This window comes from Triticum aestivum, chromosome 5B, assembly GCF_018294505.1.
Source record: "Triticum aestivum cultivar Chinese Spring chromosome 5B, IWGSC CS RefSeq v2.1, whole genome shotgun sequence".
Taxonomy (NCBI): domain Eukaryota; kingdom Viridiplantae; phylum Streptophyta; class Magnoliopsida; order Poales; family Poaceae; genus Triticum; species Triticum aestivum.
The window spans coordinates 661,997,241-662,069,329 of NC_057807.1; the positions used below are offsets into that span (position 1 = coordinate 661,997,241).

The following is a 72,089-nucleotide window of genomic DNA, read 5'->3' on the forward strand; positions in this document are numbered from 1 at the left end:
GCTCAAATACAAGCATTCCGAGATACTATAGATATTTGCATGTTGCAAGATTTGGGCTACTCGGGGCACTTTTGGACCTTTGAGAAAAAAGTTGTTGGAGGAAGCTACACAAGATGCAGGTTGGACAGAGCATTAGCTAATGCGGGATGGATGAACAAGTTTCCTATGGCCTCGGTTTCACATCTCACATGCGCCACGTCGGATCACGCACCGATTTTGGTGGAGTTCAGAGATACAGATCGGTTGCAAGCACAGAAATCTTTTAAATACGAGGTGATGTGGGAATCACATGAAGGTTTTAAGGATGTGGTTCTAGCAGATTGGGAAGCTAGCCCTCCATGTCTGTCGGTGGAGGATTTGAAACAAAAACTGCAAACCATCTCACAGGGCCTAGTTAAATGGAGCAGAGACACTTTCGGCAGCGTCCGGAAGGAAATAAAGAGGCTTAAGAAGGAGTTGGAAGATCTGCGGGCCGATCCAGCAAGGATAGCTCCCTCACATAATGAGTTGAAAATAAACCAAAATTTGATCGAGATGTATCATCGTGAGGAAGTTATGTGGAGGCAAAGATCCAGGATAGAATGGCTCACTGCGGGCGATCGCAACACGAAGTTTTTTCATCTACGAGCCAGTATCCGAAGGAAGAAAAACATGATAAAAGCCCTCCAAAATTCCCTCGGGGTAGTGGTTGATGATCCGGCTGAACTACGGGCGTTGGCCAATGAATTCTATCACAATCTGTACACTTCGGAGGGTGTACAAAACATGGATGCAGTACTTGATCATGTTCCGAGGAAGGTGTCAGCAGAGATGAATGCCTCATTGTGTGCCCCTTATACGAATGAGGAGGTTAAGATCGCCCTCTTTCAGATGTTTCCAACAAAAGCGCCGGGGCCCGATGGTTTCCCGGCTCATTTTTACCAAAGACACTGGGATGTGTGTGGAGAGGAGGTAACAAAAATTATCTTGAGTATTGTCCGGGGGGAGGAGAGTCCGGAATGCATCAATGATACGGTTTTGGTGCTCATACCCAAGGTAACAAGCCCCACTGCTTTATCTCAGTATAGACCTATCAGTTTGTGCAATGTGTTATACAAGATAGCATCCAAGGTAATTGCAAATAGACTGAAACTCATTCTGCCAGACATTATCTCTGAGGAGCAGTCCGCTTTCGTCCCCGGAAGGTTAATTACTAACAATATAATTTCAGCTTATGAGTGTCTGCACTTTATGAAGCGGTCTAGATCAAAATCAAATAATTTTTGTGCACTGAAATTGGACATGATGAAGGCCTATGATCGGGTAGAGTGGACATATCTGAGGGCTATCATGACTAAACTTGGGTTTGTAGGACAGTGGATTGATACTGTGATGAGCATGGTGTCTTCGGTATCTTTCTCGGTAATGTTCAACGGAGAGAAGCTCGAATCGTTCCAACCATCGAGAGGAATCCGACAAGGAGATCCAATCTCCCCCTACTTATTCTTGATTGCAGCAGAGGGCCTTTCGTGCCTCCTTAAATCAAGTTCTTTGTCATCGTTTGCAGGTATTCAAGTGGCCCCAACGGCTCCCACCGTTAACCACTTGTTGTTTGCAGATGATAGCCTGTTGCTATTCAAGGCCAACGTAGAGGGTGCAGGTGTGGCATCAAACTTGCTTGAGACCTACTGCGCAGCTTCGGGGCAGAGAATCAATCATGAGAAGTCTTCAATTTTCTTCAGTAAGTCGTGTCAGGCCACGTTGAAGGAATCAATAAAAAACACCTTGCATGTGCACAAGGAGACTTTGAATGAACGCTATCTAGGCATGCCAACCGATGTGGGACGTTCGAAAAATGGCACGTTCAAATACTTGAGAGACCGGGTGTGGGAGAAGATCAAAGGATGGATGGAGAAGCTGTTGTCCTCAGCAGGTAAAGAAGTGTTAATCAAGGCTATGGCCCAAGCGATACCAGTCTATTCTATGTCCTGTTTCAGGTTGCCAAGAGGCCTTTGTGAAAATATAACCTCAATCATACGACAGTTTTGGTGGGGAAGCAAGCAGGGGAGAAGAAAGCCCGCATGGGTGGCTTGGGATATTATGACAAGCCCGAAAAGTTTGGGAGGATTGGGATTTCGGGATATGGAGATCTTCAACTTAGCTCTACTAGCACGGCAAGCGTGGAGGCTGCTAACGGGGGAACTGAGCTTAAGTGCCAGGATTTTAAAAGCTGTTTATTTCCCGGAGGTTTCTATTCTTGAGGCGGAGCTTGGGTCACACCCTTCTCAGGTTTGGCGCTCGATCATTGACGGTCGGGATGTTTTGATACAGGGTACTGTGAAGAGGATTGGAGATGGCGAGTCCACTTATATCTGGAGACACAATTGGATACCGAGGGAGGGAGTAAGAAGACCTATCACATCGCTAACGCAAAACCCTCCGATCATGGTCTCCGAGCTTATAGATAGTACCACGGCATCGTGGAAAGAGGAGCTGATTCGAGCAACCTTTGCTCGGTTTGATGCCGACGATATTCTGAAGATACCATTGTGTACTCGCAAGGTTGCGGACTTTTGGGCTTGGCAGGAAGAACCAAGAGGAAATTTCAGTGTTCGGTCCTGTTACCGCATGATCCTCAGAACAAAGCATGAGCGGGAGGCCTGGCTGAGCGGAGAAGCGGGAACTTCTATTGTGCAGCAGGAGGCGGACAAGTGGAGTACTATTTGGCACATGCAGGTTCCATCGAAACTACGCATGTTCGTTTGGAGATTGGCGAGAAACTCCATGCCCACTATTGATTTACTCAAACACCGCAATATGGCCACCGAGGACAAGTGCCCTTTGTGCGGGGCGGTTGACTCTTGGAGACATGCACTCTTTATGTGTCCGATGTCAAGCAGCGTTTGGGCCTTAGCTCCGGAGGAGTTGGTTCATCATCTCGTGGACAGAGTGGAAGAACACCCCAAGGATTGGCTTTTTGCTATGAGTGGAGTGTTGAACGGAGATATGTTTGCACACATGATTGTTATTATGTGGGCAATTTGGCGAGCACGAAGGAAAGCGATCTATGAGGACATCTTCCAATCACCACAATCTACTTATGGATTTATCACAAGCTTTCTTGATGACTTGAGATATATTAAGGCAAGTGAACCTCGGAGGACCGTAGTCAAAGCTGCAAGACCAACCCAGTGGCAGGCTCCGGCCACGGGATGCGTGAAGATCAATGTGGACGCGGCCGCACCAAGGCAAGCCCGTTTCGGGGCTGTGGGTGTAATCTGCAGAAGTTTAGATGGTCTGTTTTTGGGAGCTTCGGCGTTGATCATAGAGCATATTGGGGACCCGGAAACGCTGGAGGCCATGGCGATCAGAGAAGGCCTTGCACTTGCGGAGGACTTGTACCAAAGGCGCATTCATGTTGCATTGGATTGCAAGAAGGCAGTAGACTCTCTGAAAAAGGAGGACGCATCTCCATATGGTGCTATTGTGCATGAAATATTAAGCCATTCTGCAACTTTTGATATGTGTAGGTTTAGCCATGAGTTTAGGAGCTCAAATTATGAAGCTCACAACTTAGCGAAGCATGCTTTATCTCTCGGGGGTGGCCGCCGTGTATGGTTAGGCCATCCCGGAGATCTTTCTTTCGTCCCTGTAAACATTGTGACGAATCAATAAAAAGCTTCGTGTGTTGTCTCAAAAAAAACTAATTAAGTACTCTTTAAAAAGGTCACACCCAACTCCCCAGGTTGCGACAAATGGCGCATATGAGTTTTTCCTTTTTTTTTCATAGATCCGTTTACAAAATATTTTATCTCTTAAACCGTGCTTCCAAATCTTTAACCATTTTCAACTTGGATTCCTCGTGTCGAGATCTTCAAACTAGATCCCATATTGTTAGGTTTTGACGAACTTTTTTTCCACAAAAAAAACTGATAAAAAACCACACTCAGAGTACGTTATCTTACCTTTTTGAATGCCTTTTCCGAGGGGCATAGTTGTGCCTCTTACGGAAGGAAAAAATGCGTTTTTTTCGTTTCCGAGTGCCTTTCGCAGAAGCAAAACCTTGCCTCTTGTGGAAGAAAAAAAAAGAAAACACGATTTTTTGTTTCTGGGAGGCATGGCTGTGCCTCTCGTGGAAGCAAAACCGTGCCTCTTATGAAAAAAAAGAACATACATTTTTTTCCGTTTCCGCTCCTATCACAGAAGCAAAACCGTGCCTCTCACGGAAGGAAAAAAAGAGAAAACATATTTTTTTTTTCGTTTTCGAGAGGCACTCACGGAAGCAAAAAAAACACTTTTTCGGTTCCGAGAGGCATGGCAGAAGCAAAAAAATGTGGTTTTTCACATTTTTTTTGAATTTTTGGTTGTCAAAAAGTTAAGAAAGACCGGTGGGAACCGAAAAGCAGAAAACCCCCCAAAAAACATCTAACAAGCCGAATACGCGTGAAAAAACAAAATTTGAAGGGAGCGCCTAAAGTGTGACACGTAGTGGTGGTTAAGAGGGCCCTCAAGTGACCCTTGCGGAGGCTCCCGAAGAAGCGCTCCTCAATTAGTTTTTTCTTGAGACAAACTTCGAATCTTTAATCAACCCATCACAAATGTTTACACGGACGAAAGTAAAACCATCCGGCTGCCCAAGCCACACATGCCGGCCAGCCGGTGGGCATGCTTCGCGAGTTTGTGAGCCTTGACATTCGAGCTTCTAGATTAATGACTAAGAATACATGAAATAAAAGTACTCTTATGATCTACTACTTCATGAATGATTGCGCCATAAGAAGTCGGATTCTTGCTACAGATATCATCGATCACCACTTTGCAAACCGCCCCCACCTTGATCCTCCGCTCATATAGATCATCTGATAGGGCCAGGCCTTCTCTTATTGCCAAACACTCGAGGACAGCTGGGTCTCCATTGTTGGGAAAGACAATTGCTGAAGCCTCCCAGGGACACGCCCTCGGCATCTCTAGCTATCGCCCCACTGCACCATATCTTCCTCCTCTCCCTACGGTTGCATCAACGTTCAGTTTTGCCATACCCGCAGGTGGTGCGATCCAAGGTAGTTGTTGAGTCCCTCATGGGTTAACTTGCTGTACTGGCTTCTTCTCGATGGATTTCAGTTCAGATAAAAATAGGACTGGACAAACCCATGAATGGAGAAAGGACTCTGATAAATTTGCTCGTGAATTTCCTTTCGACGAGCTCCCCACAATGCCCAAAGGGTAACGACAAAGGCAATGAAGTCATCATGCGATAAAGATTCATGCATGAAGAACATCCATGTTTTCGCATTATCATCTGAGTACTCACTCAGGTTGTCGACCACCGACTCCAAAGACAGCGCCCAAGTGCTCCTGGAGACGACACGGTTCAGCAAGGCATGGCGCCATGTATCCTCTGCTCCACAAAGGTGGTAAGCTCCTGTGTTTGACATATTGCGATTGTTTAACAGAGCCGCTGTAGGTATAGAGTGTTGTGCCAATCTCCAAAGGAAGTTTTTCAGCCTTGATGGACCTTGATGCCCCATAATTTTGTCCATCCCATGCTGTCCAAATCAGAGTGAGATGAACCCTCCTCTCCATCTAACCATGCCTCCTTGCTGAGTTTGACTCGTTGGATCATCTTATATTCTGACCTGACAGTAAAGATTCCCCTTCTATCTTCACTCCATGCCCAAAAGTCCTCCACCAGCCAAGTACGGAGAGGAATAGCCAAGATCGTTTCTACATCTATTAAGGACAGTAAAACTGAGCCTAAAGGGAGCTCTCTCACGCCCTTAATGATTTCTGCCGTCGGATTACCCATTTAGATCGTTTATGGCCGTCAGATCCATTGTTTAACATCAGTTTACCATGACTGGGCCGGCTGTCTTGATGGGCAGCTATTCTGGAGGCTTTTTTAAAGGTCTGTCGTTAACTGGGCTTCAATGGCCCATTATCTAACTCGCAAAACAACAGAGGAATCGATACTTTGTTGGCCAATTTTTTTATCATGGTCCGAGACCAAGCCAAGGCGACGCTAGCGAAAGGAACCGACGTTCCGGGGATCCAGTGGAGGCCAGACGCGTGAGGGATCCAGCGCTCGAGGTAGCCGATGCGACGCGGGCGAGGGAACCACTAGTAGAAAAAGGGTCAAATGTGAAGCACACTAGTGCCGGTTTGAATTTCAGCTGGCACTAATGTGTACATTAGTGCCGGTTCGTGGCGGCGATCAATAGCACCGGTTCGTGGCGAACCTTTAGTACCGGTTCATGCCATGAACTGGTACTAAAGAGGCTGTGTCAGCCTGCGGTCAGGATATGGCCCCACCATCACCATTTAGTGCCAGTTCGTACCACGAACCGGTACTAATGAGGTTATGGCAAGCTGTTTTTAGTCCCACCTCGCTCCCCCAACAAGCCTTTTACCACCTTAAATATGTTATTTCTCAAACTATCACAAGCACTTGGTCTTCATTGAACTCTATGTGTAGAATTTGTGGCCGCAATATGAGTCTTCATCATTTTATAAATCATTGATGACTCATATTGACAATTCAGATTGTACACACAAAGATCATTGATGATCAAAGTATTTTTGATGTTATAAGATCATATTGACAATTTAGACTGTAAAGAAATATAAGATCATGATCTAAATGCTCTTATATTTTTTGCGTTCAGTATGCACCAACTGCTAGGCGGGAGGAGCTGTTTAGTACCGGTTCGTGGCGAACCTTTAGCACCGGTTCGTGCCACAAACTGGTACTAATGAGGTTGTGTCAGGTAAGGCTAGCTGGGGCCGCACGAGCACCTTTACTACCGGTTTATGGATGAACCAGTACTACAGTTTCTTAGTAAGCTGTTTTTTAGTCCCACCTCGCGAAGAGAGAGGGACTAGGAGCGGTTTATAAGCCCTGAGTGCAGAGACGATGAAGAAGAGGCTCAATGCTCACGTTGCTTAGCTTCAAGCCTTCAGGAATATGGTAGACTGCACGGAGCTATGCGCAGTGCAGTTTACACTATTCCGAAAGGCTTGAAGCAAATTAACAAGCATTGCACCTCTTTTTTATTTTTTAATAACTTATTACAACTCCGAACTTCTTCTGTTATGGCAAAAATTAATTGCACGTTGGCATTTTTTTTAAACTTTGGTTATAACTCCAGACTTTGACCATCAAGTTTTGCAGAAAAGAAAAAATAGCAAGAAAAAAAACTATAGCTGAAAAGAAAAAAAACTATATAAAATGACCGTGAAATTGAAAATCACTACAAAATGAACTCTGAAAATATTGAATTTTGGCAAACTAGATGAAAAACTACTCAGAAATAAATAGAAGAAAATAAATATAACAGAAAAGAAAAAACTATACAAAAAACTATGCAGAAATAAATAGAAGGAAATAAAGCAGAAAAGAAAAAAACTATATAAAAAAAATTGGGGCGCTGCCCTGTGGGCCTGCTAGGCCACGGGCGTGCAATTACAGGCCTTAAAGGCCCAGCAGACTCGCAGGGCAGCGCGCAGAATTTAGGCCCACAAGCCTGCTATATAGAGGAGTTCAAAGAGGTAGCCGCGACTGGGTTTATAAACCAGTGTGGCTGCCCTTCGCCCTGCGAGGTGGGACTAAACTTTGGGGTGGCAGCGCGAGGCCTTTAGTACCGGTTGGTGGCTCCAACCGGTACTACAGATCACCCTTTAGTATCGGTTGGAGCCACCAACCGGTACTAAAGGCCTGCTCTTCTCGCCTCTTGGCCTGGCCAAAGTTGGCCTTTAGTACCGGTTGGTGGCTCCAACCGGTATTAAAGGCCCATCCTATATATATAGCACTTACGAAAATTTCAGTTACATCTCCCCACTTTCGTCTTCAACCTCTCGACATCGCCGCGCGCCGCTCGATCCCGTCGTCGCCGCCCGTCGCCCGTAGTCCGTCGTCGTTGTTGTTGTCCCCGCCGCCGCCCGTCGTCGTCGTCTTCTCGCGCCGCCGCCCCGAACGCCGCCGATGTCCGTCGTCGTCGCCACGGTCCCGTACGTCGTCTCTCGCACCCGCGCGCCGGCGCCCCCGCCCCGTACGCCGCCGCCCTCGCCCCGTACGCCGGTGCCCCCGCTCGTACGTACGGGGCGGCAGCGTACGGAGCGGCGTACACACACATACACACATATACACACACTACACACATACACACACACACACACACATTTTTTACTTATTTTCTGTTTTCTGTTTTCTGTTTTTTAGAAAATTTAATTAGATATTAATTAGCTAGGTATGTGAGATTTGAACTAGTTGAATAATTAATATAACTAATTTATTTTTAGTAAGAAAATTGTCGAACTAGTTTATTTAGGTATATGAGATTTGAACTAGTTGAATAATTAATATAACTAGTTTATTTTTAGTAAGAAAATTGTCGTATCTGAGATTTGATTATCTAATTAAAATATTATAGTTAGATATATATTTGAACTAGTTTATTTTTAGTAAATGCTTAGTTGAACTAGTTGAATTAATATATAGAACTAGTTTAGTTTTAGTAAATGCTTAGTTGAACTAGTTGAATTAATATATAGAACTAGTTTAGTTTTAGTAAATGCTTAGTTGAACTAATTGAATTAATATAACTAGTTTATTTTTAGTAAATGCTTAGTTGAACTAACTGAATTAATATAACTAGTTTATTTTTAGTAAATGCTTAGTTGAATTAATAGAATTAGTAAGTAGTTGAATTAATAGAATTAGTAAGTGTTTAATGTTTCGCCTAATATGAACATAGGAAATGTCGTCTGACGACGGAAAAAATTTCGGTATGTGCACATACTGTGAAGACGAGCGCGGCCAGTGCGACAGAAATTTCCTTGTTGATGGTAGGCAATTCAGCATCAAGCTGGATAAGACTTTCGAATTCGATACAGTAAGTCACAACGACAAGTCTGTTTTCGTAATTAAGCATGACTTATATATGCTTCATTTGCCTGACTTAAAATTTTTAATTTTCACTATTCTACTAGCGCATCCCATGCCATGCAAGAATTTTTGTTTTGGATAAGATAGGTTTCAAAGATATGGAAACTATGGAGGTAAAGAGAGCTTACCTGAAAACTGAGCATGATGGTTATACTTTCAACGTCAAAGTATACAATGCACACACATACACCTATTTTGAATACAAAACTTGGCAAGCACTATGCAAGGCTTATGCATTTGAGCCTGGTATGATTATCACCTTTGATATTCGTCCGGAAGATGATATTGAAGGTAATAGAGACATATGAGTCGATGTGCAGACGCCTCCAGTTCTGCCATTATGTGAGTTTTTCTCAAATATATTTTTGTCTTTGATATTGCTTATTTCAAAAATAACTGACAACTAATTTCTATTGACAGCTTATCTCCATTCAACCAAACATGTCCGGCGCTTGGTAGACAGGACCTTCTACTGTCCCAGAGCTGAACTAAACTGCGAGGAGATAAGTCATTATGTTTCATGGCTTGAGGATCTTCATACTGTCAAGACAAATTTTTTTCCTGCACTTGGAAATGTTAGTACTTAAAACGTGCGACCAATAGTGATGGTATTGAACTACGGTCACATCTATTTAGGAATGATGGTAAGATATTTACTATTTGTCTTCAGTGCATATTTTGCATACATATTTTTTTAAAACTTTCATTGCTGAGTATATTAATTAAGTACTATACGATGTTCTTCAACAGGGACTCCCGATGACAGTTGTGCCTCAGGGGATCGAGACTAAAGGTCAGATGTCAATTGTTAGCTTAAGGCCAAGATATCCTGCATTGCACATGAATGCATTCATGATTTCTAGAAGCGATGAATGCTTAATAGTGAAAGATTGGAGGAAAATTGTTAATGATCGCAGAGAAGTACTAGGGGGCAGCAATGAGAAGCGCAGCCCACGATTAAGAGACAGGTTCATCGGCATGCTCCAGTATGATCAATCAGGAGAGCTATATATATTCTATGCTATTTTACCAGAGAGAGAGTAGCTAGCAGGAATGATTTAGCTAGTTCTTCATGCTGCTCTTAATTAGTACTTGGCCTTTCATGTTCGTGTTCTTCGTTCTGAACTTAAGTGATCTGCTTTTGTGGTGTTATATATGAACGCTTATAATATCATGACAATCATGTTGAACTCGATGATTGGTTCTACTACAAATTCTATATATATATATATATATATATATATATATATATATATATATATATATATATGCATAACATTTACAATGTGTAGTATCGTAAAATACCAGCAAACGAAAAAGAATTAAAATGGAAACACAAAATTAAATGAAAAATAAATCATAAAACTAAAAACCCCCAAACCTTATAGTACCGGTTGGTGTTACCAACCGGTACTAAAGGGCTCCAGGCCCTCGGAGCTGGCTCGTGCCACGTGGTTTCCCTTTAGCACCGGTTCGTGCAGAACCGGTACTAAAGGGGGGGGGGCCTTTAGTGACCACACTTTAGTGCCGGTTATGGAACCGGCACTAAAGGGTCTTACGAACCGGTGCTATTGCCTGGTTCTGCACTAGTGAACCGGCGGTCCTGGAGATCCAGAATCACACCCCATTAATCCCCATTAATGGCAATTGGTGTGCGCCACTCGTAGGTCAGTTTCCATGACGATTCATGATCCATGTGCGTTCATATAATCTCCCTTGTCCTGCTCCTTTCCCACTCGACTCCTTCGATAGAATCGTCCCCGGCAAGCATGGTTGACCTTAGCTCACTAATTCTTCTTCCTGTTTTGCCAGTTTTTCCTTGTTCCTTCATCCACTATTTTCCCCAAATCTTTGTCAAATTTAAGAATTTATTTTTGTTGATGTTGTTCTTCTATTTCCAAATGAACGCGGGTTAATTCTCTATCTAGGTTCTGCTAGGATGGCTGGTTTGAAGGTGAGCTAATTCTTTGAACTTTAATGATTTGTTTTTGACAATATTATGTTTGGATGCCCACGTCTCCAAATTGCTTAAAGTACTTATGGCTACTTTGTGAGATTATCTTTCAGTTTCTGAAAATGCTAATGATTATGAAAGCAGGAATAATTTACATGGATTTTGAGAAGGTTCACTGCAGGATTAAGCAAGGTCTGTACGCCATATCTAAATCTTCTGCACCACCTGTTTGGTGTGTGCTTGCGCGCACACACTCCTTGATTAAATGTTCTCTTTCTTCATTATGTTGTACCACAACCAGCAAAGCAGTGGCATAATGTTTTGAGAAACAAGCAATGGCATAGTTGTGATAATTTCCTCGGTTTTAGCTGTTCGCATTAGTATTCCCACAAGTTTCATTATCTTGTTTGATTGCTTCATGTACTTTCATGAGCAGTAGCTAATGTCAGTGGAGACATGTTTCTTTACCCCATGCCGTTGCCATTTCTGAAGTTATTTGCTCTTTTTAATCGAGGCAGTAAAGTGGTTCCATGTTTTGTTAGTGTGTATGTGCATAAAAATCAAGAATCCGATTACCAACTGATTCGAAACTGAAAAAACTACATTCTCTTGCCTAATATTACTGTTGCTGTCAATACTCGATACTAAAAACTTTGAAAGGACATTAGAGTCCTGCTTTTGGCTTCTTATTGACTGATTATGATAGACCTACAACTACCTCTAAATCTGAATCTATTGTCAAGTATTTGTTCAATTAAGTTTTCTTCTACTTTCTCCTTCTTGCACCGACTAACTTACATCAACCCATACACATAAACCCCAGCTCCCTGGTGGTCAGAGATGAACCCCTAACTCCTCTCGTGAAGCTCATGCATCATGTCCGCTTCTTGCAGCACCAACTGCTCAGAGCGTTCTTTGTCAGCCTTTGTTCCAAACTGATTACCAACTGATTCAAAACTGATAAATCTACATTCTTATGCCTAATATTACTGTCGTTATCAGTACTTGATACTAAAAAGTTTGAAAGGGCATTTTGAGTGCTGCTTTCGGCTACTTATTGATTGATTATTGTAGACCTGCAACTGCCTCTAAATCTGAATCAGTTGCCAAGTATTTTTCCATTTAATTTTTGTTTCTGCTTTCTCCTTCTTGTAGCTACTAACTTACATCATCAACCCATACACCTAAATCGCAGCTCCTTGGTCAGAGATGAACCCCTAACAGCCTAACTCCTTCCGCGATGTCCATGCATCATGTATGATGCTTGCAGCACCAACTGCTCAGCGGCTTATTTGTTAGCCTTCATTCCCCTTTCCTTGCTACAGATAGTGGATGATCCAGTGAGGAGCCCAGTTGAATATGTGAAATAGATGTATTACATGTTCCGCCAACGTTAATTCTTCTGACTTCAAGATGCTTTGCAGAAACATCAAAGAGTGATGATCTTTGAGTAGACACCTAGATATGACCCTACAGCCCCGATACGTCCCTAGGGGGACTGAGAATTTTGCTATCCCTACCAAGTGATGCTGTAACCACCAATTGATAAATTGTAAACTAGATGTGTATGTAGTAGATTAAGTAAAAAAGTGTGCATTATGATCAAAATTTCAAATAACCAACCAAGTACAATTAATAAGAGAAACCAAGATGCCCAAGGTTACTTCCATGCATGCTTATGCTTTCAGTGCTTAAAGAGGTCTTTCAAGGCTAATTGTATGTCGCCTTCAGAGTTGCTTGTGTTGTCAATAAACTCCTAGCATATTAGAACACATTTTCTTAGGCTTTGATGATTTATCTTACAGTAGACATTTGGTATATGTTTGTTGTATATATTTATAGAAATTCCTTCTATTCTACTAGAAAAATGGACAACCGTGGCTACATAGCGCCTGGATGCTCAGGCGTCTGAGAGATTATAGAGCACTAAAATTGTGGTTTGGCAAGATGTGATTTCCGAACAAATACCACCATTCTTGTGTGGGAATGAACTAGACGGGCACAGCAACGCGCGCCTTTAACGATCTAGTAGGGATGAAAACTTATCGCACTAGTTGCTTGTTCGAAGATGAGGTTGTGCTCCTCAGTTAGTCGCTCTCCGGACCGGCTCTTCCTTCCATTCCATTTAGTAAACATTCCATGATGGGCCGTGATGTGACCGGACCGTTTATCATTGGACGGGCCGTGCAGGCCCATTTGGCCAGCTTCGGCCCGGACCACCTACGATCTGAACGCAGCCTAAACTCTTTTTTCTTTGCGAAGGAACGCAGCCAAATCTCGAGTCCACCCACGGCTTCCCCTCCCAATTCCCATCTCCCCCCCACCAGATTTCAAATCCCGCACCCCGTCCGCCGCCCCTCGCCGCCATCCATGGACGCCGACGACATGGACGTCGACGAGATCGACTCCCCCGCCTCCGCCTCCGCCTCCGGCTCCCTCTCCGCCTTCCTCTCCGAGCTCGCCGCCCTCCACCGCCGCGCCTCTTCCTCCTCCACATCCACCTCCCCGCCCTTGTCCCTCCCTTCCCTCACCCTCCTCTCCTCCCCGGCCACCGCCGCCTCCCTCTTCCCCCGCCTCGCGGCGGACGGCCTTCCCGCCTCCTCCCTCCTCCTGCCCCTCACCTCCTCCTTCTCAGCCCACCCCGTCCCCGCCCTCACCGCCTACCTCCGCCTCCTGCTAGCCCCGGCCTCCCCCCTTGCCTCCCTCTTCTCCCCGCTCCCCTTCCTCTCCTTCCTCCTCGCCCTCCGCAAGGCCGCCACCGACACCCATAACCCTAGCGCCGCCTCCGACTCCGGCCCCCGCAAGCGCAAGAACCAGCGCCACCAAGCGGCCACGCGGTCCCCGTCTTTCCTTCCGCAGGCACTCTCCCTGCTCGCCGATGCCGCGGGGAGGCTGCCGCTCGGGGAGTACCCTGATGCGCTGAGGTCGCTCATCGACACCGCCGCCGAGCTCGCGGCCTTCAATGTCCTTGCCGCCGTCCTTGGATCTCGCTACCACGCCGAGGCGGTGCAGGATGTGATACGCGCGCTGGTACCACTGGTGCTCTCGGGTGCGAAATCGGCTGTGCGGTCGTCCGCGGTCGAGTTCTTGGTCAGAAAGATTGTGCCTTTGGGTGCTGATGAGGAAGGGGAGGAGGAGGGGATAAGGAAGTTGGTGGGCTACCTGCCGAGGCTTTTGGCGGTGAAGGCACCGGAGAAGTCGGAGGCGAGGGGGCTGGCCGTTGAGGCCATAGTTGAGGTGGTGCAGGCAATGGAGCCACTTCAAAGGGAGGGCTTCACTGCATATCTGGTGGCCATGTCCAGGGGCAAAGCAAAGGGACGGCTGTTTGCTGTGGATATGGTCCTGGCAATGCTGCCGGTGCTGTTGCCTTCGGAAATCGATGAATCTGGTCTCCAGGAGGGCTCTTGGGGGCTCAAGTGTGTCCAGGTGTTGGTGGAGAGGTGTTCAGACAGCGCTGGAGCCGTCCGTGCTCGGGCCTTGACGAATGCAGCCCATGCGCTTGATGTTTTGTCTGAAAGAGGCGTGGAGGTCGATCGATTGCAGGAGGTGATGAAGATAGGGAACATGGGTCTTGGAGAGTTGTTGAGGAGAAGGTGCATTGATGATAAGGCTGCTGTGAGGAAAGCTTCACTTGTGCTCATCACCAAGGCAATTGGTTTGATTGGCAGGCCTGTCGATGAGTCGCTACTTACTGCAATGGGGGCTGCATGCTCTGATCCGCTAGTCACCATTCGCAAGGCGGCTCTTGCAGCCATCTCAGAGGTGTTCCGGAAATTCCCAGATGAGAGTGTGACAAAGGAGTGGCTTCAGGCTGTGCCATCACTGATGATTGATAGTGAGACCAGTATCCAGGAGGAATGTGAGAACTTGTTTCTTGAACTGGTTCTGAACAGGGTCTGCCAAGCTGCCAATTTGAAACTGGATGATGATTCAGTCAACTTGGAGGAGCTGTTCCCGGACGGGACACTGGATTTGCTGAAAAGCATATGTGATGGAGAGGTTGTTCCCTGCATAAAAAGGATATGTGCAAGCCTTGGGAGGAAGAAAAAGCTGAGACCACTGCTTGCTAGTTCACTCCAGAATATAATAACAATATCTGAAACCTTGTGGTTGAGAAGTTCTAAGCCAATTGAGAATTGGACTGCACCAGCTGGGGCTTGGTGGCTTCTTTCCGAGGTCTCCTCATTTGCGCCTAAATCAGTTAACTGGAAGTTCCTCTCTCACCACTGGAAACTCCTTGATAATGTTGGCCAAGAAGGCAAAGGCAAAGGTAAAGCTTCTTCTGAAGGGGAACCAAACTCTGCGCTCTGGGCTGTGGATCGTGTTTCACTCCTGCAAACTATTTCAAATGTCTCCATGGAGCTACCTGTGGAGCCTGCAGCAGAACTGGCACACAGCTTACTCACGCGGATTGAAAATTTTGATATGAACCTGAGTGAGGTAATCATTTATTGAATCCAAAGCAATATCTACTCTGGTGCCAATAAGTATTTCATGTTACAGTGGAGTCTTGCACTCTGTTATGTCATGGACTGCTGGACTGGTCTGGCAACTGTGTTCTGAATACACCAAAACCCCAGTTAAATCCTCATAAGTCCAGGCATAAATCTACTAGATCCTGTTACATTGTACACTAGCCCTATTCCTTGTGATAGTGGGACTTGGAGTATCTACTGAGAGTTATTGTAAACTATTGTACTCACTCTGTCCCAGAATATAAGAACGTTTTTGACACTATGCTAGTGTTAAAAACGTTCTTATATTTTGGGACGGAGGGAGTATTTCATAAGGCCTTGAATGTAGGTAAACATGTTATAGTTATTTAATAGGCAGAACTGTAGACCAATAAGTCGTGTCTGGGTATCATACACCTAAATATAATCCAAAGTATGCTATGTTAACTTTCTGAAAGGGATATACTTCCAGCTTAGCTGTAGCAACTACCACAGTCACAAAATGGCCCTGTAAAAACCCACCAGTTACAGGTTTGGGTTCGGATCATAAGATAATGCAGTATTTATGCGTTGCTTTGATATTTGTCATATACCTATTTTTTGTCTATCCGAAGTTCTGCAAAATGTTCCCAATGCATTCGTGTTATCTCTTCAATGACAGATTTCTAGGTTGTTCAGTAAATGCATATCAAGAAACGTTTCATTGACTGTAGCTATATTAGGTATTGTAGCGTACTGTATCGACAATAGCTAGAGGGCTGGCCTGGGGCGTGTGCTCATCCTTGCTCTGCTACTGCATATATTGTTCTGTACCAACATCATTCCTAACAGAAGTAGGATTTATCCATATCTTGATGGCAATGTCTTATTTACATGCACATACAGGTCGATGCCCATGTAAAGTCACTGAAAACTTTATGTAAACGGAAAGCGAAAACGGCAAAGGAAGCTGAAGCACTAATAATGAAGTGGGTTCAGCAACTTATCAATAAAGCAGTTGATAGTTTACAAAGCTACATAAAAGGAACATCACAAGATTCCAGGGGTTGTAGCTACAATACTCCTCTGACTGGCAAACTTAAGGGAAGAAAGGAGGCATCCACATCAAAGGAGATGTCAGAAGCTGTTATTGCTGTCTTCACCGTTGGATCAGTGATCCTAGCTTGCCCTGATGCTAGTGTGCAAGGCATCATTCCTTTGCTGCACACAGTCATAACCTCTGGAAACCCCGAGCCAAGACCAACAATGCTTGCAGGTGGAGCCGTTTCTTTCAATGAGGTAGCTCCATCATTATATATACAGTCGTGGGATACAATGGCAAAAATATGCCTTGTAGATGACAAACTAGCAAAACGATATATTCCGCTCTTTGTTCAGGTGCGTACCCTCCAACTGCACTCATGACTGTTCTTAACAAATAGACACTCAGTGTTGCTTGTATAAATCAGGAGCTTGAGCGGAGTGATTTGGCCACCCTCCGGAATAATATCATGATAGCAATGGCTGACTTTTATGTACGCTATACAGCACTAGTTGACTGGTGAGCTTATATCTCTGAATGGTTACCCTTCAATAACTCAGTTACATCGTTTATTTCAAGCAGATATGCATGTTTATATTAGGTGGTGTCGGGTCCTGTACATCAGATGTAATTGATATGCACACTTTGGGATGTTCACACATATTTTTATTCACACAATGAGGCATGATAGAATTATTCCCCTTGCCTTTTTTTTGGGCTTGGCCATTTTTTAAGTTAAATAGTTTCAGTGCTTGATCCAATATGAGCATAGGTAACTCCATTTTCTATGTCTATAAAATGAAAAAAAAATTCATATATTAAAAACTGAGAGAGATACTTGACTTCAAATTAGATGGTACGGGAGCATGAGCTGCAGCTATTGCTGGCAATTAAGATCGAAATAATAATAATGTCTTGTGGCATATACCAACAGCAGTTCTTTTGATTCTGTACATTTTGTCTTTGATGGTAATTACCAAAAGAAAAACTGTAATTGTTCTATGTGAAGACTACCATAGTATCTTATCAGCTACACTGCACATGAATTTTTACATATAATTAATTGTTAAATTTGCACATATGAACTTACACTGACCCCTCCTTTGTTTTACAGTTATATGTCAAAAATAACAAAAGTGCTGCGTGATCCCTGTGAAGTAGTACGGAGGCAAACGTTTGTCCTACTCGCAAAGTTGTTGCAGGTGCTTTATCATTCTTTCAGTGTTACTCCCTCCGTCCCACAATATAAGATGGTTTAGCTTGAAAAACCATCTTATATTGTGGGACGGAGGGAGTACATCTAAATATCCATTCGGTAATTAATTGAAGCTATTCTTTTACCTAGAGGGATTACGTAAAATGGAGAGGAGTGCTTTTCCTTCGGTTTCTGCCATCTTTAGTTGACGAATCGGATAAGATAAGGCATTTGGCTGACTACCTATTTGGAAGCATCTTAAAAGGTTTACTTATTTTACTCTTGGTATTCTGTATCATTTCCTTTTTTACTGCATGCCTAACATGAACATAAATGTTGCAGCCAAAGCGCCACTTCTTGCATATAACAGTTTCATAGAAGCTATCTACGTCCTAAACAATTGCACAGGACATGGTGGATATAGTGAGTCTCAGTCTCAGAGTTCTCAAGGGTCCCAAAGTTCAGACAGAGGACAAGCCCTTTTTGCGATATGGTAAACATATATATGCATGATGTTCACTTTGCAAAAACCATGTCCGCCTTTACCTGACATTTATTGTGAGCTTTCTTATTGCAGGGGAACTGACGAAAGGTCAAGGTCAAAACGAATGCACATATATGTGTCCTTGTTGAAACAAATGGCCCCGGAGCACCTTCTAGCTACATCAGCCAAGTTATGTGCTGAGATCTTAGCAGGTGTTTGTGATGGCTTGCTAAGTGTTGACGATGCAGCTGGAAGGGCTGTAGTTCAGGTATGTACCTGTCTGTATGTTGCGGCAGATCACATGGCACTGGACATAAACTATATGATTTCCTAGCGTTTTGTGATGCAAAATATGCTCTTTTTTTCCTACAGGATGCTCTACAAATACTAGCTTGCAAGGAGATGCGCATCCATCCCAGCATCCTTGCGGACAATTCCGAGATGGATGATGATGGTGTAGATGGCGGGACGGCCAACGCCCTCCAGGCGGCCAAAGGGCGGGCGGTGACCCAGGTGGCAAAGAAGAACCTGATTCAGATCGCAATCCCGATATTCATCGAGCTGAAGCGGCTGCTGGAGAGCAAGAACAGCCCTCTGACGGGGTGCCTGATGGAGTGCTTGCGCGCCCTGCTCAAGGACTACAAGAACGAGTTCGATGAGATACTGGTGGCGGACAAGCAGCTTCAGAAGGAGCTCCTCTACGACATGCAGAAGTTTGAGGCCGGCAAGGGCAAGTCGTCCAGGGAAGAAGAGGCCGCGGGCCCCAGCGGGAGCTCTCCGGCTGCTCCTGATCCGAGTGATGCGGCAACGAAGGCCACGGTGCGGTCGGTGCTCAAGGAGATGAACCGGAACGTGCCGACACCACCGCTGCACACCATGAGCGTACCCAAGGTGAAGTCGGTGCTGGGCACTGGAGCGCTGAGTGGCTCGCGCCGTCCAGCTATCCTAGAATCAGTCAGGCGGCTCGAGCCATTTGGGTCAGACGATGAGAATTAGCATGCCCACAACTTGCAATTGAAGGTAAAAAAATAGAAGGCCTTTTAATGCTCTTGTTGCATGCACACGTAGATATGATGTACTTTGCAACTTGATATATCCATCCCCAATGAGATCTATGGATCAGTGTGGCTTTTCTTCCCATTTTTACTGGTATTCTTCAAACATGAAAAAACATAGTAGCTTATGTCTTAAAGTTAAAGCTTACTGAGCCTAGGGCAAAAATACATCTTGATGTATTCTCTATTTTGTGATGATTATTAACATACGCATGCTTACTGATCCTAAATCATTTCTTCTCTGACAATGGGAGATTTCTACATACTTCTCAGATATGTTATTAGGTACTTTCCTCTATTCACCGGTTTATAGCCACGGTCATTTTTGTGTGCAAAATGAGCTCTTCGAGCTTTTTTATTTTCTGCATGGCCCAACTTTGCATCTCAAGTCCCTAATTAGCTAAATTGTGAGTTATCTCATTTCTGGACCACAACTTACTGTTCTATATATGTACCTTCACTAGGAGCGGTTCTTTAGATTTCTTTGGTGAACATTATCCTTAGGCCAATAAAACTGAGAGAAGTCCTACGGTAAAATCCATGAATATGAATTATCCACTTAACATTCAAAAGCAACTCTATAACATCTCAGTTATTATTATTATATTATATTTATATAAGTAAGACATGACAAGAGAATTTTGATTTAGCTCAGTTTTGTTATGTGCTACTTTCCTTGGTGATTGCCCATGTCATACAGTTGGTTTCCCAAACTGTTTCCAGCAAAGAACAGGTGGCGTTCTTTTGTTTTATGAATGGAACATGTGAAGCGCATGTATCAGTGCATTGATGAGCAAATTCTCTACAGTGATACTCCCTCTGTAAAGAGATATAAGACCGTTTAGATCTAAGCGGTCTTATATTTCTTTGCAGAGGGAATACATCTCTACTTGAACTGCTATATTTATATCCATTCACCTTCTGGACCATACATTTGTTAGTCACGGCTCATTGATTCTCTCCATTTTCAGGAAATGGAGTTAATATTGTTTACCATTCAAGGTGTGTGCATGCGAAGCCGCTTTACACGTCATGATGTTTACAAGACAGGGCAAGAGCAAATTTGTGTTCATTTCATGGAGCATTATGTACTGAGATGTCATATGCACCTGCAAGAGATTTGATATTATTAGGGTATAGCACTTTCAGAAATATGTAACTGTATCATGATGCCAAGAGGGACTACTTTTACTAGGCTCATCTTCTCAATGAGTTTCTTTTCTTTTCTTTTCTCTTTACTGATTGATTCTGTAGATGTGTAATTGTAATCGAGTGGTGTCGAGAAAGCTGAAATAATTGCAAGTGCTTTCTTAACTAGTTGTACAATAATTGCTCAGATGTTATCTTAGCAGTGCAGCTCTAGGCTTTTCAACTTCTATTTACACGAGAAGAGGAACACAAAGAATTCCAGTTTTCAACTTCTGTTTCAGATGTTATCTTTTCTTTTTCTGTTTTACAAGGCCTATCTTCTACTCCCTCCGTCCCAAAATATAGAACGCTTTTGCTTTCCATGTGCAAAATCTGGAGCGTGACGAAATGTTCTTTGTTTCCACTTTTACCCTCGCCCCGACAGCTCCCAAATCCCGAGCGTAACGAAATGGTGTGTAGGGATGCTTGGCTTTTGCCTTTTAGGCGCAAATTTCTGGCTGTAAACTGAATTTTGGTGTCGGTGTTCCAAATGAACTGTAGCAGAAGCAGAGTGTGCCTCTGCTTACTTCTGGCAAAACCAGGGGGTCTATGAATTTTAGTGCCTCTGCTTACTTCTTGCAGAATCCCTCTGTTCCAAATAAACTGAATTTTGGTGTAGCAGAAGCAGAGCGTGCCTCTCAGAATCGCTTCTACTCCATCAAGTTGAGACCAGAGGGTCTATGATCTGTAAATTTGAACCACTAAGTTGAATCAAACAGAATCAAACAGAATCTTTACTGTTTTCATTAGAGGTAAACTAATCATACTCCATGTTTCGTGTATAATGACTGGTGTGCTTCTCATACTCCATGTTTACTGTTTTCATTAGAGTACATGTTTCCTGTCAGAGGAGATGGAGCTGCTGCTCTGCCGGAGGAGATGGGGCTGCCGGACGACAAGGCCAGCATCTGCCCCTGCCTCCAGCATGTGGTGAGCAGCTTGTCTAGACCTGTTCATGTGAATATTGCCCTGTTCCTGTTGAGAGCGTATGCTTACAGAGATGAATGTATGATGTTCCTGTTGCATGTCTAGACCTGTATGTTTACTCCTGTTCAGTGGTGGAGCTTGACATAGATTGTTGAGGGGGGCCAAAAGGACAAATGCTGCTTAAATTGTGTTAATCTTATTTTTTTTAGTTTAACAAGTAATGATATCACACATAATTTCTCTAGGGCCGGGTGGGGGGGGGGCATGGCCCCCCTTGGCCCTAGTGAAGTTCGGCCACTGCTTCTATTTGTGCTTTGCTTCAGTGTGAATATTTCAGGAGTACTGTGGCTAGGTTGAAAATTATTGCTTGTAAGTTATTATTTGTGGGAGGGCAGGCCTCGCGCAGTGGTGAAGTCCTCCCCTGTTATGACCGGCATATACTACAGCCCAGGCAGTTAGGGGCCTCACCCAGTTATCTTATCGTTATTAGGGGCTTACCTCAGTTATCATATTTGCAAATTATATAAACTCATGTAAGGACTCGTTTGAAGTTAAGCAGAAGCAATCATATTTGCTCGGCTTCTTGAAGGGAGCCCGGAGACCTAACCCTAGCCGCCGTGTCCTGCTCCCTCCCTCTCTCTCGCACACGTGACGACGGCGCCCCAGCGCCGGCGACCTCGCCTTCCTCATCGCCACCGATACTTCAGGCAACTAGCGAATCGGTATCGGATACCCTATCCGATACCGATACTCTTCCGATACGCCCCCGATACGTATCCCTGGAGTATCCATGAACAAACGATTTAAAACAATTCAGATACTTGAAGGATACCTTTTCAGTTCGTTTTGGATACGACCCAGCCCATCTAAGAGACCACTCAACCCAGTTAAGAGGTAGACAACAATCCTAGTACCCCAATGCCCCCTTTCATTTCCTCCAATTTTTCTTTCCTCCCTCCCGAGCTCACACCAGGCGGCGGCTGGTGGCTGCGTACCTAGCAGCTACTCACCCAGGGCCGACGGCAGCAGCGGCTACCAGCGACGAGCTGCTACTCCTCACCAACGCCTCCTGTCACGCAGCAAGCAGGTAGGTACAGTTCTCTTCTCCTTTCTCCTGCCCAGCGAAGCTCATCCCCTCTTCTTTCTCCTCTAATCTGTGAAGATCTCATTTTTCTCATCTCCTCCAGATGGCTCCTACTGCTGAACCTCCTACTGTACCTACAAATCTAAGGGCACCATTGTGGAGCCATGTTCAAATCATAGAGAAATCACCTGGAGGGGGCAACAATAAATGGAAATGTGACTCTGGTCATGAAGCTTTGAGTAGCTACTCTAGAGTTTCTGCTCATTTGCTAAAGAAGACAGGGAACCTTGGAATCCATGCATGTAAAAAGGTTACGGTTGACATTCTGAATCCCTTTTTTTTGAAAAATAAATAAATAGTAAAATGTATCCGTATTGGCACTTTTTCAAAATGATGAATTTACGTATCCGTATTGTCCTGATACTGATACCCGTATCCATATCGGTGCATTCTAGACTGTGGCTACGTTGTAAATTGTTGCTTGTAAGTTATTATTTGTGGGAGGGCAGGCCTCACGCAGTGGTGAAGTCCTCCCCTGTTATGACCGGCATGTACTACAGCCCAGACAGTTAGGGGCCTCGCCCACTTATCCTATCGTTATTAGGGGCTTAGCCCAGTTTATCGTATTTGGAAATTATATAAACTCATGTAAGGACTCGTTTGAAGTTAAGCAGAAGCAATCATATTTGCTCGGCTTTCTGAAGGGAGCCCGGAGACCTAACCCTAGCCGCCGTGTCCTGCTCCCTCCCTCTCTCTCGCACACGTGACGACGGCGCCCCAGCGCCGGCGACCTCGCCTTCCTCATCGCCACCGATACTTCAGGCAACTAGCGAATCGGTATCGGATACCCTATCCGATACCGATACTCTTCCGATACGCCCCCGATACGTATCCCTGGAGTATCCATGAACAAACGATTTAAAACAATTCAGATACTTGAAGGATACCTTTTCAGTTCGTTTTGGATACGACCCAGCCCATCTAAGAGACCACTCAACCCAGTTAAGAGGTAGACAACAATCCTAGTACCCCAATGCCCCCTTTCATTTCCTCCAATTTTTCTTTCCTCCCTCCCGAGCTCACACCAGGCGGCGGCTGGTGGCTGCGTACCTAGCAGCTACTCACCCAGGGCCGACGGCAGCAGCGGCTACCAGCGACGAGCTGCTACTCCTCACCAACGCCTCCTGTCACGCAGCAAGCAGGTAGGTACAGTTCTCTTCTCCTTTCTCCTGCCCAGCGAAGCTCATCCCCTCTTCTTTCTCCTCTAATCTGTGAAGATCTCATTTTTCTCATCTCCTCCAGATGGCTCCTACTGCTGAACCTCCTACTGTACCTACAAATCTAAGGGCACCATTGTGGAGCCATGTTCAAATCATAGAGAAATCACCTGGAGGGGGCAACAATAAATGGAAATGTGACTCTGGTCATGAAGCTTTGAGTAGCTACTCTAGAGTTTCTGCTCATTTGCTAAAGAAGACAGGGAACCTTGGAATCCATGCATGTAAAAAGGTTACGGTTGACATTCTGAATCCCTTTTTTTTGAAAAATAAATAAATAGTAAAATGTATCCGTATTGGCACTTTTTCAAAATGATGAATTTACGTATCCGTATTGTCCTGATACTGATACCCGTATCCATATCGGTGCATTCTAGACTGTGGCTACGTTGTAAATTGTTGCTTGTAAGTTATTATTTGTGGGAGGGCAGGCCTCACGCAGTGGTGAAGTCCTCCCCTGTTATGACCGGCATGTACTACAACCCAGGCAGTTAGGGGCCTCGCCCACTTATCCTATCGTTATTAGGGGCTTAGCCCAGTTTATCGTATTTGGAAATTATATAAACTCATGGAAGGACTCGTTTGAACTTAAGCAGAAGCAATTATATTTGATCGGCTTTCTGAAGGGAGCCCGGAGACCTAACCCTAGCCGCCGTGTCCTGCTCCCTCCCTCTCTCTCGCACACGTGACGACGGCGCCCCAGCGCCGGCGACCTCGCCTTCCTCCCCGCCAAGCCCTTTTCCATCCCTACAACCTACGAGCTAAACCTGGTAGGATCCCAGATCCTATCATCCCCACTTGTGCAAGGGAACCGGCTCCTCTACCGTGCTGTTAAGCACGGCAGCCTGCCCTGCCTCCTTATGGCGCTAGTGGACGCAGGCATATGGGCCTTGCCAAAAACCAATGTAGCTACCCAGCCCATCCGTTCGATGCATCACACATCTGAACAGATTAACGAATTAACTATAATCAATACTGTACATGGCTAACAAAAATGAACTTGTTTAAAAAAAGTAGTTTTACAAAATCTCAGTCTTTTTTTAGTGGAGCGGAATAAGCCATTTTCCTATCTTCTATTTATTATTTTAATCCATTCAATTGGTACTTTTATTTTTGTTTTTGTGTGCTTTTATTTTTACCCGCCAATCACACATAATTTTAGTTGCCTGCCAACCGATCGTGCGCAACTGCAGTCCGGCTATCTGCCCCTCAAGTTCATGAGGGTGGAAGATCTGTTGAGAGAGCTAGCGAATGAGGCAATGAGGGCAAGCACTCAGGCGATCCAGAGACCTGGGGTATTCCTCATGTTAAAAAAAACGTGCACCGGCGTGCATCTACAATTGCATGTCCATCTGTCGCCGATGCCTCCGTGCCTAGGCGACATCATTAGGAAGAGAACAAGTGTCGCGCCTTGGTCGGCTGCGTAGCCGCCTCTCTCACGATCTTCGACAAATATGTTCATGTATTAAAAGCATAAACTAGAAAAATAAGAACGAAAGAAAAGTGTGTTATTTAAAATCATATATTTTTAATACATGGATATATTATTTTTTTGCGGGTAATATATTTGTTAAAACTTGTGAGCGAGGCGGCAACATTGCCGAGCAGGAAACTCTAGCCGCAACCCAGTGGCGACCAAAGGGGGACCGGCTCCTCTACCGTGCTGTTAAGCACGACACCCTGCTGTGAGACCTCCTACGTGCCGCTTACTGCGGCAAGGAGTCGCAGTTTCGCATAGGAGACGACGACTCACCTGGGCCGGCCCATTAGCTCTCCTCCGCAGAATGAAAAATCGCAAAAAAAAAGAAAAATCGCAAAAATAAAAAGTGCCCTAACCAGGAATCAAACCCACAAACTGCTGTAGATGCTTACTGCACGCTCACCACTGCGACACGCGAGCTACTCTGACAAATATTCCGCGGCAGCCTTAAAGAACCTGAACGTGTCCATAGCCATTTTTTGGGAACTGAGGTTTATTGCATACAATTACATATTAAAACTTCTATTAAAATTTCAAGAGTAAAAAGGAAAAACTTTTTGAAATACAAACATTATTTGGGAACTGAATAGAAACTAAAACCAAGTAGGAACAAAAAATTGAACACGAGAATATTTTCTAAATTATGAACTACTTTTCGTAAACGCAAAACATCTTTTTCAAAACAAAAACAAAATTGAAAAGGTGATAACTTTCTCTCAGAACTAAATTTTCAAAAATCTCGAGCATATTTTGAATTTGTGAACTAATTTCTAAAAGATGAACAATTTTTATTATTGTGAACAAATTTTGAAAACTGTAGCTTTTTTAGAATATGTGAACAAATTTGGAAAACAAGAATATTTTTTGAAATTCCAAATATTTTAGAATTTGAATTTTTTTTTAAACATGTGAACATATTTTGAATTTATCAACAAATTTTGAAAAATTAATAATTTATGAATATGTGATTTTTTTGAAAACAAAAATATGTTTTTGAATTTGCGAACGAATTTGCAAAATGGGAATACATTTTGAAATTCCAGAACAGTTTGAATTTGTGAACAAAATTTGGAAACACGAACATTCTTTATGAAATTCCCACACATTTGTTATTTGTGGACAAAATTTAAATATGTAAACACTTGTTGAATTTGAGAACAAATGTTTCAAAATAGGAACTTTTTTGAAAACAAATATGTTTTGGTTTGTAACAAAATAAAAAAAGGTGAACATTTCTTGATTTCTCGAGCATTTTCTGAAACGAAGCGAACATTTTTTGATTTACCAAACATTTTCTGAAACGAAGCGAACAAATTTTAAAATAACTTTATAACAATTTATGAACAAAATGTGAAAAAATGAAAAAAATTGTAATAATGAACTAAATTTGTAAGAGTGAACATTTGATGTCTACTACACAACCTTCTTCTTGTAGACATTGTTGGGCCTGCTAGTGCACAGGTTTGTAGGACAGTAGCAAATTTCCCTCAAGTGGATGACTTAAGGTTTATCAATCCGTAGGAGACGTAGGATGAAGATGATCTCTCTCAAACAACCCTGCAACCAAATAGCAAAGAGTTTATTGTGTCCCCAACACACCCAACACAATGGTAAATTGTATAGGTGCACTAGTTCGACGAAGAGATGGTGATACAAGTGCAAAATAGATAGTAGATAAAGGTAATTGTAATATGAAATTATAAAAACAGCAAGGTAGCAAGCGATAAAAGTGAGCGTAAACGGTATTGCAATGATGGGAAACAAGGCCCAGGGTTCATACTTTCACTAGTGCAAGTTCTCTCAACAATAATAACATAGATAGATCATATAACAATCACTCAACATGCAACAAAGAGTCACTCCAAAGCCACTAATAGCGGAGAACAAACATAGAGATTATGGTAGGGTACGAAACCACCTCAAAGTTATTCTTTCGGATCGATCTATAAAAGAGTTCATACTAGAATAACACCTTAAGACACAAATCAACCAAAACCCTAATGTCACCTAGATACTCCATTGTCACCTCAAGTATCCGTGGACATGATTATACGATATGCATCACACAATCTCAGATTCATCCAACCAACATAAAAATACTTCAAAGAGTGCCCCAAAGCTACTACCGGAGAGTCAAGAACGTGTGCCAACCCCTATGCATAGGTTCCCAATGTCACGAAACCCGCAAGTTGATCACCAAGACATACATCAAGTGTTCTCATAAAAGACTCAATCCGATAAGATAGCTTCAAAGGGGAAACTCAATTCATCACAAGAGAGTAGAGGGGAAGAAACATCATAAGATCCAACTACAATAGCAAAGCTCGGGATACATCAAGATCATGCCATAGAGGGAACACGAGAGAGAACACGAAAGAGAGAGAGATCAAACACATAGCTACTGGTACATACCCTCAGCCCCGAGGGTGAACTACTCCCTCCTCGTCATGGATAGCGCCGGGATGATGAAGATGGCCACCGGTGATGGATCCCCCCTCCGGCAGGGTGTCGGGAAGGGCTCCCGAGAGGTTTTTGGTGGCTACAGAGGCTTGTGGCGGCGGAACTCCCGATCTATCTTCTGTTCTGGAAGTTTTACGATACGTAGGTATATATGGGTGCAAGGGGTACGTCGGTGGACCGAAGGGGGGGCCACGAGGCAGGGGGGCGCGCCCCAGGGGGGTGGGCGCGCCCCCACCCTCGTGAGCACCCCCCGTATGTTCTGACGTGGAGTCCAAGTCCATCAAGTGGGTTTCCTTCCAAAATTAACTGCTCCAGTTGATTTCGTTCCGTTTTGACTCCGTCTGATATTCTTTTTCCTCGAAATACTAAAACAGGCAATAAAACAACAATATGGGCTGGGCCTCCGGTTAATAGGTTAGGCCCAAAAGTAATATAAAAGTGTGTAATAAAGCCCATAATCATTCAAAACAGATAATAAAATAGCATGAATGCTTCACAAATTATAGATACGTTGGAGACGTATCAGCATCCCCAAGCTTAATTCCTACTCGTCCTCGAGTAAGTAAATGATAAAAGAAAGAATTTATGAAGTGTGAATGCTAGAGGTGCACAAGTTTGATCAATGATAATTTCAATCACCTTTACTAGCATCAATATATGTCATAACAGTAGTTCGTCTCATAATTTTTTTTATAATCAAGTAACAAGCTATTCACAAGTTAAAGCATAGGCCATAAACTTTCTTGAAAACTAACAAACTTCATTCTTAGTCATCAAACAATTGCAATTCATCTTATTTTCAGGAATAGCAAACTCCACATACTCAACTATCATATAGTCTTCTACAATTGCTAACACTCACGCAATACTTGTGGTTATGAAGTTTTAATCAGACACAGAGAAAGATTGGGGCTTATAATGTTGCCTCCAAACATATTCACCTTTGGGTGATGTCAAGAATAATAGTTCATGCTAACGTACATCCAATTTGGATATATATATATATATATATATATATATATATATATATATATATATATATATATATATATATATATATATATATATATATATATATCAGGATCACCCTAACACAAAGTGCTTGGCAAAGGATAAAATGAAAAAGGGAAAGGTGAAGATCACCTTGACTGTTGCATAAAGTAAAAGACATAAAGTAAAAGATAGTACCTTCGCAGAGGGAAGCAGGGATTTGCAGAGGTGCCAGAGCTCAATTTTGAAATAGAGATAAATAATTTTGAGAGGTATGATCTCATTGTCAACATAACAACCAAGAGTTCCCAATATCTTCCATACTACATACATTATAGGCGGTTCCCACGCAGAATAGTAAAAGTTTATACTCCCCAACCACCAACAAGCATCAATCCATGGCTTGCTCGAAACAACGAGTGCCTCCAACTAACAACAATCCTGGGGGAGTTTTGTTTAATTATTTTGATTTGATTTTGATCTTTTTGATCATGGGACTGGGCATCCCGGTTACGCCACTTTCTCGTGAATGAGGAGCGGAGTCCACTCCTCTTGAGAATAACCCACCTAGCATGGAAGACACTGACAGCCCCTAGTTGCTATATGAGCAATTCAGGCATACAAAACAGATTATAATTTGAAGGTTTAGAGTTTGGCACATGCATATTTACTTGGAACGGCAGGTAAATACCGCATATAGGTAGGTATGGTGGACACTCATGGCAAAAAACTGGGTTTAAGGATATTTGGAAGCACAAGTAGTATATCTACTTGGTGCTAGGAATTTTTGGCTAGCATGAGGGGGAAAGGCAAGCTCAACATGTTTGAATGATCCGTGACAATATACTTTAACTGTGATGCGAGAAAACATAACCCATTACGTTGTCTTCCTTGCCCAACATCAACTCTTTAGCATGTCATACTTAATGAGTGCTCACAATTATAAAAGATGTCTATGATAATATATTTATATGTGAAATCTCTCGGAAAATTCGAATCTGTGCCCGATCTCATCTGCACCTGCACTCACGAAAAAAATCAAAATAAATACTAGAAAAATTCAAAAAATTCCAATTTTTTTCTGGTGGTGTACAATTTGATGCGAGAGGTACGCTCCAATTTTCAAAACATTTGGACTTCTGTGCTGCTCTCAGCAAAAAAGACAAATTGGAGGTCTGTAAAAATGTGTACTGTTCATATACTGTTCTGGTCTGATTTGTCTTTTTTGCTGAGAGCTGCACAGAAGTCCAAATGTTTTGAAAATTAGAGCGTACCTCACACATCAAATTGTCTACTACCCAAATTTTTTTTGGAATTTTTTAAATTTTTCTGTATTTTTTATGAATTTTTTTTTGACCGGGTGCAGATGCACTCGGGCACCAAAACGCCGTTCTCAAATCTCTCTTCCTTCAATATTCTTTCATGAATTGTTCAAATGACCAATACAATGCCTTCAATTTGAACATTTTTTTAGATCTATGAACAATTTGTGAGAAAGGGAACAAATATTCTAAATGCGAACATTTTTTAATTTTTTTAAGAACATGAACATTTTTTTAATTTGTGAACAAATTTTGAAAACGAGAACATTTTTTCAAATTAGCATACATTTAAAAAAAGTGAACATAATTTGATAATAGGAACAAAATATTGAATTCTGTACAATATTTGAAATTTCCATGTTTTTTTGAAAAAAGTAAAATAAACTTGAAAAGGGAAAAAGGGAAACGAAAAGGGAACAAAAGAAAAATGAAACAGTAAAAAATAGAAACTAAAATCAGGATGGAAAAAAGGTTCCAAACTGGAACGAACGAACTGGTCGAATGGGCCGGCCCAGTACCTTCGCTGGTGCCCTTCCCTCCATGCGATACATCGACAATTTGCTGCAACGCGCGGCAAATAGGGATTCCCCCCTACCATGCCTCCTTGGCGCTAGCGGTCGCACGCATATGGGCCTTGCCAAAAACCAAATTAGTTCGACACGTCTAGCATTTTTGAAATTAGTTACCCAGCCCAGCCATTCCATCCATCACACACCTGACACAGTGCAGTGATCTCTCCCCTCTTGTTAGGGTTCCTACTCCTCTCGGCGGTGACTCGGCTCCTCCGCAGAGATCCTTGCTCCCTGCTGTCCTCCTCCATCGTCGGCTTACCGAGGCCCCTGGGCCAAGGTAGAAGGGCGAGATTGGGACAGCTAGGGCCCCTACCGCCTGCGGAAAGAAACCACGAGCAAGAGATCTGATCGATGGCTGATGCAGCGGAAAGCTCGGGCTCCTCCGAACTCGAGGCGATGATGGCAGAGTTGGGACTCCAAGAGGATGATCTGCAGGATGTGATCGTGGAAGAGGACGAGCCCTCGGAAGAGGCGACCCGCTGGATGGTGATTGCTAGGGTTCATACTGACAAACCCTATAGTTAGTATTGGTTTTTTTGGAACATTCGGGTGGCATGGGATCTAGCCCAGGAGGTGAAGATTAAACCACTCGAGGAAAACCTCTATACACTGCAGTTTTCGTGTCTGGGTGATTGGGAATGGGTTATGGAGGACGGGCCATGGAACTTCAAGGGGAAGGCAGTCGTGATGGCACCCTATGATGGTTTCACTAAGCCCTTTTCCATAGAGCTCAATAAAGTTGAGATGTGGGTGCAAATACACGACTTTCCTCATAGATACTTCTCCAAGATCAGACCTTTATCATTGACAGTTGGGGGGTTCATCTTTGCGGAACCAATGGCGCATGATTTTGAAGGGAATTTCGCCTGTGTGCGTGTTAACATCGATGTCACAAAACCCTTGAAGAACGCTGTTTCCCTGGTGGTAAAGAAGAAGGGCGAGGTTTAGAGGGTGCTTTTCAGGGTTAAGTATGAAAGATTACCGGACTGGTGTGCGGTTTGTGGATATCTCAGTCACACTTTTAAAGAGTGCGGGGACGGGGTTCAGCCCCGAAGGCACTAGTGTTCAAGGATCTGAGAGCAACATGGTTTTGAGGCCCGGGGAGGGGCCCTAGAGAAAACTCTGGGAACAGAGGTGGCCGAGGCAGGGGCCGTGGTAGCCGCGGCAGCGGTAGAGGAAGAGGGGGCATGCAGCAAAACTCCAACACGCCCAGGAAAGAGGATGACACAGTGTTGAACACAGTGGATATGGACATGACAGATGGAGAGAGGAATCGCAAGAGGGGTGCTTCTGCTGTTGCTGATCCCAAGACCCCCCCCCAAATCCTTCTTCTCATAATGGAAAGGGCGATTTGCCGTTGCTACTACCGGCTCCAGAAATACCCCCCCCAGCCCCTCGATGAAGCAGGAGCTGAAGAGGACTAAGGCAACAACCACAGCTCAAGAGAAAGGAACAGTGAAGAGTCTAGCCACTAACAAACAAATTGATGCGCGTTTGGTGGGCCCCCAAGTGGGGTCGCGCTAGGCGCAATGAGTCTACTATGCTGGAACTGCCGTGGGGCTGGCAAACCCGCGACAGTTCGTGAGTTTCGTGATCTCACGAGGCAACTTGCCCCCTCTATAGTTTGTATTGTTGAGACTCAAATAGAGGGCTCTCGAGTGGAGAATATGGTAGGCTCCTTAGGCTATGAAAAAAGTTTTGCAGTGAGTAGTTCTGGTAGAAGTGGGGGCCTTGGAATATTTTGGAACGAGGAAATAAAGCTTGAAGTTGTTGGTTATTCTGAGTATCACATTGATGTTGTTGTTGAGGAGTTAGTGAATATTCAGACAAGAATTACCTTTATATATGGGGAAGCGCAGGTTAGTGAATGTTACAAAACATGGGACTTTCTCCGTGGAATAGCAAGGCTCAACACCAGCCATGGCTTGTCATGGGCGATTTTAATGAAGTTCTTTTGCCAATCGAGCATGACGGAGTTGGAAACAGAAGCCAAGCCCAGATGGATTCATTCCGGCACACACTTGACACTTGTGGCTTAACTGATATCAGTTACAAGGGAAGGAACTGGACTTTTGAGAACAAAGTAGCAGGTGGAACGTACACTAGAGTACGGTTAGACAGATGTGTGGCTAATGTAGCGTGGTGCATGGCCTTCCCCAACTCAATTACAGAGCACAAAGAAGCGGCGTCTTCTGATCACGTACCTATATTTCTCGACGTGGGAACGATGCATGCATGCAGAAGGGACCCACACAATTTTAAATACGAACTATGCTGGGAAAGGGATCCTGCCCTCCCGAAAGTAGTACAGGCTGCATGGGCGAGAGGCCCGATAGATTCTGTCATGGGCATGCGCGACAAGCTCCAGGCGCTGGCAACTGACCTATCACAGTGGGACCGCTGGCATTTTGGTAACGTGCGTTCCCAAATAAAGTAGTTGCAGAATCTGCTATAGGAGCTGTGAGGATCCCCAGGTACATCCAGGCCAACAACAACAGAAATCAAGGTAACTGATCAATTGGTGGAACTCTTTCATTGAGAAGAAATTTTGTGGAGACAAAGGGCAAGAATTGAGTGGCTGAAACATGGTGACAAAAATACTTATTTTTTCCATTTCCGGGCTAGTCGCCGTCGTAGAAAAAATAATCAAATAAAGGCTCTCCAGAGGGCTGATGGCCAAGTAACAGAAGATACAGAGGAGATGGAGACCATGACAACTGATTTTTATAAACATCTGTATACATCAGAAGGGGTTCAAGACATGGATCAAGTGCTTGAAACAATGCAAAGGAAGGTAACTGATGAGATGAATGCTACTCTTAACGCCCCCTATGCTAGCAAGGAAGTCAAAACCGCTCTCTTCCAATGGTTCCAACCAAGGCACCTAGACCGGATGGCTTTCCAGCACATTTTTTCCAACGTCATTGGGAGACGTGCGGAGAAGAAATCACCAAGATGGTTCTACGTATAATTGATGGAACAGAGTCAGCTGAATGTATTAATGAGACCATTTTGGTCCTTACACCGAAGGTAAAGAACCCTACCCTTCTAACTCAATTCCGCTCAATCAGTTTATGCAACGTCTTTTATAAGATCGCCTCAAAATTCATATCCAATCGCCTAAAGCTAGTACTCCCTCCATTTCTTTTTAGTCTGCATATAAGATTTGGTCAAAGTCAAACTTTGTTAACTTTGACCAAGTTTATAGAAAAAGAATACCAAGATTCACAATATGAAATCAATTAAATTAGATGCATCATGAAATTAATTTTCATACTATACAACTTTAGTATTATAGATGTTGATATTTTTTTCTATAAAGTCGGTCAAACTTTACTAAGTTTGACTTTGACCAAATCTTATATGCAGACTAAAAAGAAACAGAGGGAGTACTACCTGACATTATATCTGAGGAACAGTCTGCTTTTGTGCCTGTAAGGATGATAACTGATAATATCATTACTGCATACGAGTGTTTGCATTTTATGAAAAGGAATAAAGCAAAGAAACACCAGTCGTGTGGTTTGAAGCTGGACATGATGAAAGCATATGATAGGGATGAATGGCCATATCTCAAGGCGATTATGCTCAAGTTGGGTTTCTCGGAGAGGTGGGTAAACATTGTCATGAACCTGGTATCAACAATGAATTTCTCAATAATGTCCAATGGTAAGAGGCTTGAGGGTTTTAAGCCGACGTGTGGTATAAGACAAGGGGATCCGATTTCACCATACTTGTTCTTGCTAGCAGCAGAGGGCCTGTCGTGCCTGCTAAAATCTAGAAGACAGTCATCCAACGTGGAGGGGTTACAGGTGTCACCGTCGTCACCGGGGGTTAATCATCTCTTATTCGCTGATGACAACCTGCTGTTTTTCAAGGCAAATAGTATGGGAGCTGAGGAAGTAAACCAAGTCTTGGACACTTATTGTAGAGCTTCTGGTCAAAGAGTCAATCATGCTAAATCATCTATTTATTTGAGCAAAGGAGTTCCGGATACCGTTCGTAATGATATCAAGGTGGCTCTAAATGTACCCAATGAAACCCTGAATGAGAAGTATCTCGGGATGCCCTATGATATTGGGAACAGTAAGAATGGAGCTTTCAAATATTTGAAAGATCGATTATGGAGTAAAGTGCAGGGCTGGATTGAGAGTTCTATGTCTTCGGCGGGGAAGGAAGTACTTGTTAAATCCGTAGCCCAAGCTGTTCCTGTGTATTCCATGTCGTGCTTCAAACTGCCAAGGGGATTGTGTGAGCACCTAAATAAGTTGATAAGGAAATTTTGGTGGGGCTGTAAGGATGGCAAAAGGAAACCACATTGGGTTTCTTGGAAGGAGATGACCCAGCCCAAAGGAATGGGGGGTTTGGGTTTTAAAGACTTTGAGCTTTTCAACATGGTGATGCTAGCTAAGCAGGCGTGGCACCTTGTCCAACAACCGGAGAGCCTTTGCGCATGTTTGCTAAAGAGCATATATTACCCGGGGGGAACTTTTTTGAACTCTGACTTGGGATCTCATCCAAGCCAGGTATGGAGAGCCATATCAGAAGGAAAGTACGTGCTGAAACAAGGACTTATTCGGTGGATAGGTAATGGTCAATCAACCAGAATATGGGAAGACAATTGGATCCCGCGAGAAGAGATGATGAGGCCGTATGGTCAGCTTCAGCCAAACCCACCTATCTATGTATCCGAGCTAATAGATCAAACATCAGCATCGTGGGACAAGGAGCGGGTGCATGCAACGTTCCTGCCCATGGATGCAAGGCGCATACTCGGTAGTCCTTTGTGCACAAAAAATATAGAGGATTTCTGGAGCTGGAGCCATGAGAGATCGGGTTTTTTCTTGGTCAAAAGTGCATACCGGATGCTTGTAAGCACTAGGGCAAGAAGGGAAGCTTGGCTGGAAACAAGAGCGGGATCCTCCAGCACGTCACAGGAGGAGGGAGCATGGAAAACACTTTGGAAAGTGCAAGTGCCCACAAAAATACGAATGTTTTTGTGGAGACTCTCAAAACACTCCATACCAACTAATGATGTTCGAGAGCATCTGACACATGACTGATTCTAGCTCATGTGGCATGTGTGGCCAGCCGGACTCGTGGAGACATTCTTTGCTGCAGTGCACTATGTCACGGTGTATATGGGCTCTAGTGGACGAGGACCTCTCTTAGCAGCTAGCAGTTATAACGGAACCAAACGTGAAGCAGTGGCTATTCACTCTTATGGAGCTGTTAACCCATGATGAGTTCGTCAAACTCAACGTTTTGTTGTGGGCAATTTGGTCAGCGCGCAGCAAAGCTATCCACGAAGAATATTTCAGAGTCCACAAAGTACACATGCATTCATCTGCAGGTTTATATAAGAGCTCGACCTGGTTAAAGAACCAAGGCAGAATACCTCAAGGCTAGGAGCGGGTGAAGTCCAACAAAATCTGTGACCAAAAGCTCCTCCATCGGGTGTGGCCAAGATACATGTTGATGCCGCATGTTGTAGGGGCACAGGAGGAGTCGCAGTAGCAGTGTGCAGAGATGCTAATAGAGTTTTCTTGGGGAGCTCAGCCCTAGGTATAGCAGGTGTTGCGATCCTGCCAATCTGGAGATGATAGCTTGCGGGGAGGCACTTGCCCTAGCCCAAGATCTCAACCTCCTTGAGGTGCTAGTGACGTCGGACGCGAAGGACGTTGTGAATGCAATCAACAAATCGTGCCAGGGTTCAAATGGAGCAATTGTGGCAGAGATAAACAGTTTATCTTCTTTATTTAGCTTTTCGTTTACTTTTGAATCTCGTGGAGTCAATATAGAGGCACATAATTTAGCCAAGCATGCTTTTTCACTGGGACCGGGGCGCCACCTGTGGCTAGGCCAATCCCATGATCAGCGTTGTATCCCACATCATGTGGAATTTTCTGAATAAAGCTTGGTTTAATCGCTCAAAAATAAAATAGAAACCTGACACAGTGCAAGAAACCATCTCAGCACCTCCACGTTTTCTTTAGGTGGGTATTAGGCGCCGGTGCGCCGGCCGAAGCTTTCGGTCGGTCGCGTAGCAGTCGTGTGATTAAATCAATTCAGAGCGCACATTACCTTTAAAAACTAATCGTAGTCTTCCTATTAATGGGTCAACTAAACAGAAAGGAATCCTCTTCTGCCATTGACGTCCCTCGCTCGCCATGGATACAAGAGCGCCTCCACCCTGAAGCACCACCGGCTCGCTGTCCTCGTCGAATCCAGCAGGACGACGTTGCAACGTCCAGCTGTCGCCCCATGCAGCAACGTCTGCCGTTGGAGAATGCCCGATGCCTCCGTCGTTGCAGCAACTAGGCATCACCGTCTCGTAGCACGCCCGTCGCACCACCCCTCCCCCGCCCCCACCAGTACCCCCATGCTATTCATCAAGCTCCGTCACAGGGGCACTGTCATGCCGGTTGCAGCTCCCGCCGACAGCGGACGTAGCACCGTCGTAGTTGCTCGTAGCCACAGAACCAGTGCCATAGCCACCGAAGTCGGTCATAGCAAACGCCATTGCTGGTTTCACTGGTTGCAGTATTTATCGATGCCGGTTGTAGCAAATGCCATTGCCGGTTGTAGCACTGGTCTCGTCCCTGGTCACCGCTGTTGCAGCTTTTGTGGACGCTGGTGGCATCTATGCCTATTGCTGGTTCTAAATTTTTTCGACGACGGATGCAGCATTGCTCGGCGTCAGTCGTAGAAAAACACCATTTCCCGACGTAACATCTTGAGGTCACGGTTAGCTCATCTATTCCAGCATTTGTAATCATGATTGCAGCTACGAAGTCAAATGGTTCCAACATCTCGCCTCCGTTGGTTCCAGCAAATCCGGCGATGCAGCTCCTCCGCCGTGCTGGTCCCATAGCCGGTTCCAGCAATTTTTTTTTGCCAAACACAGCAAAATTGACACATGGTTCCAGCAAAAATACCGATGTCCGCTGCCGCCTCTGTTGGTTATAGCATAACGCACTGGTTGCAGCTCCCTGCGGTGCTGGTAGGAGCTCCCCGCAAGCTGGTTCCAACAAAAAAGCGGCGTGGTTGTAGCATCGTCAATTCGTCATTCATTGGTTCAGCCCATGACCGCCGGCATCCCTCGCCCTCACACCATCGCAGCTCCATCACCACGCAGCAACGTGCAGCCCCCCATCAATGCGGATGGTCGAAGCTCATGATAGCGATGATTGAAGAAGCTTGTGCGTGGTGGTCGATGGTGCCAGGGATTCAGCACGCGCGCGAGCTTTTGCTTAGGGCTGAGATAAAAAGAATGGAGCAGAAGAAAGGTCCCAGGCTCCCCTCCTCGCGAAGAGATAAGGATGAATCATGTGTGGTGCAAAGTGGGCCACGTGACCCAGCCAGCTGTAGCCAAAACAAAAACGAGTCGTATGATCTAGCTTTAATCAACGACGTGCGTGCAACCGGCGGAACGATTCGGCCAGCGCGCCGGATCTAAACACTTTCCTTTCTTTAATGGCTTCCGAGGTGACTTGGCTTATCTTGTCGCCATAATTGGTTACAGCGAGAGCTTAGTTTCTATCGCTGCACGGATGGACCTGCATTGTTTTGTACCGGCCGGCCAGCTAATGCCTGCACGAAAACTAGTAAAACGGTAGTAGTTGTTCTGTTTGTAGGCTGTTTGGCCAGACAAACTGTAGACAGGCAAACCATTTTTTGCACTAGAGGACATCCTCAAGAGCACAAGCATCTTTGTTTTGCTAATGCCGATCCCGTTCAAGTCACCTCATAAACATTCATTCCCCGGGAGTACGTATCAAGCCACACCACCACGACATGTTTGATGAGAAGATGTAACAAGCGGCTCGAGCGATCACCAACTCCTTGGGAGCTGAGCCATGGCAGAACATGGAGTTGTTAACTCCGTGACCTCGGCCGTGACTGGCGAGCTCACCAGCCGAGTGTTCTCCGGGCTGGTCCAGAGGTACGGTAAGGACGCGGCCACCAGCGAGAAGCTGCAGCGGCTGGAGATGCTGCTAATCAAGATCAACAGCGCCCTCGAGGCGTCTGAGAAGCTCACCATGAACCTGTGGCTGCTGCGGTGGCGCGACAAGCTGAAGGAAGCCGCCTCACGAGGCCAGGAGGCGCTTGACAGCTTCCCACAGTCTCACAACGATGCTGGGGACACCACCAACGGCAACCAGCAGCAGGAAGGCGAAGCATCTTCTTCTTCCGCTCCTGCTCCCCCTCCTGCTCCTGCCACAGATGTAGGTCCTCCGTCTTTCACCAAGAAATCTCTGTCTGGTATGGTGCAGGGCATCCGCAACGCTGGAAATATGCTCTTCTCGCGCGGCGTCAGCGACGACATGACAAGGCTAAACGCCACACTGGGAAACTTAGAGAAGCTCTCGCTGGACATTGTATTGTTCATAAGTTTGCTTCACATTGAGGCCTTGAAAAAGGTAGGTCGCCAAGCACCTTACAGCAGAGCATTGTCAGCTCAACTGCATGCGACAGCAAAGAAGAGGAAGCAAAGGAAGGTTAGCTTGGCCACTGAACCCTCGACGGCGGCTAGAGTATCCCCAAGTCGGATTACATTATGCTCCTCGATGAAGATATTATCTTCGGTGAAGTTGTACCGCCCTAAGCGCGACAAGGACGAGCTGCCCCTTCGTTTCAATTTTGCACGCTCCCAAAAGCAACATCGGCTCATGGCCCTGCGTCAAAGGCTCGAGGCAGCATCCGCTGAGATCTCCAAGGCCGTCGAGCTGGCTGACAGCCACAAGTTGGAGGACCTGGAGTGGCTAGCTTACTGGGCAGGCATCCTCAGGGAGGCCAAGGAACAAGGCCGGGACGTCTTGGGCGCCATCAACAACGCAAAGTCGTCGATAGTGGAATGCGTCCAAGAAGATGAATTCAGAAGCTTCGTGCATAGGCTCGAGGGGTTAGCTTGGGACGTGGAATATTTCGAGAAATTGGTGCACGTCTGTTTGAGAGTGTTGTTGTGGAAGAAGTTAGTTTTAGGTATTTACTTCATATCGGTTAGTGCAAAGTTGAGTCATCTATTTTGGAAGGAGGGAGTACTTCATATCGGTTCAGTTGTGGTTGTTTTTTCTGCACTCTGCTTAGTTAATAATTAATAAATGTAGTTGTGTTGTGTGCATCATATATTCACATTGGCGTGATAGTTTTTTTTTGCGATGAGTGCTAACTTCTTTTTCAGCACAGTACGGATGCAAGCATTTACACATACGCGCATACGCTCATCCCTATGAACGCACACATGCACACCCTATCTCTATGAGCACCTTCGAAAGATTGAGCCGACATATCATCTTGAGATTTACGAAGTCACCACAGGTGCCCCATCGTCGACGGGAATGCCTCCTCCCATTGAAAGCACATCATTGAAAATCCTGAAATAAATCCAGAAATAATGCGAGCACTAGGACTTAAGCCCTGATAGGCTGGAGATACCACTGTCCCTCTAACCATCCAACCACAGGTTTTTAGCTTCTTGTTACATAAGATTATAGTTAGAATCAATACGTAAGGCCTTGCCTTTTCCTCACACGGTGCGTGGAACTTCTTTTTTCCTTTGAGATCGTTGCACTCATTTCTGTCTTTTTTCAGTTCATACAGTTTGTTTTGTATACCCATTTCTGCTGCGAAATAGCTCAAGGACACAAGCTATTCCTCCATTCCGAGGATTCCTCGACATAACACTTTGGAACAATTTCTCACCGAAAAAGGGTTGCCCCCGCTTTATATTATAAAGCAAACATCATCACAAGCATCCAAGAGAACCGATACAAACACATCCACCACGAAACACAGCACACACCCAAGGCAAGATACAAAGGTGCCGGGCACCGACACACCACTCGGACGACAACCAAGCAAACTAGATATGAACGAAGAAGAACTACTTGGAGCCACCGAGGAGGGGTGAGAAGGACAATGACGGAGCAAGGACTCCAGGACGGTGCCTCCTAGAAGGGTACGACCTCGGATAGCCTTTACCGTTCGATCCAAAGATCAAGTTTTCACCCGGAGTCACACGGAGGAGTGGGAGCACCGCGACGGAGCCTTCAAGAAGGATACGACGTCCGTGGACGCCGCCGCCGCCGGCCAGTACGAGGACTGGGCAAGTGATGGACCCCGGCGATCACACCCCTCCGACACCCCCGCTCCGCCAACCACCCATAGCCAAGCCCCCACATAGCCATGGCTACCCGCCCGCACCTGAGACACAGATTCCGCCCTCGAACACCATACCTCCCTCCACTAGGGCCGCCGCCCGACATCCAGGCACCCCCAAGACCATCCAAAGAGGGCAGCTTTGTACCAGAGGGACACCCCCGACCGATGTCCCGCGGCAGACGACCCGCCTTGAGCATCGCCGGAGTTGCGACAACCTGCACGAGGCTGGGGAAAGGGGGAGGTGAGGGAGCGGACGCATCCGGACCAGCACACCCCTGTGCCAGTGACGGGTGACCCGAGCACGTCGGTGCTGCCCATCCCTCCAGCCAACCTCCCCACCAGACACACCCCCGTGCCGCCCCATCTTAGCAGCCGTCACAGAACAGCGCAAAGCCACCGTCGCAGACCCGGCCACCGGCGAGGAGGACCCCCAAGGACCGCCACGGACCACCAAGAAAACTCACCGGGGAGCCCATCTGCGCTGCCGCTGTCGTCCAGCCGGCGAGACGCCTGGATCCTGACCAGCACGCCCACCAGCCACCGCTGCTGCGCCTCCACCACCACCAGCCGCGGCCACAGAAGAAGCGGACGCCCGCAGCCCACGCCGTCCTCGGCCCGTGCTGCCTGGGCCCAGATCTGGCGGTCCATCGCCGCCGGAGCCCACCGCGCACCACCGCTGCTACAGCCCCTTCATGCCGTCGCCCATAGCCCGTGTCTCCGCCGCCTACTGCTGCCGCCACGCCCCGAGCCAACGTTGCGCCGCCGCCCGACCAAGAGACCCGCGCCTGCCGGGACGAGCAGGGGAAGGAAAGTGCCCCGCCGCCGCCAGTACTGGCCGGGCTTTGCCCGCCAGTATGTCGAGGCGGCGGCGAGGGGAGGGAGAAGGAGGAGGGGGAGCTGGAGGCGGCGCTAGGGTCCCCCCCCCCGGCGCTCGCGGGAGCGCCGCATTATTCTTTGGGGCTTGAAGAGGAATTGGAACAATTTTTCAAAGCCGACAACATGATGGTTTATTTTGTTGATACAAAGTTACACTTTTCAAATAAAATCCAGGCATATTAGCATTTGAGATACAAAGGGCGACTTAGCGACTTCACATCTGACTCGTATTTGACAACCATATATGGCAAGCTGGACACATTAGCATTTGGAGATACAAAGGGCGACTTACCGAAAAAGGCTTTCGCCCCGCTTTATATATAAAGCATCGACCAGAAGTACAAATCCGGGTACAACACGCAACCCCCCACACACCACACACACCCAAGGCAAGATACAAGGGTGCCGATGCACCGTAACACTACCCAATCGACCACCAAGCACACTACCAAACACTTGGGGCCGACGAGGACCTTCCGAGACCTAGCCACTGAGAAGAAGTGAAGCGGGACAATGGCGAAGCATGGACTCCAAGGCGGTGCCTTCAAGAAGGGCACGACACCAAAAGCCGCCACCGCCCGATCTCGGAGATCAAGTTTTCACCCGGAGCAACATGGAGAGACGAGAACACCAGGACGGAGCCTTCATGAAGGAAACGACGCCCGTGGCGCCGCCACCGTCGGCCGAAGAAGACCGGGCAAGTTATGGACTCCGGTGTTAACCCTCTACCAAACCACCATGCTTCGCCAAACATCACCAACCATGCACTACAAGAAATATGTCAACTAGTGACCTTCTGTCAGTGACGCTAGAAGAATTGGTCATAGATCTATGACCATTTGAGACCAATTGGTCAAAAGCTGTTCGGGGGGCTCCAAACCCTAAACCATTGCGACCATTTTGGTCAGAAAGGTCGTAATTTCCTTACACGAAACGGTCATAAAGCAAACAGTGCTGGTCCGCTGCCTTATTTCTAGTTGTTAACGACCAATATAGATGGTCATAGCCTTGTAGATTGTGGTGGGTTGTGATGACTAGGCACCATCTCATCAGTTTTGCCTATGTGTCATGTCCATGTGTCAATTTTTGCCCTAGGTTGTGAAGCAACCTATATTTCTGTTATTCCAAAAATTCCCAAAAAATTCTCATAAATTGTTTGGATCATATCTTCATCAAATATATCAAAAACCTTCCTTGTCTAGTTCAAAAATAACTCAAAAATATTAATTTTCCTATTCTGTTCAAAGCAGCACTTTGTGAAGGAAGTACCACTTTGGCATGTGCAAATAGTATCCATTTTATACAGTGCTTTCCTATGCCCAAATAACCATCCTCCACCAAATTCCAGCTCAATCCATTCATTATTTTGAGCCCAGCTTCAACATTCGTATTTATGTCCAGTGTTGTACTTTGCAAAGCAAGTACCACCTAGGCTCCTCCTTTTCAGCTGAAAATTTGTGAAGACGGTCTTCTTAGTAACTGGTCATCCTCAGCCAAAACTTACGCCCATTAGCCATGTGCATTTCCCGTACCGCTAATCAAACACTTGGCTGCTTATTCATGTTTGAGCATCGATCGGTCTCCTCGTGAGAATCTTATGTTGTGATTTTCTTCCTAGCTAATACCTGGGGAGTGCCCAACCCACTAGACATTCCTAGGCCACCCAAAACACATGGCAACGCCACGGTCACGCGGTGACCACGCGGCAGGCATGCGAGTTTACGCGCTCTAGAGTTGGGGCCCTCAGCCACCGTCCAAACCTCGACTTATCGCCACCAAACCATGTATTTCTGATTAAATAGATACTTTTGCACCTAGAAATGATTTTTGGAAAAAATAAAGATCAAACTATGATGCAGCCGCAGTTCAAATTTGACCCGCTTCCTACTGAATCGGCAGGAATTTGTCTTTTTCACCAGAGGTGGATCAAAACTTTGGACACCCAACCATTTTGTCAATTGTGCATTAAATATGTCCTAATATTTTATAAAATTGATTAGGTCCAATTTTGCAAGAAATATATGGTAGGTCCTTCACAAAAAAAACTCATTTCGGGCACTCGGAAAATGGAAAATGTATTTTCCATGCAAAGAAAATGAAAACTCCCTTAAGCAACATTGTTTGGAATTCCAAGATGCACCATTGTGCAAAATATGAGATGCACAATATGAGATCATTTGAACAAACTATGCCATGAATGTGGCCATAAGATTGATCATTTGGCTTGAAAGCCATGAATCTTCACGCATGATAGCTCATTTCTGAGAACACTTTATTAAAATAATTTTCGTATTACAAGTTTATTATTTTTCCTGGAAACTTGGTCACATATAATGACACAATGCGAAGGTTTTCCAATTTTTTGAATTATTTTTGAATTTTTTATGCCCGTTTCAAAATGCGGTCAAAACGGTGGGCTTGACTGTTCCTAGCTAGTGGTTGAATCTTGGATTTTTTTTGGTGTTTCTCCGATTAAATAGATACTTTTGTACCTAGAAATGATTTTTGGAAAAAATAAAGATCAAACTATGAGGCAGTCGCAGTTCAAATTTGACCCGCTTCCCGCTGAATCGGCAGGAATTTGTCTTTTTCACCAGAGGTGGATCAAAACTTTTGACACCCAATCATTTTGTCAATTGTGCATTAAATATGGCATAGTATTTTAGAAAATTGATTTGGTACAATTTTGCTACAAATATATGGTAGGTCATTCACAAAAAAACTCATTTTGAGCACTTGAAAAATGAAAAATGAATTTTTAGTCAACTACGACCAATTTTTTAGTCAACTACGACCTATTTAGAAGGTCATAACATCATTTGTGTGTACTGCATTTTGATTGGTCCGTTGGCGCTTCACGCGGATCGTGCATGGAACACCGTCGGATGCTCGTGGATCCAACGGTAGTCCTCACCCAAGCCCACCTAAGTCGAAACCCTAGCTCTACTGAGTCCTCGTGGACTTTTTCTATCCACCCCCCTTCCCCCCGCCTCCTTTCTTTCTCCCCTCGCTCTCTTCTCCTTCTTCTCTCCCCTCCCAATCCAATCCAAGCCCTCCCAATCCAATCCAGGTCAACCGCCCGCTTACTCCTGTCACCACACGAACCTCGCCGTCGGCCCACCCCTAGTTTTAGTGCGGGTGCGGCGACGCGGTCCTGCCGTTGCGGGAAGGTGCGCCGGAAGCGGATGCGCAGCAGCGAGAACGCCGTCTCCACGCGCGTCACCGCCATCATCGCCTCCAAGCGCCGCCGCAAGACCGGCAAGCGCCGCGGCTGAGAGGGCATGGTTCCAACCAAGGCACCTAGACCGGATGGCTTTCCAGCACATTTTTTCCAACGTCATTGGGAGACGTGCAGAGAAGAAATCACCAGGATGGTTCTACGTATAATTGATGGAACGGAGTCAGCTGAATGTATTAATGAGACCGTTTTGGTCCTTATACCGAAGGTAAAGAACCCCACCCTTCTGTCTCAATTCCGCCCAATCAGTTTATGCAACGTCTTTTATAAGATCGTCTCAAAATTGATATCCAATCGCCTAAAGCTAGTACTACCTGACATTATATCTGAGGAACAGTCTGCTTTTGTGCCTGTAAGGATGATAACTGACAATATCATTATTGCATACGAGTGTTTGCATTTTTTCAAAAGGAATAAAGCAAAGAAACACCAGTCATGTGCTTTGAAGCTGGACATGATGAAAGCATATGACAGGGATGAATGGCCATATCTCAAGGTGATTATGCTCAAGTTGGGTTTCTCGGAGAGGTGGGTAAACATTGTCATGAACCTGGTATCAACAATGAATTTCTCAATAATGTCCAATGGTAAGAGGCTTGAGGGTTTTAAGCCGACGTGTGGTATAAGACAAGGGGATCCGATTTCACCATACTTGTTCTTGCTAGCAGCAGAGGGCCTGTCGTGCCTGCTAAAATCTAGAAGACAGTCATCCAACGTGGAGGGGTTACAGGTGTCACCATCGTCACCGGGGGTTAATCATCTCTTATTCGCTGATGACAACCTGCTGTTTTTCAAGGCAAATAGTATGGGAGCTGAGGAAGTAAACCAAGTCTTGGACACTTATTGTAGAGCTTCTGGTCAGAGAGTCAATCATGCTAAATCATCTATTTATTTGAGCAAAGGAGTTCCGGATACCGTTCGTAATGATATCAAGGTGGCTCTAAATGTACCCAATGAAACCCTGAATGAGAAGTATCTCGGGATGCCCTATGATATTGGGAACAGTAAGAATGGAGCTTTCAAATATTTGAAAGATCGATTATGGAGTAAAGTGCAGGGCTGGATTGAGAGTTCTATGTCTTCGGCGGGGAAGGAAGTACTTGTTAAATCCGTAGCCCAAGCTGTTCCTGTGTATTCCATGTCGTGCTTCAAACTGCCAAGGGGATTGTGTGAGCACCTAAATAAGTTGATAAGGAAATTTTGGTGGGGCTGTAAGGATGGCAAAAGGAAACCACATTGGGTTTCTTGGAAGGGGATGACCCAGCCCAAAGGAATGGGGGGTTTGGGTTTTAAAGACTTTGAGCTTTTCAACATGGCGATGCTAGCTAAGCAGGCGTGGCGCCTTGTCCAACAACCGGAGAGCCTTTGCGCATGTTTGCTAAAGAGCATATATTACCCGGGGGGAACTTTTTTGAACTCTGACTTGGGATCTCATCCAAGCCAGGTATGGAGAGCCATATCAGAAGGAAAGTACATGCTGAAACAAGGACTTATTCAGCGGATAGGTAATGGTCAATCAACCAGAATATGGGAAGACAATTGGATCCCGCGAGAAGAGATGATGAGGCCGTATGGACAGCTTCAGCCAAACCCACCTATCTATGTATCCGAGCTAATAGATCAAACATCAGCATCGTGGGACAAGCAGCGGGTGCATGCAACGTTCCTGCCCATGGATGCAAGGCGCATACTCGGTAGTCCTTTGTGCACAAAAAATATAGAGGATTTCTGGAGCTGGAGCCATGAGAGATCGGGTTTTTTCTCGGTCAAAAGTGCATATCAGATGCTTGTAAGCACTATGGCAAGAAGGGAAGCTTGGCTGGAAACAAGAGGGGGATCCTCCAGCACGTCACATGAGGAGGGAGCATGGAAAACACTTTGGAAAGTGCAAGTGCCCATGAAAATACGAATGTTTTTGTGGAGACTCTCAAAACACCTCATACCAACTAATGATGTTCGAGAGCATCTGACACATGACTGATTCTAGCTCATGTGGCATGTGTGGCCAGCCAGACTCATGGAGACATTCTTTGCTGCAGTGCACTATGTCATGGTGTATATGGGCTCTAGTGGACGAGGACCTCTCTCAGCTGCTAGCAGTTATAATGGAACCAAACATGAAGCAGTGGCTATTCACTCTTATGGAGCTGTTAACCCATGATGAGTTCGCCAAACTCACCGTTTCGTTGTGGGCAATTTGGTCAGCACGCAGCAAAGCTATCCACGAAGAATATTTCAGAGTCCACAAAGTACACATGCATTCATCTGCAGGTTTATACAAGAGCTCGACCTGGTTAAAGAACCAAGGCAGAATACCTCAAGGCGAGGAGCGGGTGTAGTCCAACAAAATCTGCGACCTAAAGCTCCTCCACCGGGTGTGGCCAAGATACATGTTGATGCCACATGTTGCAGGGGCACAGGAGGAGTCGCAGTAGAAGTGTGCAGAGATGCTAATGGAGTTTTCTTGGGGAGCTCAACCCTAGGTATAGCAGGTGTTGACGATCCTGCCATTCTGGAGATGATAGCTTGCAGGGAGGCACTCGCCCTAGCCCAAGATCTCAACCTCCATGAGGTCCTAGTGACGTCGGACGCGCAGGACGTTGTGAATGCAATCAACAAATAGTGCCAGGGTTCAAATGGAGCAATTGTGGCAGAGATAAACAGTTTATCTTCTTTATTTAGCTTTTCATTTACTTTTGAATCTCGTGGAGTCAATGTAGAGGCACATAATTTAGCCAAACATGCTTTTTCACTGGGACCGGGGCGCCACATGTGGCTAGTCCAATCCCATGATCAGCGTTGTATCCCACATCATGTGGAATTTTCTGAATAAAGCTTGGTTTAATCGCTCAAAAATAAAATAAAAACCTGACACAGTGCAAGAAACCATCTCAGCACCTCCACCTTTTCTTTAGGTGGGTATTAGGCGCCGGTGCGCCGGCCGAAGCTTTCGATCAGTCGCGTAGCAGCCGTGTGATTAAATCAATTCAAAGCGCACGTTACCTTTAAAAACTAATCGTAGTCTTCCTATTAATGGGTCAACTAAACAGAAAGGAATCCTCTTCTGCCATTGACGTCCCTCGCTCGCCATGGATACAAGAGCGCCTCCACCCTGAAGCACCACCGGCTCGCTGTCCTCGCCGGTTCCAGCAGGACAACGTTGCAATGTCTAGCTGTCGCCCCATGCAGCAACGTCCGCCGTTGGAGAATGCCCGATGCCTCCGTCGTTGCAGCAACTAGCCATCACCATCTCGTAGCACGCCCGTCGCACCACCCCTCCCCCGCCCCCACCAGTACCCCCATGCTATTTGTCAAGCTCTGTCACAGGGGCACTGTCATGCCGGTTGCAGCTCCCGCCGACAGCGGACGTAGCACCGTCATAGTTGCTCGTAGCCACAGAACCAGTGTCATAGCCACCGAAGTCGGTCATAGCAAACACCATTGCTGGTTTCACTGGTTGCAGTATTTATCGATGCCGGTTGTAGCAAATGCCATTGCTGGTTGTAGCACCGGTCTCGTCCCTGGTCACTGCCGTTGCAGCTTTTGTGGACGCTGGTGGCATCTATGCCTATTGCTGGTTCCAGCTTTTTTCGACGACGGATGCAGCATTGCTCGGCGTCAGTCGTAGAAAAACACCATTTCCCGACGTAACATCTTGAGGTCACGGTTAGCTCATCTATTCCAGCATTTGTAATCATGATTGCAGTTATGAAGTCAAATGGTTCCAACATCTCGCCTCCGTTGGTTCCAGCAAATCCGGCGATGCAGCTCCTCCGACGTGCTGGTCCCATAGCCGGTTCCAGCAAAAAAAATTGCCAGACACAGCAAAATTGACACATGGTTCTAGCAAAAATACCGATGTCCGCTGCCGCCTCTGTTGGTTATAGCACCGCGCACTGGTTGCAGCTCCCTGCGGTGCTGGTAGGAGCTCCCCGCGTAGCTGGTTCCAACAAAAAAGCGGCGTGATTGTAGCATTGTCAATTCGTCATTCATTGGTTCAGCCCATGACCGCCGGCATCCCTCGCCCTCCACCATCGCAGCTCCATCCCCATGCAGCAACGTGCAACCCCCCATCAGTGCGGATGGTCGAAGCTCATGATAGCGAGGATTGAAGAAGCTTGTGTGTGGTGGTCGATGGTGCCAGGGATTCAGCACGCGCGCGAGCTTTTGCTTAGGGAAACGTTTGTGGCCGGTGTGCCGGCCGAAGATTGGGCCGGTCACACGCGGCACGTACAATGAAAGAGAGATCGAGCGGTCCCTAGTCCTCTTGCGACGACGTGTTCTGTGGGACCCGTGCACCGCTCGCTCTCCCTTTCTTATCCATCCACCGCTCGCTCCCCCTCAATCTCCCCTCTTCCTCTCTGTCTCTTATCCATGCAGCAGCCATGAACTTGCCTGCTACATCCCGTGTGAGTTCGCTGCCGCGGAACAGCTCCGAGGCCGCTGCCACGAGCACCTCCACAGCGACCACAAGAAACTAACGCGACTGCAACTCCGGTGACCCTCCTCCCCCCACTCCCCCAGTACCCCGCGCAGCAGCCATGGCGGAATAAGATCTGCCCGATTTTTTGTGCCAACCGGTTGTAGCTTTTTGAATCGCCGGTTGTAGCTTCTGCTAAACTGGTTGCATCTTTTCGGAATCATTTCGTTCAAACTTTTTTCTTCAACTCCAGATTTTTGCTTCCATGTTTGTTTTTGCTGGAACCAGTGTACTAATTTGTTACCATCGTCTTCGTTTTTTGTTGGAACTAACCAAATTTTGCTGCCATCTATTTTTGCTGGAATCATTTTGCTACAACCGTTTTGTGGTTTGATGCAACCAGTGTCAATTTTTGCTACCACCGGCTTCTTAATTTTTCTGGAACCAGCGCTCGATTTTTTCATTTTTGCTACCACTAGCGTTTCAATTTGCTGGAACAAGCTTCAATTTTTTGCAACCATCAGGTTTTTGGTTTGTTGGAATGGCGTCGATTTTTTCCAATTTTGCTGCCAGCATTTTATTGGTTTTTGCTGGAACCGTCAATAATTTTTGCTACGACCGGTGGAATTTTTTGCTGCGACCGGCAAATTAAGGACGAGGAATAACACGAGCTCCACGACGGGTGCTGCGGCCGGCGACGTGCGGCTCTGCGAGCCCGGGGGGGGGGGGGCTCGCCGGAGATGCGCCGCGGGGGCCTTGCTGGGCTGCGCGGTGCTGCGAGCCACGGGGGATCTTGTCGGAGATGCGCCACGGGGGCCCGAGGAAGAAGAAGCTGGGGCAATTTTATTTTTTTTGCTCCAGATCCAACCGCCCGCGCGGCTCGCATCGAGCGGCTATGGCTAGACCGGCCAAAAGTTTCGGCCGGTGCGCCGGCGCCTAGTGGTGCCCTTTTGCTTAGGGCTGAGATAAAAAGAATGGGAAATGTTTGCAGCCGGTGGACCGGCCCAGTTTTCGGCCGGCCGCGTGCACTGCGTTGGATCCAACCGGTCCTGTGGCGGTGGAAGCACCTCGTAGGGTCAAACCTTATCTCTTCACAGGTGAACCTCCATCATTCGTTTGCCCCGGGTCGTTTCTTCCCACATCGTCTTCGGCCCACACTCTCGTTTTCTCCCATAAAGCACCCGCGCGACAGATTCCTCTCAGCTGCCGTGCACCGACCACCGAGTCGCCCTGCTGATGGCTGCCGTCCAACCCTCGGCTTGGCCACTGATTTGCTACAGCCGGAGCCATGGCTGCTGGAACCAGCCGCACCATCGTGCTACATGCGTCGAGCAGCAATGGCGGCGCTGCAACCGCAGCCCTCGCGTTCCTGAACCCGGCTGCGGAGATGTTGTATCCTCGGCCACCGCACAGACCGACGCCCGCGACGGCTGCATGTAGGGGGGCTGCAACGTCGAGCATCGGTACGCGACCGATGACATGATGCTCGAACCACCGCATACAGTGTCGAGCATTGACAAAAGAAGCTTCAAGCCTAGATCGAAAAAGTTTAAACCGTCAATAGGGGAAGCTTCAACCAACACTGTCAAACTGAAAAAGTTGCAACCATTACAAAAAAAGCTTCAACCTTAGATGAAAAAAGCTTCAACCGAAAGATGTACAAAGTTTCAACCGGGCACTGGTCGACGAAAAAAGTTGCAAACATCCACAGAATAAGCTTCGAACGTACTTGAAAAAAGCATCAACCAATAGGGGGGAAAGCTTCTACATGTGGAAAAAGCTTCAACCGGCGTGAGAAAAGGTTCAACCCGTGTGATAAAAAGCTTCAACCACGGGCGCCGAGATGTGAGTGGTACCTTGAGAGATGTGGTTGGGCAGCACGACAGTGCTGCCAGTCTGCGATGGGCCTGCTACGATGACATCGGATAGGTTCGCAGCGACAGAGGCATTAGGCGTGCTTCTAGACGGTGACATTTTGCTACAATGGCCACAACGTCCTGTGGAACCGACGACACGGGTGCTGCGACAGCGACCACCGGCGATGAGGGCGGCGGCCGGCGGCTACGAGGGTATTGGGTGGAGGCAACATGGACAGCCGGCGAGCTGGCTGGCGTATGGGAGATCATGGGGCGCTCGGGATGAATAGGTGCCATGTCTTTTTTTTACTAGTGAAGCAGTTGGGGAAGAAGGTATCATGGGGTTGTTATGGAGAGCGAATCACCTTTTTGCGTTGGTTGTTTTTCTTTCTTGGCCCGTCCCATTGACTCATAATGAGTTGTTTCCTTTTTCCCGTCCTCTCATATCTTCTTCCCCGTGTGAGGAGCGCACCCAAGTCTTCTTCAACCTTCTCTTCACAATCGCTCGCTGAACTCTGACATGGGACGGGGAAAGGAGTTGCAACCGCAGCTCGGCGAAGCTGCATTCGTTTGTTGGCGGTGCTATGACCATGGCGACCATGGCCATGACCAAACTGTCATGGCACTGCGAGCTCGAGGGGTGGCGGGGTGCCGCATGCTACAACCATAGCGTTTGTGTGCTAGAACTAGCATCTTGGCATGCTGGAACCAGCGACATTTTTTTGCTACATCCACTCGTGGCGGAGCTACGACCTGCGACGGTGGAGACGACGATTTGCTGCAACCGTCATCTGCTTTTGCTCCACCGACGAGGAAATTTGCTACATCCATTCATGGCGGAGATGCGACCCGGGGGCCGGGGCGGTGACCACGATTTTTGCTGCAACCGTCGTTGTTTTTTGCTACGACCGGCGAGGTGTTTTGCTACATGGCGTTGACTGGTGGCTGTCGTTCGTGCAACCCCGTGCAGCGAGCGTCGACAAAAAAAAAGATTCAACGAGCATGGATAAAAGCTTCAACCGGTGAAGGGAAAAGCTTCAATGACAGGGTGGTTAAAAGCTTCAACGGGCATGAGAAAAAGCTTCAAACCGAGGTGCGAGCGGTGACGCTGAGAGCTGCAGTCGGCGGTACGGTGGTGCTTTGATGGATGTAATACGACGGTGGCGGCGGCGGCTAGGTGCTGCAACAACACAGATGTCGGGTGACACTGTTTTGCCATGAGGGGCGACGACATACTGTTTGGAACCGGCGAGGACGGGTGCTACGAGGGCGGCGACCGGCGTTGAGGCAAGCGGCGATGAAGCTCGGCGAGCTGGCTGCCTTGAGGACTATTGGCTGCACGCGATGTCGGGCGCATGGCTTTTCCTTTGTTTCTATAATGAAGTAGTTTTTTCTTACAACTATCTAACGAAGCAGTTAGCGAGACATGCAGATCATGCGGCAATAAATAATACCAATCGTACGGGCGCACCTGGGATGGCTACATGCAGATGCTGCGGCTCTAAACTAAAACGAATCGAAGGGGCGCGGTGCGCCGGCCGAAATTTCGGCCGGCGCACCGGCGCGTATCACTGGCCAAAAAGAATGGAGCAGAAGAAAGGTCCCAGGCTCCCCTCCTCGCGAAGAGATAAGGATGAATCGTGTGTGGTGGAAAGTGGGCCACGTGACCCAGCCAGCTGTAGCCAAAACGAAAACGAGTCGTATGACCTAGCTTTAATCAACGACGTGCGTGCAACCGGTGGAACGATTCGGCCGGCGCGCCGGATCTAAACACTTTCCTTCCTTTAATGGCTTCCGAGGTGACTTGGCTTATCTTGTCGCCATAATTGGTTACAACGAGAGCTTAGTTTCTATCGCTGCACAGATGGACCTGCATTGTTTTGTACCGGCCGGCCAGCTAACGGAAAAAAATTATATGAGACCAGGTCTCACGGATTAGCAGGTGAGACCCATCCTGATGTATGGCACGTGGCATTCACTTTGTGATTTGTGAATGCCACATGTCATTCATGAAGGCGGGTCTCACCTGATTTATATGAGACCTGGTCTCGTATAATTTTTTTCCCTAGCTAATGCCTGCACGAAAACTAAAACGGTAGCAGTTGTTGTGTTAGTAGGCTGTTTGGCCGGACAAACTGTAGACAGGCAAACCATTTTTTGCACTAGAGGACATCCTCAAGAGCACAAGCATCTTTGTTTTGCTAATGCCGATCCCGTTTAAGTCACCTCATAAATCATTCATTCCCTGGGAGTACGTATCAAGCCACACCACCACGACATGTTTGATGAGAAGATGTAACAAGCGGCTCGAGCGATCACCAACTCCTTGGGAGCTGAGCCATGGCAGAACATGGAGTTGTTAACTCCGTGACCTCGGCCGTGACTGGCGAGCTCACCAGCCGAGTGTTCTCCGGACTGGTCCAAAGGTACGGTAAGGACGCGGCCACCAGCGAGAAGCTGCAGCGGCTGGAGATGCTGCTAATCAAGATCAACAGCGCCCTCGAGGCGTCTGAGAAGCTCACCATGAACCCGTGGCTGCTGCGGTGGCGCGACAAGCTGAAGGAGGCCGCCTCACGAGGCCAGGAGGCGCTTGACAGCTTCCCACAGTCTCACAACGATGCCGGGGACACCACCAACGGCAACCAGCAGCAGGAAGGTGAAGCATCTTCTTCTTCCGCTGCTGCTCCCCCTCCTGCTCCTGCCACAGATGTAGGTCCTCCGTCTTTCACCAAGAAATCTCTGTCTGGTATGGTGCAGGGCATCCGCAACGCTGGAAATATGCTCTTCTCGCGCGGCGTCAGCGATGACATGGCAAGGCTGAACGCCACACTGGGAAACTTAGAGAAGCTCTCGCTGGACATCGGATTGTTCATAAGTTTGCTCCACATTGAGGCCTTGAAAAAGGTAGGTCGCCAAGCACCTTACATCAGAGCATTGTCAGCTCAACTGCATGCGACAGCAAAGAAGAGGAAGCAAAGGAAGGTTAGCTTGGCCAGTGAACCCTCGGCGGCGGCTAGAGTATCCCCAAGTCGGATTACATTATGCTCCTCGATGAAGATATTATCTTTGGTGAAGTTGGACCGCCCTAAGCGCGACAAGGACGAGCTGCCCCTTCGTTTCGATTTTGCACGCTCCCAAAAGCAACAACGGCTCATGGCCCTGCGTCAAAGGCTCGAGGCAGCATCCGCTGAGATCTCCAAGGCCGTCGAGCTGGCTGACAGCCACAAGTTGGAGGACCTGGAGTGGTGAGCTTACTGGGCTGGCATCCTCAGGGAGGCCAAGGAACAAGGCCGGGACGTCTTGGGCACCATCAACAACACAAAGTCGTCGATAGTGGAATGCGTCCAAGAAGATGAATTCAGAAGCTTCGTGCATAGGCTCGAGGGGTTAGCTAGGGACGTGGAATATTTCGAGAAATTGGTGCACGTCTGTTTGAGAGCGTTGTTGTGGAAGAAGTTAGTTTTAGGTATTTACTTCATATCGGTTAGTACAAAGTTGAGTCATCTATTTTGGAAGGAGGGAGTACTTCATATCGGTTCAATTGTGGTTGTTTTTTCTGCACTCTGCTTAATTAATAATTAATAAATGTAGTTGTGTTGTGTGCATCATATATTCACATTGGCGTGATAGTTTTTTTTTGCGATGAGTGCTAACTTCTTTTTGAGCACAGTACGGATGCAAGCATTTACACATACGCGTATACACTCATCCCTATGAACGCACACATGCACACCCTATCTCTATGAGCACCTTCGACAGATTGAGCCGACATATCATCTTGAGATTTACGAAGTCACCGCAGGTGCCCCATCATCGACGGGAATGCCTCCTCCCATTGAAAGCACATTGTTGAAAATCCTGAAATAAATCCAGAAATAATGCGAGCACTAGGACTTAAGCCCTGATAGGCTGGAGATACCACTGTCCCTCTAACCATCCAACCACAGGTTTTTAGCTTCTTGTTACATACGATTATAGTTAGAATCAATATGTAAGGCCTTGCCTTTTCCTCACACGGTGCGTGGAACTTCTTTTTTCCTTTGAGATCGTTGCACTCATTTCTTTGTCTTTTTTCAGTTCATACAGTTTGTTTTGTATGCCCATTTCTACTGCGAAATAGCTCAAGGACACAAGCTATTCCTCCATTCCGAGGATTCGTCGACATAACACTTTGGAACAATTTTTCACCAAAAAGGGTTGCCCCCGCTTTATATTATAAAGCAAACATCATCACAAGCATCCAAGAGAACCGATACAAACACATCCACCACGAAACACAGCACACACCCAAGGCAAGATACAAAGGTGCCGGGCACCGACACACCACTCAGACGACAACCAAGCAAACTAGATATGAACGAAGAAGAACTACTTGGAGCCACCGAGGAGGGGTGAGACGGACAATGACAGAGCAAGGACTCCAGGACGGTGCCTCCCAGAAGGGTACGACCACGGATAGCCACCACCGTTCGATCCGAAGATCAAGTTTTCACCCGGAGCCACACGGAGGAGTGGGAGCACCGCGACGGAGCCTTCAAGAAGGATACGACGTCCGTAGACGCCGCCGCCCCCAGCCAGTACGAGGACTGGGTAAGTGATGGACCCCGACGATCACACCCCTCCGACACCCCCGCTCCGCCAACCACCCATAGCCAAGCCCCCACAAAGCCATGGCTACCCGCACGCACCTGAGACGCAGATTCCGCCCTCGAACACCATGCCTCCCTCCACTAGGGCTGCCGCCCAACATCCAGGCACCCCCAAGACCATCCAAAGAGGGCAGCTTTGTACCAGAGGGACACCCCCGACCGATGTCCCGCGGCAGACGACCCGCCTTGAGCATCGCCGGAGTTGCAACAACCTGCACGAGGCTGGGGAAAGGGGGAGGTGAGGGAGCGGACGCATCCAGACCAGCACACCCCTGTGCCAGTGACGGGTGACCCGAGCACGTCGGCGCTGCCCATCCCTCCAGCCAACCTCCCCACCGGACACACCCCCGTGCCGCCCCATCTTAGCAGCCGTCACAGAACAGCGCAAAGCCACCATCGCAGACCCGGCCACCGGCGAGGAGGACCCCCAAGGACCGCCACTGACCACCGGCGAGGAGGACCCATCTGCGCTGCCGCCGTCGTCCAGCCAGCGAGACGCCTGGATCCTGACCAGCACGCCCACCAGCCACCGCTGCTGCGCCTCCACCACCACCAGCCGCGGCCACGGAAGAAGCGGACGCCCGCAGCCCACGCCGCCCTCGGCCCGCACTGCCTGGGCCCAGATCTGGCGGTCCATCGCCGCCGGAGCCCACCGCGCACCACCGCTGCTACAGCCCCTTCACGCCACCGCCCATAGCCCGCGTCTCCGCCGCCGACTGCTGCCGCCGCACCGCCACGCCCCGAGCCAACGTTGCGCCGCCGCCCAACCAAGAGACCCGCGCCCGCCGGGCCGAGCAGGGGAAGGAAAGTGCCCCGCTGCCGCCAGCACTAGCCGGGCTTTGCCCGCCAGTATGTCGAGGCGGCGGCGAGGGGAGGGAGAAGGAGGAGGGGGAGCTAGAGGCGGCGCTAGGGTTTCCCCCCCGGCGCTCGCGGGAGCGCCGCATTATTCTTTGGGGCTTGAAGAGGAATTGGAACAATTTTTCAAAGCCGACAACATGATGGTTTATTTTGTTGATACAAAGTTACACTTTTCAAATAAAAGCCGTGCATATTAGCATTTGAGATACAAAGGGCGACTTTGCGACTTCACATCTGACTCGTATTTGACAACCATATATGACAAGCTGGACACATTAGCATTTGGAGATACAAAGGGCGACTTACCGAAAAAGGCTTTCGCCCCGCTTTATATATAAAGCATCGACCAGAAGTACAAATCCGGGTACAACACGCAACCCCCCACACACCACACACACCCAAGGCAAGATACAAGGGTGCCGATGCACCGTAACACTACCCAATCGACCACCAAGCACACTACCAAACACTTGGGGCCGACGAGGACCTTCCGAGACCTAGCCACTGAGAAGAAGTGAAGCGGGACAATGGCGAAGCATGGACTCCAAGGCGGTGCCTTCAAGAAGGGCACGACACCGAAAGCCGCCACCGCCCGATCTCGGAGATCAAGTTTTCACCCGGAGCAGCATGGAGGGACGAGAACACCACGATGGAGCCTTCATGAAGGAAACGACGCCCGTGGCGCCGCCACCGTCGGCCGAAGAAGACCGGGCAAGTTATGGACTCCGGTGTTAACCCTCTACCAAACCACCATGCTTCGCCAAACATCACCAACCATGCACTACAAGAAATATGTCAACTAGTGACCTTCTGTCAGTGACGCTAGAAGAATTGGTCATAGATCTATGACCATTTGAGACCAATTGGTCAAAAGCTGTTCGGGGGGCTCCAAACCCTAAACCATTGCGACCATTTTGGTCAGAAAGGTCGTAATTTCCTTACACGAAACGGTCATAAAGCAAACAGTGCTGGTCCGCTGCCTTATTTCTAGTTGTTAATGACCAATATAGATGGTCATAGCCTTGTAGATTGTGGTGGGTTGTGATGACTAGGCCCCATCTCATCAGTTTTGCCTATGTGTCATGTCCATGTGTCAATTTTTGCCCTAGGTTGTGAAGCAACCTATATTTCTGTTATTCCAAAAATTCCCAAAAAATTCTCATAAATTGTTTGGATCATATCTTCATCAAATATGTCAAAAACCTTCCTTGTCTAGTTCAAAAATAACTCAAAAATATTAATTTTCCTATTCTGTTCAAAGCAGCACTTTGTGAAGGAAGTACCACTTTGGCTTGTGCAAATGGTATCCATTTTTTATAGTGCTTTCCTATGCCCAAATAACCATCCTCCACCAAATTCCAGCTCAATCCATTCATTATTTTGAGCCCAGCTTCAACATTCATATTTATGTCCAGTGTTGTACTTTGCAAAGGAAGTACGACCTAGGCTCCTCCTTTTCAGCTGAAAATTTGTGAAGACGGTCTTCTTAGTAACTGGTCATCCTCAGCCAAAACTTACGCCCATTAGCCATGTGCATTTTCTGTACCGCTAATCAAACACTTGGCTGCTTATTCATGTTTGAGCATCGATCGGTCTCCTCGTGAGAATCTTATGTTGTGATTTTCTTCCTAGCACATACCTGGGGAGTGCCCAACCCACTAGACATGCCTAGGCCACCCAAAACACATGGCAACGCCACGGTCACGCGGTGACCACGCGGCGGGCATGCGAGTTTACGCGCTTTAGAGTTGGGGCCCTCGGCCACCGTCCAAACCTCGACGTATCGCCACCAAACCATGTATTTCTGATTAAATAGATACTTTTGTACCTAGAAATGATTTTTGGAAAAAATAAAGATCAAACTATGAGGCAGCCGCAGTTCAAATTTGACCCGCTTCCTACTAAATCGGCATGAATTTGTCTTTTTCACCAGAGGTGGATCAAAAATTTTGACACCCAACCATTTTGTCAATTGTGCATTAAATATGTCCTATTATTTTATAAAATTGATTAGGTCCAATTTTGCAACAAATATATGGTAGGTCCTTCACAAAAAAAACTCATTTCGGGCACTCGGAAAATGGAAAATGTATTTTCCATTCAAAGAAAATGAAAACTCCCTTAGGAAACATTGTTTGGAATTCCAAGATGCACCCTTGTGCACAATATGAGATCATTTGAACAAACTATGCCATGAATGTGGCCATAAGATTGATCATTTGGCTTGAAAGCCATGAATCTTCATGCATGATAGCTCATTTCTGTGAACACTTTTTTAAAATAATTTTTGTATTACAAGTTTATTATTTTTCCTGGAAACTTGGTCACATATAATGACACAATGTGAAGGTTTTCCAATTTTTTGATTTTTTTTTTGAATTTTTTATGCCCGTTTCAAAATGCGGTCAAAACGGTGGGCTTGACTGTTCCTAGCTAGTGGTTGAATCTTGGATTTTTTTGGTGTTTCTCCGATTAAATAGATACTTTTGTACCTAGAAATGATTTTTGGAAAAAATAAAGGTCAAACTATGAGGCAGTCGCAGTTCAAATTTGACCCGCTTCCCGCTGAATCGGCAGGAATTTGTCTTTTTCACCAGAGGTGGATCAAAACTTTTGACACCCAATCATTTTGTCAATTGTGCATTAAATATGGCATAGTATTTTAGAAAATTGATTTGGTCCAATTTTGCAACAAATATATGGTAGGTCATTCACAAAAAAACTCATTTTGAGCACTTGAAAAATGAAAAATGAATTTTTAGTCAACTAGGACCAATTTTTTAATCAACTACGACCTATTTAGAAGGTCATAACATCATTTGTGTGTACTGCATTTTGATTGGTCCGTTGGCGCTTCACGCGGATCGTGCATGGAACACCGTCGGATGCTCGTGGATCCAACGGTAGTCCTCACCCAAGCCCACCTAAGTCGAAACCCTAGCTCTACTGAGTCCTCGTGGACTTTTTCTATCCACCCCTCCCCCCGCCTCCTTTCTTTCTCCCCTCGCTCACTTCTCCTTCCTCTCTCCCCTCCCAATCCAATCCAAGCCCTCCCGATCCAATCTAGGTCAACCGCCCCCTTACTCCTGTCACCACACGAACCTCGCCGCCGCCCACCCCTGGTTTTAGCGCGGGTGTGGCGGCGCGGTCCTGCCGTTGCGGGAAGGTGCGCCGGAAGCGGATGCGCAGCAGCGAGAACGCCGTCTCCACGCGCGTCGCTACCATCATCACCTCCAAGCGCCGCCGCAAGACCGGCAAGCGCCGCGGCTGAGAGGGCATGGTTCCAACCAAGGCACCTAGACCGGATGGCTTTCCAGCACAGTTTTTCCAACGTCATTGGGAGACGTGCGGAGAAGAAATCACCAGGATGGTTCTACGTATAATTGATGGAACGGAGTCAGCTGAATGTATTAATGAGACCGTTTTGGTCCTTATACCGAAGGTAAAGAACCCCACCCTTCTATCTCAATTCCGCCCAATCAGTTTATGCAACGTCTTTTATAAGATCGTCTCAAAATTGATATCCAATCGCCTAAAGCTAGTACTACCTGACATTATATCTGAGGAACAGTCTGCTTTTGTGCTTGTAAGGATGATAACTGACAATATCATTATTGCATACGAGTGTTTGCATTTTATGAAAAGGAATAAAGCAAAGAAACACCAGTCATGTGCTTTGAAGCTGGACATGATGAAAGCATATGACAGGGATGAATGGCCATATCTCAAGGCGATTATGCTCAAGTTGGGTTTCTCGGAGAGGTGGGTAAACATTGTCATGAACCTGGTATCAACAATGAATTTCTCAATAATGTCCAATGGTAAGAGGCTTGAGGGTTTTAAGCCGACGTGTGGTATAAGACAAGGGGATCCGATTTCACCATACTTGTTCTTGCTAGCAGCAGAGGGCCTGTCGTGCCTGCTAAAATCTAGAAGACAGTCATCCAACGTGGAGGGGTTACAGGTGTCACCGTCGTCACCGGGGGTTAATCATCTCTTATTCGCTGATGACAACCTGCTGTTTTTCAAGGCAAATAGTATGGGAGCTGAGGAAGTAAACCAAGTCTTGGACACTTATTGTAGAGCTTCTGGTCAGAGAGTCAATCATGCTAAATCATCTATTTATTTGAGCAAAGGAGTTCCGGATACCGTTCGTAATGATATCAAGGTGGCTCTAAATGTACCCAATGAAACCCTGAATGAGAAGTATCTCGGGATGCCCTATGATATTGGGAACAGTAAGAATGGAGCTTTCAAATATTTGAAAGATCGATTATGGAGTAAAGTGCAGGGCTGGATTGAGAGTTCTATGTCTTCGGCGGGGAAGGAAGTACTTGTTAAATCCGTAGCCCAAGCTGTTCCTGTGTATTCCATGTCGTGCTTCAAACTGCCAAGGGGATTGTGTGAGCACCTAAATAAGTTGATAAGGAAATTTTGGTGGGGCTGTAAGGATGGCAAAAGGAAACCACATTGGGTTTCTTGGAAGGAGATGACCCAGCCCAAAGGAATGGGGGGTTTGGGTTTTAAAGACTTTGAGCTTTTCAACATGGTGATGCTAGCTAATCAGGCGTGGCACCTTGTCCAACAACCGGAGAGCCTTTGCGCATGTTTGCTCAAGAGCATATATTACCCGGGGGGAACTTTTTTGAACTCTGACTTGGGATCTCATCCAAGCCAGGTATGGAGAGCCATATCAGAAGGAAAGTACGTGCTGAAACAAGGACTTATTCGGCGGATAGGTAATGGTCAATCAACCAGAATATGGGAAGACAATTGGATCCCGCGAGAAGAGATGATGAGGCCGTATGGACAGCTTCAGCCAAACCCACCTATCTATGTATCCGAGCTAATAGATCAAACATCAGCATCGTGGGACAAGCAGCGGGTGCATGCAACATTCCTGCCCATGGATGCAAGGCGCATACTCGGTAGTCCTTTGTGCACAAAAAATATAGAGGATTTCTGGAGCTGGAGCCATGAGAGATCGGGTTTTTTCTCGGTCAAAAGTGCATATCGGATGCTTGTAAGCACTAGGGCAAGAAGGGTAGCTTGGCTGGAAACAAGAGCGGGATCCTCCAGCACGTCACATGAGGAGGGAGCATGGAAAACACTTTGGAAAGTGCAAGTGCCCACGAAAATACGCATGTTTTTGTGGAGACTCTCAAAACACTCCATACCAACTAATGATGTTCGAGAGCATCTGACACGTGACTGATTCTAGCTCATGTGGCATGTGTGGCCAGCCGGACTCGTGGAGACATTCTTTGCTGCAGTGCACTATGTCATGGTGTATATGGGCTCTAGTGGACGAGGACCTCTCTCAGCAGCTAGCAGTTATAACGGAACAAAACGTGAAGCAGTGGCTATTCACTCTTATGGAGCTGTTAACCCATGATGAGTTCGTCAAACTCACCGTTTCGTTGTGGGAAATTTGGTCAGTGCGCAGCAAAGCTATCCATGAAGAATATTTCAGAGTCCACAAAGTACACATGCATTCATCTGCAGGTTTATACAAGAGCTCGACCTGGTTAGAGAACCAAGGCAGAGTACCTCAAGGCGAGGAGCGGGTGTAGTCCAACAAAATCTATGACCTAAAGCTCCTCCACCGGTTGTGGCCAAGATACATGTTGATGCCGCATGTTGCAGGGGCACAGGAGGAGTCGCAGTAGCATTGTGCAGAGATGCTAATGGAGTTTTCTTCGGGAGCTCAACCCTAGGTATAGCAGGTGTTGACGATCCTGCCATTCTGGAGATGATAGCTTGCAGGGAGGCACTCGCCCTAGCCCAAGATCTCAACCTCCATGAGGTGCTAGTGACGTCGGACGCGCAGGACGTTGTGAATGCAATCAACAAATCGTGCCAGGGTTCAAATGGAGCAATTGTGGTAGAGATAAACAGTTTATCTTCTTTATTTAGCTTTTCGTTTACTTTTGAATCTCGTGGAGTCAATGTAGAGGCACATAATTTAGCCGAACATGCTTTTTCACTAGGACCGGGGCGCCACATGTGGCTAGTCCAATCCCATGATCAGCGTTGTATCCCACATCATGTGGAATTTTCTGAATAAAGCTTGGTTTAATCGCTCAAAAATAAAATAAAAACCTGACACAGTGCAAGAAACCATCTCAGCACCTCCGCCTTTTCTTTAGGTGGGTATTAGGCGCAGGTGCGCCGGCCGAAGCTTTCGGTCGGTCGCGTAGCAGCCGTGTGATTAAATCAATTCGGAGCGCACGTTACCTTTAAAAACTAATCATAGTCTTCCTATTAATGGGTCAACTAAACAGAAAGGAATCCTCTTCTGCCATTGACGTCCCTCGCTCGCCATGGGTACAAGAGCGCCTCCACCCTGAAGCACCACCGGCTCACTGTCCTCGCCGGTTCCAGCAGGACGACGTCGCAATGTCCAGCTATCGCCCCATGCAGCAACGTCCGCCGTTGGAGAATGCCCGATGCCTCCATCGTTGCGGCAACTAGCCATCACCATCTCGTAGCATGCCCGTTGCACCACCCCTGCCCCGCCCCCACCAGTACCCCCATGCTATTCGTCAAGCTCCGTCACAGGGGCACTGTCATGCCGGTTGCAGCTCCCGCCGACAGCGGACGTAGCACCGTCGTAGTTGCTCATAGCCACAGAACCAGTGTCATAGCCACCGAAGTCGGTCATAGCAAACGCCATTGCTGGTTTCACTGGTTGCAGTATTTATCGATGCCAGTTGTAGCAAATGCCATTGCCGGTTGTAGCACCGGTCTCGTCCCTGGTCACTGCCGTTGCAGCTTTTGTGGACGCTGGTGGCATCTATGCCTATTGCTGGTTCCAGCTTTTTTCGACGACGGATGCAGCATTGCTCTGCGTTAGTCGTAGATAAATGCCACTTCCTGACGTAACATCTTGAGGTCACGGTTAGCTCATCTATTCTAGCATTTGTAATCATGATTGCAGTTATGAAATCAAATGGTTCCAACATCTCGCCTCCGTTGGTTCCAGCAAATCCAGCGATGCAGCTCCTCCGCCGTGCTGGTCCCATAGCCGGTTCCAGCAAAAAAAATTGCCAGACACAGCAAAATTGACACATGGTTCCAGCAAAAATACCGATGTCCGCTGCCGCCTCTGTTGGTTATAGCACCGCGCACTGGTTGCAGCTCCCTGCGGTGCTGGTAGGAGCTCCCCGCGTAGCTGGTTCCAACAAAAAAGTGGCGTGGTTGTAGCATCGTCAATTCGTCATTCATTGGTTCAGCCCTTGACCGCCGGCATCCCTCGCCCTCCACCATCGCAGCTCCATCCCCACGCAGCAACGTGCAACCCCCCATCAGTGCGGATGGTCGAAGCTCATGATAGCGAGGATTGAAGAAGCTTGTGCGTGGTGGTCGATGGTGCCAGGGATTCAGCACGCGCGCGAGCTTTTGCTTAGGGAAACGTTTGTGGCCGGTGTGCCGGCCGAAGATTGGGCCGGTCACACGCGGCACGTACGATGAAAGAGAGATCGAGCGGTCCCTAGTCCTCTTGCGACGACGTGTTCTGTGGGACCCGTGCACCGCTCGCTCTCCCTTTCTTATCCATCCACCGCTCGCTCCCCCTCAATCTCCCCTCTTCCTCTCTGTCTCTTCTCCATGCAGCAGCCATGAACTTGCCTGCTACATCCCGTGTGAGTTCGCTGCCGCGGAACAGCTCCGAGGCCGCTGCCATAAGCACCTCCACAGCGACCACAAGAAACTGACGCGGCTGCAACTCCGGCGACCCTCCTCCCCCCACTCCCCCGGTACCCCGCGCAGCAGCCATGGCGGAAGAAGATCTGCCCGATTTTTTGTGCCAACCGGTTGTAGCTTTTTGAATCGCCGGTTGTAGCTTCTGCTAAACTGGTTGCATCTTTTCGGAATCATTTCGTTCAAACTTTTTTCTTCAACTCCAGATTTTTGCTTCCATGTTTGTTTTTGCTGGAACCAGTGTACTAATTTGTTACCATCGTCTTCGTTTTTTGCTGGTACTAACCAAATTTTGCTGCCATCTATTTTTGCCGGAATCATTTTGCTACAACCGTTTTGTGGTTTGATGCAACCAGTGTCAATTTTTGCTACCACCGGCTTCTTGATTTTTCTGGAACCAGCGCTCGATTTTTTCATTTTTGCTACCACTAGCGTTTCGATTTGCTGGAACAAGCTTCAATTTTTTGCTATCATCAGGTTTTTGGTTTGTTGGAACAGCGTCGATTTTTTCCAATTTTGCTGCCAGCGTTTTATTGGTTTTTGCTGGAACCGTCAATAATTTTTGCTACGACCGGTGGAATTTTTTGCTGCGACCGGAAAATTAAGGACGAGGAATAACACGAGCTCCACGACGGGTGCTGCGGCCGGCGATGTGCGGCTCTGCGAGCCCGGGAGGGGGGGGGCTCGCCGGAGATGCGCCACGGGGGCCTTGCTAGGCTGCGCGGTGCTGCGAGCCACGGGGGATCTCGCCGGAGATGCGCCACGGGGGCCCGAGGAAGAAGAAGCTGGGGCAATTTTGTTTTTTGCTCCAGATCCAACCGCCCGCGCGGCTCGCATCGAGCGGCTATGGCTGGACCGGCCGAAAGTTTCGGCCGGTGCGCCGGCGCCTAGTGGTGCCCTTTTGCTTAGGGCTGAGATAAAAATAATGGGAAATGTTTGCAGCCGGTGGACCGGCCCAGTTTTTGGCCGGCCGCGTGTGCTACGTTGGATCCAACCGGTCCTGTGGCGGTGGAAGCACCTCGTAGGGTCAAACCTTATCTCTTCACAGGTGAACCTCCATCACCTCGTAGTGCACTATGTCATGGTGTATATGGGCTTTAGTGGACGAGGACCTCTCTCAGCAGCTAGCAGTTATAACGGAACAAAACGTGAAGCAGTGGCTATTCACTCTTATGGAGCTGTTAACCCATGATGAGTTCGTCAAACTCACCGTTTCGTTGTGGGCAATTTGGTCAGCGCGCAGCAAAGCTATCCATGAAGAATATTTCAGAGTCCACAAAGTACACATGCATTCATCTGCAGGTTTATACAAGAGCTCGACCTGGTTAGAGAACCAAGGCAGAATACCTCAAGGCGAGGAGCGGGTGTAGTCCAACAAAATCTATGACCTAAAGCTCCTCCACCGGTTGTGGCCAAGATACATGTTGATGCCGCATGTTGCAGGGGCACAGGAGGAGTCGCAGTAGCATTGTGCAGAGATGCTAATGGAGTTTTCTTCGGGAGCTCAACCCTAGGTATAGCAGGTGTTGACGATCCTGCCATTCTGGAGATGATAGCTTGCAGGGAGGCACTCGCCCTAGCCCAAGATCTCAACCTCCATGAGGTGCTAGTGACGTCGGACGCGCAGGACGTTGTGAATGCAATCAACAAATCGTGCCAGGGTTCAAATGGAGCAATTGTGGTAGAGATAAACAGTTTATCTTCTTTATTTAGCTTTTCGTTTACTTTTGAATCTCGTGGAGTCAATGTAGAGGCACATAATTTAGCCGAACATGCTTTTTCACTAGGACCGGGGCGCCACATGTGGCTAGTCCAATCCCATGATCAGCGTTGTATCCCACATCATGTGGAATTTTCTGAATAAAGCTTGGTTTAATTGCTCAAAAATAAAATAAAAACCTGACACAGTGCAAGAAACCATCTCAGCACCTCCACCTTTTCTTTAGGTGGGTATTAGGCGCCGGTGCGCCGGCCGAAGCTTTCGGTCAGTCGCGTAGCAGCCGTGTGATTAAATCAATTCGGAGCGCACGTTACCTTTAAAAACTAATCGTAGTCTTCCTATTAATGGGTCAACTAAACAGAAAGGAATCCTCTTCTGCCATTGACGTCCCTCGCTCGCCATGGATACAAGAGCGCCTCCACCCTGAAGCACCACCGGCTCGCTGTCCTTGCCGGTTCCAGCAGGACGACGTTGCAATGTCCAGCTGTCGCCCCATGCAGCAACGTCCGCCGTTGGAGAATGCCCGATGCCTCCGTCGTTGCAGCAACTAGCCATCACCATCTCGTAGCACGCCCGTCGCACCACTCCTCCCATGCCCCCACCAGTACCCCCATGCTATTTGTCAAGCTCCGTCACAGGGGCACTGTCATGCCGGTTGCAGCTCCCATCGACAGCGGACGTAGCACCGTCATAGTTGCTCGTAGCCACAGAACCAGTGTCATAGCCACCGAAGTCGGTCATAGCAAACGCCATTGCTGGTTTCACTGGTTGCAGTATTTATCGATGCCGGTTGTAGCAAATGCCATTGCTGGTTGTAGCACCGGTCTCGTCCCTAGTCACTGCCGTTGCAGCTTTTGTGGACGCTGGTGGCATCTATGCCTATTGCTGGTTCCAGCTTTTTTCGACGACGGATGCAGCATTGCTCGGCGTCAGTCGTAGAAAAACACCATTTCCCGACGTAACATCTTGAGGTCACGGTTAGCTCATCTATTCCAGCATTTGTAATCATGATTGCAGTTATGAAGTCAAATGGTTCCAACATCTCGCCTCCGTTGGTTCCAGCAAATCAGGCGATGCAGCTCCTCCGACGTGCTGGTCCCATAGCCGGTTCCAGCAAAAAAAAATTGCCAGACACAGCAAAATTGACACATGGTTCCAGCAAAAATACCGATGTCCGCTGCCGCCTCTATTGGTTATAGCACCGCGCACTGGTTGCAGCTCCCTGCGGTGCTGGTAGGAGCTCCCCGCGTAGCTGGTTCCAACAAAAAAGCGGCGTGGTTGTAGCATCGTCAATTTGTCATTCATTGGTTCAGCCCATGACCGCCGGCATCCCTCACCCTCCACCATCGCAGCTCCATCCCCGCGCAGCAACGTGCAACCCCCCATCAGTGCGGATGGTCGAAGCTCATGATAGTGAGGATTGAAGAAGCTTGTGCGTGGTGGTCGATGGTGCCAGGGATTCAGCACGCGCGCGAGCTTTTGCTTAGGGAAACGTTTGTGGCCGGTGTGCCAGCCGAAGATTGGGCCGGTCACACGCGGCATGTACGTTGAAAGAGAGATCGAGCGGTCCCTAGTCCTCTTGCGACGACGTGTTCTGTGGGACCCGTGCACCGCTCGCTCTCCCTTTCTTATCCATCCACCGCTCGCTCCCCCTCAATCTCCCCTCTTCCTCTCTGTCTCTTCTCCGTGCAGCAGCCATGAACTTGCCTGCTACATCCCGTGTGAGTTCGCTGCCGCGGAACAGCTCCGAGGCCGCTGCCACGAGCACCTCCACAGCGACCACAAGAAACTGACGCGGCTGCAACTCCGGCGACCCTCCTCCCCCCACTCCCCCGGTACCCCGTGCAGCAGCCATGGCAGAATAAGATCTGCCCGATTTTTTGTGCCAACCGGTTGTAGCTTTTTGAATCACCGGTTGTAGCTTCTGCTAAACTGGTTACATCTTTTCGGAATCATTTCGTTCAAACTTTTTTCTTCAACTCCAGATTTTTGCTTCCATGTTTGTTTTTGCTGGAACCAGTGTACTAATTTGTTACCATCGTCTTCGTTTTTTGCTGGTACTAACCAAATTTTGCTGCCATCTATTTTTGCCGGAATCATTTTGCTACAACCGTTTTGTGGTTTGATGCAACCAGTGTCAATTTTTGCTACCACCGGCTTCTTAATTTTTCTGGAACCAGCGCTCGATTTTTTCATTTTTGCTACCACTAGCGTTTCGATTTGCTGGAACAAGCTTTAGTTTTTTGCTACCATCAGGTTTTTGGTTTGTTGGAACGGCGTCGATTTTTTCCAATTTTATGCCAGCATTTTATTGGTTTTTGCTGGAACCGTCAATAATTTTTGCTACGACCGGTGGAATTTTTTGCTGCGACCGGCAAATTAAGGACGAGGAATAACACGAGCTCCACGACGGGTGCTGCGCCGGCGACGTGCGGCTCTGCGAGCCCGGGGGGGCTCACCGGAGATGCGCCGCGGGGGCCTTGCTGGGCTGCGCGGTGCTGCGAGCCACGGGGGATCTCGTCGGAGATGCGCCACGGGGGCCCGAGGAAGAAGAAGCTGGGGCAATTTTATTTTTTTTGCTCTAGATCCAACCGCCCGCGCGGCTCGCATCGAGCGGCTATGGCTGGACCGGCCGAAAGTTTCGGCCGGTGCGCCGGCGCCTAGTGGTGCCCTTTTGCTTAGGGCTGAGATAAAAAGAATGGGAAATGTTTGCAGCCGGTGGACCGGCCCAGTTTTCGGCCGGCCGCGTGCGCTGCGTTGGATCCAACCGGTCCTGTGGCGGTGGAAGCACCTCGTAGGGTCAAACCTTATCTCTTCACAGGTGAACCTTCATCATTCGTTTGCCCCGGTCGTTTCTTCCCACATCGTCTTCGCCCCACACTCTCGTTTTCTCCCATAAAGCACCCGCGAGACAGATTCCTCTCAGCTGCCGTGCACCGACCACCGAGTCGCCCTGCTGATGGCCGCCGTCCAACCCTCGGCTGGGCCACTGATTTGCTACAGCCGAGCCATGGCTGCTGGAACCAGCCGCACCATCGTGCTACATGCGTCGAGCAGCAATGGCGGCGCTGCAACCGCAGCCCTCGCGTTCCTTAACCCGGCTGCGGCGATGTTGTATCCTCGGCCGCCGCACAGACCGACGCCCGCGACGGCTGCATGCAGGGGGCTGCAACGTCGAGCATCGGTACGCGACCGATGACGTGATGCTCGAACCACCGCATACAGTGTCGAGCATTGACAAAAGAAGCTTCAAGCCTAGATCGAAAAAGTTTGAACCGTCAATAGGGGAAGCTTCAACCAGCACTGTCAAACTGAAAAAGTTGCAACCATTACAAAAAAAGCTTCAACCTTAGATGAAAAAAGCTTCAACCGAAAGATGTACAAAGTTTCAACCGGGCACTGGTCGACGAAAAAAGTTGCAAACATTCACAGAATAAGCTTCGAACGTACTTGAAAAAAGCATCAACCAATAGGGGGGAAAGCTTCTACATGTGGAAAAAGCTTCAACCGGCGTGAGAAAAGGTTCAACCCGTGTGATAAAAAGCTTCAACCACGGGCGCCGAGATGTGAGTGGTACCTTGAGAGATGTGGTTGGGCAGCATGACAGTGCTGCCAATCTGCGATGGGCCTGCTACGATGACATCGGATAGGTTCGCAGCGACAGAGGCATTAGGCGTGCTTCTAGACGGAGGCATTTTGCTACAATGGCCACAACGTCCTGTGGAACCGACGACACGGGTGCTGCGACAGCGACCACCGGCGATGAGGGCGGCGGCCGGCGGCTATGAGGGTATCGGGTGGAGGCAACGTGGACGGCCGACGAGCTGGCTGGCGTATGGGAGATCATGGGGTGCTCGGGATGAATAGGCGCCATGGCTTTTTTTTACTAGTGAAGCAGTTGGGGAAGAAGGTATCATGGGGTTGTTATGGAGAGCGAATCGCCTTTTTGCGTTGGTTGTTTTTCTTTCTTGGCCCGTCCCATTGACTCATAATGAGTTGTTTCCTTTTTCCCATCCTCTCATATCTTCTTCCCTGTGTGAGGAGCGCACCCAAGTCTTCTTCAACCTTCTCTTCACAATCGCTCGCTGAACTCTGACATGGGATGGGGAAAGGAGTTGCAACCGCAGCTCAGCGAAGCTGCATTCGTTTGTTGGCGGTGCTATGACCGTGGCGACCATGGCCATGACCAAACTGTCATGGCACTGCGAGCTCGAGGGGTGGCGGGGTGCCGCATGCTACAACCATAGCGGTTGTGTGCTAGAACTAGCATCTTGGCGTGCTGGAACCAGCGACATTTTTTTTCTACATCCACTCGTGGCGGAGCTACGACCTGCGACGGTGGAGACGACGATTTGCTGCAACCGTCATCTGATTTTGCTCCACCGACGAGGAAATTTGCTACATCCATTCATGGCGGAGATGCGACCCGGGGGCCGGGGCGGTGACGACGATTTTTGCTGCAACCGTCGTTGTTTTTTGCTACGACCGGCGAGGTGTTTTGCTACATGGCGTTGACTGGTGGCTGTCGTTCATGCAACCCCGTGCAGCGAGCGTCGACTAAAAAAAAAGATTCAACGAGCATGGATAAAAGCTTCAACCGGTGAGGGGAAAAGCTTCAATGACAGGGTGGTTAAAAGCTTCAACGGGCGTGAGAAAAAGCTTCAAACCGAGGTGCGAGCGGTGATGCTGAGAGCTGCAGCCGGCGGTACGGTGGTGCTTTGATGGATGTAATACAACGGTGGCGGCGGCGGCTAGGTGCTGCAACAACAGAGATGTCGGGTGACACTGTTTTGCCATGAGGGGCGACGACATACTGTTTGGAACCGGCGAGGACGGGTGCTACGAGGGCGGCGACCGGCGTTGAGGCAAGCGGTGATGAAGCTCGGCGAGCTGGCTGCCTTGAGGACTATTGGCTGCACGCGATGTCGGGCGCATGGCTTTTCCTTTGTTTCTATAATGAAGTAGTTTTTTCTTACAACTATCTAACGAAGCAGTTAGCGAGACATGCAGATCATGCGGCAATAAATAAGACCAATCGTACGGGCGCACCTGGGATGGCTACATGCAGATGCTGCGGCTCTAAACTAAAACGAATCGAACGGGCGCGGTGCGCCGGCCGAAATTTCGGCCGGCGCACCGGCGCGTATCACTGGCCAAAAAGAATGGAGCAGAAGAAAGGTCCCAGGCTCCCCTCCTCGCGAAGAGATAAGGATGAATCGTGTGTGGTGGAAAGTGGGCCACGTGACCCAGCCAGCTGTAGCCAAAACGAAAACGAGTCGTATGATCTAGCTTTAATCAACGACGTGCGTGCAACCGGTGGAACGATTCGGCCGGCGCGCCGGATCTAAACACTTTCCTTCCTTTAATGGCTTCCGAGGTGACTTGGCTTATCTTGTCGCCATAATTGGTTGCAGCGAGAGCTTAGTTTCTATCGCTGCACAGATGGACCTGCATTATTTTGTACCGGCCGGCCAGCTAACGGAAAAAAATTATATGAGACCAGGTCTCACGGATTAGCAGGTGAGACCCATCCTGATGTATGGCACGTGGCATTCACTTTGTGATTTGTGAATGCCACATGTCATTCATCAAGGCGGGTCTCACCTGATTTATATGAGACCTGATCTCATATAATTTTTTCCCCAGCTAATGCCTGCACGAAAACTAAAACGGTAGCAGTTGTTGTGTTGGTAGGCTGTTTGGCCGGACAAACTGTAGACAGGCAAACCTTTTTTTGCACTAGAGGACATCCTCAAGAGCACAAGCATCTTTGTTTTGCTAATGCCGATCCCGTTTAAGTCACCTCATAAATCATTCATTCCCTGGGAGTACGTATCAAGCCACACCACCACGACATGTTTGATGAGAAGATGTAACAAGCGGCTCGAGCGATCACCAACTCCTTGCGAGCTGAGCCATGGCAGAACATGGAGTTGTTAACTCCGTGACCTCGGCCGTGACTGGCGAGCTCACCAGCCGAGTGTTCTCCGGGCTGGTCCAGAGGTACGGTAAGGACGCGGCCACCAGCGAGAAGCTGCAGCGGTTGGAGATGTTGCTAATCAAGATCAACAGCGCCCTCAAGGCGTCTGAGAAGCTCACCATGAACCCGTGGCTGCTGCGGTGGCGCGACAAGCTGAAGGAAGCCGCCTCACGAGGCCAGGAGGCGCTTGACAGCTTCCCACAGTCTCACAACGATGCCGGGGACACCACCAAAGGCAACCAGC

General features: G+C 47.4%; 1 protein-coding gene across 1 annotated transcript; it reads left to right on the top strand.

The window, feature by feature from the left end:
- Positions 1-13,156: 13,156 nt before the first annotated feature.
- On the top strand, positions 13,157-20,501 carry LOC123113997 (condensin-2 complex subunit D3). The gene is made up of 9 exons (XM_044535341.1): positions 13,157-15,314; positions 16,214-16,705; positions 16,777-16,868; positions 17,464-17,551; positions 17,695-17,809; positions 17,887-18,037; positions 18,122-18,296; positions 18,401-19,048; positions 20,055-20,501. Exons 1-8 carry the CDS (start codon positions 13,245-13,247, stop codon positions 19,022-19,024), a joined length of 3,807 nt encoding a protein of 1,268 aa, XP_044391276.1. The 5' UTR covers positions 13,157-13,244; the 3' UTR covers positions 19,025-19,048; positions 20,055-20,501.
- The last annotated feature ends 51,588 nt before the right edge of the window (positions 20,502-72,089 follow it).

Coding starts and splice junctions, on each gene's coding strand:
- LOC123113997 (XM_044535341.1), top strand. CDS start 13,245: ATGGACGCCGACGACATGGACGTCGACGAGATCGACTCCCCCGCCTCC. Junction 16,869..17,463: donor TATACAGCACTAGTTGACTG/GTGAGCTTATAT, acceptor TTTGTTTTACAG/TTATATGTCAAAAATAACAA. Junction 18,038..18,121: donor CAAGCCCTTTTTGCGATATG/GTAAACATATAT, acceptor TTCTTATTGCAG/GGGAACTGACGAAAGGTCAA.